This window comes from Nuphar pumila, chromosome 12, assembly GCF_984573655.1.
Source record: "Nuphar pumila chromosome 12, dmNupPumi1.hap1.1, whole genome shotgun sequence".
In the NCBI taxonomy this organism is placed as follows: domain Eukaryota; kingdom Viridiplantae; phylum Streptophyta; class Magnoliopsida; order Nymphaeales; family Nymphaeaceae; genus Nuphar; species Nuphar pumila.
The window spans coordinates 8,804,694-8,876,782 of NC_143260.1; the positions used below are offsets into that span (position 1 = coordinate 8,804,694).

General features: G+C 36.1%; 3 protein-coding genes across 5 annotated transcripts; all 3 read right to left on the minus strand.

The window, feature by feature from the left end:
* Nucleotides 1-11,153: 11,153 nt before the first annotated feature.
* On the minus strand, nt 11,154-15,038 carry LOC149819905 (uncharacterized). The gene is made up of 4 exons (XM_089983823.1): nt 14,849-15,038; nt 13,970-14,065; nt 13,274-13,678; nt 11,154-13,186 (listed from the first exon to the last, which is right to left on the minus strand). The coding sequence occupies exons 3-4, from the start codon at nt 13,645-13,647 to the stop codon at nt 11,362-11,364; spliced, it is 2,199 nt and encodes a 732-aa protein (XP_089839949.1). The 5' UTR covers nt 13,648-13,678; nt 13,970-14,065; nt 14,849-15,038; the 3' UTR covers nt 11,154-11,361.
* A 5,188-nt stretch (nt 15,039-20,226) lies between these two features.
* Nucleotides 20,227-47,445, minus strand: P5CR (pyrroline-5- carboxylate (P5C) reductase). Of its 2 annotated transcripts, none has more exons than XM_089982316.1 (7): nt 47,241-47,445; nt 45,663-45,711; nt 45,480-45,571; nt 44,718-44,790; nt 42,891-43,011; nt 42,600-42,705; nt 20,227-20,647 (listed from the first exon to the last, which is right to left on the minus strand). In XM_089982316.1, exons 1-7 carry the CDS (start codon nt 47,430-47,432, stop codon nt 20,459-20,461), a joined length of 822 nt encoding a protein of 273 aa, XP_089838442.1. In that variant the 5' UTR covers nt 47,433-47,445; the 3' UTR covers nt 20,227-20,458. The 2 variants fall into 2 exon arrangements, with proteins under 2 accessions (XP_089838442.1, XP_089838443.1); XM_089982317.1 differs by having other exon boundaries at nt 20,227-20,658.
* Nucleotides 47,446-53,111: 5,666 nt separating this feature from the next.
* Nucleotides 53,112-63,948, minus strand: LOC149819907 (putative magnesium transporter NIPA3). 2 transcript variants are annotated; one of them, XM_089982476.1, is made up of 9 exons: nt 63,750-63,948; nt 63,586-63,642; nt 62,996-63,086; nt 62,731-62,891; nt 62,517-62,644; nt 62,265-62,402; nt 54,900-54,992; nt 53,905-54,022; nt 53,112-53,769 (listed from the first exon to the last, which is right to left on the minus strand). In XM_089982476.1, exons 1-9 carry the CDS (start codon nt 63,874-63,876, stop codon nt 53,687-53,689), a joined length of 996 nt encoding a protein of 331 aa, XP_089838602.1. In that variant the 5' UTR covers nt 63,877-63,948; the 3' UTR covers nt 53,112-53,686. The 2 variants fall into 2 exon arrangements, with proteins under 2 accessions (XP_089838602.1, XP_089838603.1); XM_089982477.1 differs by having other exon boundaries at nt 62,996-63,065; nt 63,750-63,909.
* Nucleotides 63,949-72,089: the final 8,141 nt, after the last annotated feature.

The following is a 72,089-nucleotide window of genomic DNA, read 5'->3' on the forward strand; positions in this document are numbered from 1 at the left end:
AACTTCATTTTGAAGGGGCTTTTATACACCTTATGAATATGCTCTTGATTACGTAGCTTTACATCATAAGCTTGCACTTGAGTGTGCATGAATGTGCATAGTTAACCATGTTAACATGCACATCGCTAGTGCGGTCTTTGCACGTGCATAGTTGGTATTCACAAATGAAAAGTGCTTAAAGGCACTTATCTAATTAGTTTTAATAACATAAATGCATAAATTATGTATTGCAATACGAATTTATTTACAGATACCAAAAGAGAATAAATGATACTTAATTGCTATGTATTGTTTTCAGCTAGAAATGCCACATGCATTAAATGCAATACAAAATGCAAATCAGGTAAACACCCATAGCAATTGCACACGATGTAAATGCATCACACGAAGGGTTAGTTTATTGTATGTAACACATGCATGCACACACACACCACTTAGTTGTAGATATCTAGGACTGTTGTGATTGTAATTCGGTGATCATGTTGAGCATGATTTGAATGTATGAGAATAAAAGTATTTTTCTTGTTGTGATTTAGAAGATCATGCTTGTCATGTTTTTAGATAGTGGAATATAGAGTGTGTTTGTTGCAGGTACATGCTTAAGCATGCATTATTGAATGATTGTTGCATACTTGATGTAATGACATGGCTGCTATGAATGCTTGTATGAAATGATATTTTTAAAAAACATGTCATGTATGCAATACATGTATCATGAATGTGCATTTTGAAATAAATGAATCATGTATGTGAACATGAATGAATTCTAACATGTATCATATTTGTGAATTGAATTATGTGACATGTTTTATGCATAAAAACATGCATAGTTGAATCATTCATGAAAGCATTTATAAATTAATCATGCATGAGAGCACGTGTAGATGAAACATAACATGATAGGATCATGCATGAAAGCATAAATGAATATGTCATATAGCATGCATGAGAGCATGTAAGATTAAGTCATGCATATGGCATAAACTATTTAGTCATACATATGGCATAGAATTTTAATATCATGCATAAGGGCATGAGAGGGTTATCTTCTGAGATAATGGCACTAAAATATGATATGTGACTTAATAATAAAGATAACCCTGAACTATGGGTCTATTTGAGGCATTAGTGAAGTTAGGTTCTCACAGATAGCTATGTTTCATCCTGATCTCATAAGATGGTTAGGTTTGTCTTGATCTCTTTGTCTTCTTGGGATAAGAAAAGACGGTATAAGCCTTGTAGGACATATTGAATTTTTTAGGGCTAAAGGCACCTCTTGTCCCCGTCCTACAAAGGTTATGTGATAGGTCTATCAATGAGTCCTAGGTGGTAGTACCACAGTTCTGCAGAGTTAGGAATGCATGACCGATTTTAGCCCGATGATATTGGTTTGGCGTAAGCAAAAACCTGAAACCACGTATCTGTTCTCCCAACCGTTGCATTGCAAGGTTGAATTACTCAGAAAAGACTCAGTTAATCCATAGGAGGGAAAATAAAATACATAGAATAATAAATACTCCTATAGTTATTTTTGGAAGTTTGTACCTTCTTTTATACCAAATGAGTCTGAATAATCAAGAGAAATAATGCATTAGATTTTTAGAATCACTGTTATCATATGTATAAACATATAAATGCGAACATTTAGAGATTGCTAATGTTTACATATGTCATTGCATATGAATTGTATATGTGAATAAAAAAGACATGTCTAGGGTCATATGATTGACATGTTGATGAAAGTCATGAACATGTTTGATGCATGTAAGGTGTTTGTGTGTGTGTGTAAGACACACGAGAAAGGTCGAGTTAGGGTTCGTTCCTTATATAACTTGAGATGCAAAAGTGCATTGATGTCTTGAGAAGGGACCTGATAATTCAATAATTGTAAGAATATGCCTTAGTTATGAGTTGGACATGTGTATGCCCCTTTGAGAAAAAGAAAGTGAATGCTTATATTCTCATAGCCTGTTATGCCTTATTTCACTTGAAGCATGCATGTATCAAGTACACTGAGATGGTCGAATAAGAATTCGACCTATTGGTCATATGCATTCTTTTTTAAAGTATATGCTATGTCTGTGAGAGACTCAGATAACCAGAATTATATGAGAAGCATGTGTGTGTGTTTCACACTGGACACTGTCAAATGAGATTTGACCTAATTATATTCGTACAAATATATGTGAATTGCTTATTGGTATTCATTTATGTGAATAAATGTCAATAATATGAATAATGTAATTATAAATATCATGAAATAAATGGTTATGATTGTGAATGAATGTTATGCGAATACTTGGATGTGGATTCCTTTGACCCTCATTTTATAAATAATAGGAATCACACTTCAGTTGTACCATTACAAACTTGATATTTATTCTTCAAGTTTAGTTTTGAGTTTTTTACGAGCATGTGGTTGATGCCCTACAATATTACAGATACCCTCTTGGAGGACTGTGGTGAAGTGTGGGTTATTGTGTGGCTTAAGGCTCCACTAATACCTATTACGATCCCTGGAGAATCCAAACATTTTCGAATTTTTTTTATAAACTTGTAAACAGTTAAACCTTGTTATATCTAAATCTTTATATTTGAGGACTTGTAATATTTTTGGAATGAGAATCCTTATGAAAGTTATCTTTTCTCTTATGCAATATTTACGTATATAATTTCAAAATCTTAAATCTTTATATAACTCCTTAATTGTTTTAAACCTTGAATGAATTTCATCTTTCGTATTTTTTTACATGTAATGATCCTTAGAGTAATAACCTCTACAAAGTTGTGTCTAAGGTTGCTTCCGTACTAGATCTGATAATAAAAGACTAATATACGCTCGTGCTTGCGCTCAGATGGACCATCCAATATTTAGAATGGTTAGAATGTGCCCACAGATGAACTTGTTGATACATTACTCTCGAGAATCATACAAACTTTATAACGAATAAAAAGTTTTAAATTTTCTCGTAAATTTGGATTTGGAAAAGTTTTAAAAAGGATAGAATTTTAAGAGATGTTACAGGTAGCTCCTCCAACTTTGTACATGATGTTTCTCTTTTATTTTCTATCTTGCCACAACCACTACATGTGGTTGCGTCTCTAACTTGATTTAGCCGAGGATTGACCTTAGCAACAACCTTAGGGTAAGTCAATGGCTCAAACTTCTTTACCAATGGGTCCCCTTCTCCTTTCTTCGATGCTTCTGAGATGGGAGAGAATATTTTGGTCCCAATCTTGTTAGCCTTTTTCTACAGCTTCAATCACATCTTTGGGTCATTTTGAAACTACTAGTTGTTGTTTTGTTGGAAGTGCTAGCAACTCTTGGGTTGAGCAAAGTTTTTTAGGATCCAACTTGAAGATAATTTTTTATTCATTATATCTGATACCCATAGTTTTTGCCATAGAGCATGCTCCCTCTCTACCCAATGGACAAGCTTATTGTATGTCTTAGTATAGAAAATATGACCCATTGCATAAGGATCATTAAATACTTAAGGTTGTGGACAAAAAGTACTTTTACTCTTCTTTGGAAAGTGTATTATAGGTTGTGTGTTCTTCCTCTTCTTTGGTATCATATTGCAATACTCAAAATAAGAAAATTTTGCAATAACATAAATGTGGAATATTCTATTGAAAATACATGACAAACAATATTCAAACTTTTGACAATGCAGCAAAAAAACTTGACACGCATTCAAATATGAGAGACAAATGGACAATGTTTTCAAGTATATCCAAATCGAGGATAGAGGCATACTGACAAATGGACACTCACATGTAAATATGACAAACAAACAAAAACAACGGATTACAATGAATAATATACATATGAAGATAACTTGAAACCATGCAAAGTAACTGACTCATGTCAATGTTTCATCCTTTTATATGCTCTCTCTCTCTCTCTCTCTCTCTCTCTCTCTCTCTCTCTCTCTCTCTCTCTCTCTCTCTCTCACACACACACACATCTCAGTTCTTTAATCAGAAATAGTTAAAAAAAAAAGAAATTAAACATTTACCAATGTGGATGAAATATTAAGTGGCACAACAATTCTTTAATCAGAAATTAAACAATTAGAAAAACAAAATTGATCATCCATTCTTTAACCAATGTATGGAAAACGACATTACAAGTAATTAAAAAAGTTGATTCACCTATGAAAAATGACCTTACTAGAAAAATTCGAAGGATTGGTTGAAATAGCCGTCGATTTTTAGGCTACAAAAACAATTTTGCATCACCTCATGTAAAACTTCACGATTTCCACAAACCTTTGAAAAAATTTGCAAACATTTCAGGAATTTTGCAACACCCACCTCAAAACTCTTAACGAAATTTGCACTCTAAACACCTATATATACAGATAAATTCACACACCAAAACAAAATCTTGCATCGCTTAAAGTTGACAGCATGCGAAAGTCCATAAATTTCATAAACTTTTCATAAATTTTGCATCAAAAATATACTTTTGCAACAACCAATGTGAAATGCTTGACAAAATTCACACTCCAATCACATATTTATATGTAAATTTGCATGCGAGATTAGAATTTTGCATCACTATAAGTCAACAACATACAAAAGTCCATGAATTCAGACTTTTACAACTACAAACATGAATCTCTTGACGAAATTCACAAGTAACGTATTTTCACAATCGGTGTCGCGTTATTCATGAATTTTGCAGAAATATCATATGAATTTCATTTTTAGTGAGATTTAATGAGACAGGAGAGCATTGTGACGTAATGCATAAAAATCAGAAGACATTTGCATGTGTTAAGGTTTAAATGGTCCTAAAAAAATTAAGAACATATAAAATTTGACATCAATTGGATTTAAAAATTTGTGGGACATTTGGGAAAACACGTCAAATTTGTTGTACAATACAATTATTTTTTGTTTCACTTTTATTATGCAAAATGGGAGATAAATTATTGAGTTTGATTTTAGAAGTTTAGTTAAACTATAGGTATGTTTTCATATTATAATTCAAGAATAGAGATTAGATGTGAAGTTTTATTATCATGATTTTATGATTTGTGAGTGATAGATGTGAAGCTCCATATTCACACTACCAAAAATTTTACAACTTTTTAAATGGTAACCAAAGCCAAAAATTTTACAGCTTTTCAAATGGTAACCAATGCCCAAAATTTTATAGCTTTTTAAATGGTAACTAATCGCAGAAAGAAAATTACACCTATTTCCTACCATTGTGTTCTCCCAAACAATGAAAGGCCATTGACATGATTAAGAGAGCATTCATGTGTGTGGCTAAGAAAATATTTGGCAAATCAAGTTTATAATGTTGTAAAACTTGACTCAGCTGGGCCAAGTGAGGGTAGTCCCTCCCTCTTCCCCCACATTCTTTATAGAGGAAGAGGGGGGGGGGGGGCATTTTAATGGCATTGAAGTGGGATCCCTCCCTCTAACCCCACACATGTAGTGGTGGGGAGGTGGAAAGACCTTCATCAATGGAGGGGAGGGGGTTACAGGTGGGCCTCTATATAAAGAGGCCCACAAGCCTCTCACCCCCTTTGGTTTTTGGTAGAGAGAGAGAGAGAGAGAGAGAGAGAGAAGAGATAGGAAAGGAGAGTGAGCATGAGGGAGAAGGCTTGTGTAGGTTTTGGGAAGTGACTTCTATAAGTCACCTCTCTTCTTCTCCTTCTTCTTTTATGCTTCTTTTTTGTATCGTTTGGGAGAGAAATAGTGAGACAGAGAGTCGAGATCTCTGTCTCAGCCGTTGTGCCAACAGCCTCACCAACTCAGTCTCGGTTAACCCATACCAAGTTCGACCAAGTTGGAGGCAAGACAGACATGTATCTCTCAGTCTTGGCTAGTTGTGGGTTGGCCACCAGGCCTGGTCTTGTTAAAGATGGGATGGAGAGTTGTGGCTCTCTTTCTCGACATGGCTGGCCAACATCCAGACGACTCAGTTTCTGTGAACCTAAATTGAGCTCAACCAAGAACAGGGAGCGAGCTCTCTATCTAAGTCTAGATAAAGGAACTAGACCGACTTGATCTGGGTAAACCAGACTAAGCTGGTCTGGTAGGACATGATAGAGAGAGATCTATCTATTTTGGCCCTACTAAGAGATATCCAGACTGACTTGGTCTAAAACTAGTTTTATAAAACATAGAGATATATCTCCTTGGTAGGATGGGACAGAGAGATCTCTATATAAATATTATAGAAAAATATATATATAGAAAATCAAGATAGCAACTATCTCAGCTTTCCTATAACAAACCAGTTCATACAGACTGGGTATGGGTTTGGGTCCAGTTTGGATCAGATCCAAATTGAATCAAGTGAGATTCAGTCTAGATCTATAATAGAATGGACCGGGTCTTGGGTCCATTCGGTACCAAAGGGTAGGAGTTAGGATTTGAACTCCCAACCTCACCATAGAAGGGGACTACCCCTAACCAGTAGGCGAACCAGGTTTAGTTGGTTAGGTGTAGCAATTTAATTCTATAAGAACCTATTTGGGGTATAAGTATCTGATGCAAATCTGGGTTATAACTGATCCATAATTGGAAAAAAAAAACAGAGGGTTGGATGGATCCCTCACAATTTTGGTATCTAGATTCAGACCCACTGGAGAAGTAAAATGATTGTTCTGCCTTGTTATGCCACGTCAGTAAATCAGACATAACTTTTCACCTCAATATCAGATTTGATGATTTTTTAACCTCTAGATTCTTCACCTTGAGAGGGATCCATTAGTATAGAGAAAGATGATAAACTATGATAATTTGGGATCAGAGTTTGGTAAAAAACTTGGGGGTATTTTTATAGTTTTACACAAGTAAAGACTGAAATAATATTTTCAGTGATTATTGTGATTTCTACTCATTTCATATCAAGAACTATAGAAGAACTAAGGTTGAGCCTTAGTTTGAGATTTGAGCGATTCGAGGTAAGGGGACATTCATAAATGACTTCCTAGATTATAAAACACAAGTTTTATGTGTAATTTCATCTTATCGCGAATGAATGTTATGATTTATTGTATTTAAGAGTGTGCATCATGCTTATGAAGAAAGATAGGTTTCATGGCCTTTTTGAAAAAATGCATGTAGATTATGGTACTTGTTACATGTTATTATGGCTGAGTACTTTAGCATTTTATGAAAAAGTTGATATATGATATGTTTTATTGTAATAACCTCGATTTTTTCATTAATTACTTAAATTTATCTTAAAATAATATATATTTTTCTGAATTTAAACTGGGATCCACGTTTCGAATCCAGGATCCACAAAGAAACCATATATATATATATATATATATATATATATATATATATATATATATATATATATATATATATATATATATATATATATATATATATATATATATATAACATAAAATAAACCTAATGTGTGGATCCGCAGTTGGATCCATTTGGATCCGACCTTCTGATCCACTTCGTAAGGTTGTTGCGGGTCCACACCGCTAGAGACCTACGAATCCAAATTGCGGACCCTAATAAGCAAAGGATCCGTTGATCCAAATCGTGGTAGGTTCATGGGTCTTGGGTCCGAACCCGAGCCGCGCCCCGTGAAAAAAATAAAATATTTTTTTTTGTTGTTTAAGAAGCCGATAGAGGCTTGCTCGATAAATCGGGTGTTAGGGTTCTGAATGAACCCTAACACACCCAAAAACCCAAAGCAATGGGGAGAGGGGCGAAGCGCAGCCGTCGAAGAGAGCTCCTCCCTTTTCGGGCATCCTCCTACAAGAGGGGGGTCCCTGAATCCCTTCCTCCCACTATTGTTCTCCTTCTCTCTTTGTTCCTTCTCCCTCTCGTTTCTCCAATCTCTCTATCTCCTTGTCTCTCTCTCTCCCACTCGAAGCCCTCCACGACAGCAGAGCCATTGTCGCTGGCGAAACATTCCAATCACGGCAACCTTCTCCCTCTCGCTCCCTGTGTTCGACCGCTGCCGCTACCATCGCTGACGAACTTCCAGTGGAGAAGGAGTGGTCGGCTGCACCTCCAACGATGGCGTTTCAGAGGAGAAACACCGGACAGGTAGGGTTCTGTATATTTTTTGGGGTATTGAGTGTGCTTGTGTGTGGGGGGGAGTCCAAAAAAATCTTAAATCGGAAAAAGGGGGTTTATGATTTGGGGGTTTGCTTTGGATGTCATATATTGAAAAAGGGTGTTGTCAACCCTAAATCGAAAACCCCAAATCTACGATTTGGGGGTTTTGTCATGAGATTTCAAGATTTTGATCCAACCCAAATGGATCTAGGTCTATCCTAAATAGGGTATAAGACCTATCTAAAAAGAGTCCTGCTTGGGATGAAAGTTCATCTAAGAAGAGTCTGCATCTTGGAAAACATGCAGGATGGGGAAGGATCATATAGAGATAACCATCAAAGTTTATCCCTATCCTTGGAGTACCATCCTCAGAGTACCGAATGGCAAAGCGGTTTTGTCGTCAGAAGACCAGACAGTAAAGCTTCTTTGTCGTCCCCAAACTTGGATGACAGAGGGTTTGTCATCCCCAAATCTGGATGGCACTAAGTGTGTTGTCCCCAAAGCTGAATAGTACACCTTGTGCTGCCCCTTGGGACAAAATAGGAGAGAGGATGACACAACCAGTGTCATCCCAAGGTAGGATGACACTACAGTTGTGTTGTCCCACTCCAAGCTCGGGACAAAGGAAGAAAGGGATGGTACTACTTGTGTCGTCCCAAGGTAGGATGACACTGCACTTGTGCCATCCCACCCCCCATTCGAGACAAATGGAAAAGAGGGATGACATTCCTTGTGCCATCCCTAAGTACAGGACGACACAACTAGTGTCATCCCAAGGCAGGATGACACTGCAGTTGTGTTGTCCCACCCCCACTCAGGACAACGGGGCAAAGGGATGGTCCTCCTTGTGTCACCCCCAAGTAGAGGATAACACATTGTGTCATCCCACCCCCACTTGGGATAAATGAGAGAGAGGGATGACACTCCTTCAAGTATAGGACAACGCAACCAGTGTTGTCCCAAGGCAGGATGACACCGTAGTTGTGTCGTTTAATGGGGCAGGACGACACAATGTTGTGTCATCCCAGGGGCAGGACGACAAAGTCTTGTGTCCTCCCATGGGACAGGATGGCATAGTGTTGTGTCATCCCATGGGGCAGGATGGCATAGTGTTGTGTCATCATAGGGGCAAGACGACACAATAGTGTGTCATCCCAAGGATAGGATGACACAATAGAATGTCATTCCAAGGGGTGGCATAGGACAATACAAACATAAGGCCTTGCCATCTGAGAAAGGAAGACAAAGATGGCACAATCTATTCAGTCCCCTACCTGAAACTGGCCTGAATGCCCTATTTGAGGACAAGATAGTCTATCCCAGGGGACAAGAGGTCTGAACCAGAGTAACTAGGGTCTGGTCAATATCTTAGGTGTGTCGTCCTAGGGTAGGATGAAGGGACTTACTCGGGCTGGCGATGGGTGTGTCGCCATTCGAGGCGAGACCGAAAGATGACAGGATGATGGTTTGGACTGGAGGACAACATGCAGGTTTTTGGGCATTTTGAAAATTTTTGGATGTATACAGTTGGGTATTTGCAATTTTGGACATGGAGAGTAGCAAAAAATAGTAAGCATTTGGGTAAACAGGTCATATTTGTCATACAGTACAGTCATTTTTCATAAAATATAGGCAAAGATGAGAAAATCTGCATAAAATATAGGCAAAAAATGACCAATATTTACAACGATGAGAAAATGCGCACATATTTTGTGCGAGGATGACTAAGTCCGCAAATATTTTGTATGATGATAAGAAAGTTTGCATGTGTTCCTTGTAAAGGATGAAGAAGTTCGCATATATTTTGTGTGAGGATCGAAAAGTCTGGATATATTTTGTGCGATAATGAGAAAGTCTTCATATATTTTTTGCGAGCATAAGGAAACCCACATATATTTTATGCGAGAATGACGAAGGCCGCATATATTTTTTGTGAGGAAGAGAAAATTCGTATATATTTTATGTGAGGATAAGGAAGTATGAATATATTTTATAAGAAAGACTTCACAAAGTTTCATAAAATATATGTGAACTTTATCGCCTATATTTTATGCCCTTATCTTCACAAATATTGCTCATTTTCGCCTATATTTGATGCAGATTTTGTGAGGCCCCTAAAAAAATCATACAAATCTACTTTTTTAATTATATGGTGCGATATATCTAAAAAATTTATCTTCTAGAAGATGTTTCTCTCAAACCCCTCATAAGATCAAGGCGATCTTGGTGGCATTGAGAAGCTAATGCACCGATATATTTGTCTTGTTTATTGTTTTTTTGAATTTTCGATATAGGTAGCCAAAAAATAACATAGAATAACAAGGCTTGACGCAACTGCACAAATTCATCTTTTTTTTAAAAACACTATTGAGGTTGTATCCCAGCAACCGTTCATCATTTTTCAGCAATTCTTATGTAGTTGAAAAGTTTGGTAAAATCGTGAAGCTTTTGGAAAAAATCATCATTTTTGTTATACAGTAGTCATTTTCCGTAGAAAAACGCTTCAAGCTAATGTCTAAGTACCAAGTTTATGTACCAAGCACAATGACGTTAACTCATACCATACTCTTAAGAAAATCTTGAACGACCTTCAACAAAAGGATACATGTACCCAAAAGCGACACAAGCGAGTAGGTAGAGTCAACAAATGAGACAGTTATTTGTTTTGTTCCTTGTTGCTTTGGGATCTACTACCTCATCAAGCCTTGCGGCACCTCTCTTCTCCTAGTCAAGTTTTATTTTTCTCTCGAGATAAGGAAAAAACAAATGAGCCAGTTCTCTAAATCATTCTGTGATACTATGACTTGTGTATTACATAATTGGGATATTATTTTGCATGCATAGACATCCAACACGTAATCGCAAGAACTCTTCTCCACCAACTTTGCTATATGCCCCGAGCTAAGTAGAGAATGCATGAAGGTGTCCCATGCTTCTTCCATTATTTCCCTGGCACAGTTGGGAAAGAAGTCAATGCATATGGTGTGTGTATGTGTGTCTGTGTGTGCACTCATTTCCTTGCTTAGCTCAGGAAGTCTAGTGGCATCAGTAAGAAAGCAAAAGATCACCAAACTCAGAAATAAGAACTGTTATAACAAGCATGATCAAAATAAATACTAAGAGATAAGATACAAAATCCATGTCTAACAGGAAAAACATCAAATAAGGTTATCATTACACATTTAAGATGACCATGATTTGCAGAAGCCAGGCACAGATTACAGTGTAGAGCATTGAAAGAAATGGCAGAGTTTAACAAGATCAAACAAGCTAAACCAAGACAACCCTGTTATATGAAAGTTAATCTAAAGATGCCTTGCATGTTTTCTTATTATGACCTGGTCCCTTGCATCTGCTACAGTAGGTGGTCTTCTTCACAACTTCTGGCACCTCAATTCGCTTCTTCCTGGGTCGTCCAGGCGGACGACGAGCCTTGGGAAGATCTACAGTTGGACGAGCATCAGTAGCCACTTCAATTCTTGGCTTCCGATGTATGATGGAGTCAACATTCATAACTGGGATAATACACTCTGAATACGTTAAATTATAAGAGGACACTGTGTAATATCTTTCACAATAATCATAAGTACTTCTTCCAATGCGATTAAGCGCTGCGACAGCATGTCGGCATGGCAACCCTGTTACCTTCCAGTTAAGACATGTGCATTCCCGCCTTTCGAGGTTGACAACATTAACCTGATCATCAGTGACCTCGAATGTTAACTGAGAAGCAATTGTAACAGATAGTGAAGGAGCATACTCTATTTCCTTTTGCAGTTTTTCTTCAGCTTTGGGTGTAAGCGTTGAAGACCATGCTGCTGGATTCTTCGCACGTTGAAGAATTAATTCTGCCATCTTGCTTCTTATGTTGTCCACAAACTTAAGAACAGGCAAATCACAAGCCTTTGTTAACCAACTATCGAACGATTCTGCAACATTTGATGATACTTGGTTGTATCGTGATCCTCTGAAATTTATATTTGTCCAACAAGAAGGATCTAGGCCTGTTATCCATGCACCTGCATCGGCCGATATAGATCTTACACTTTCAATGCAAGCATCGAATTCATCGGCTTTGCATGTTTTGGCAGCTTTGTATATTAATTCTGATAATACTTCCTTCACTGCTTTCGACCATGTACCCTTGACTTCCACCAACAAGTTTTTTATCAAGTAAGAAATGGAAAATGCATGGCTGCTGTCGTTGAATACCTCTGGGACAGCTTCTTTTAGACCCTTTTTCATATCTGAGACAAATGTCAACTGGAGAGGAGATGACAATCCAGATTTCAGCTGAGACAGAAACCATTTCCAGCTTTCATATGTCTCTTGTTCTACTATGGAAAAAGCAACTGGAAAAGTTTCATCATTTGCATCTACTGAAGTCGCAACCAACAGAACTTCTCCATATTTCAGCTTTACAGAAGTACTGTCAAGAAGAAGCAATGGCCGACAACCCTGCTCAAACCCACGAAGAGAAGCACGAAATGATATGAAAAGACGATGAAATCTCCCTTCAGTTGTAGTCAACAATGTAGCAATACTGCCCGGGTTGGTCTTGAGCACTCTTTCGCAGTATCTTGGCAGTTCCTTATAAGAGTCAATGTCCTTACCAAGGAGTTGCTCCTTAACAATCTCCTTAGCTCGCCAAGCCTGAGAATACTTCAACTTCAACCCATAATCTCGCTCAATTTCACTAACGATTTCTGCTGGGCTGCAATCTGGACTATCACGAAGCTTATGCTTTATCAAATCAGCAACCACGTACTTTGTAACAATAGGACGGCTAGCTGTTCCTGCATCTTGTGTCTTGCATGTATGTATATCTTTCATCACCTTGATCTTAATAGATTTTGCAGAAGGTGCTTTAGAAGCATGTATTCGCCAGGGACATCCCTCAGCTTTACACTTGGCAGTAATTCGGCTGCGATCATTCTGAACAAATTTGTAGGCGAAGCATCTTGCAATTGCATACTTACGCAGCGTATCACGAAATGCATGAGCATCCTTAAACGTTTGACCTACACCAGTGATAATATTCTCCCAATAAGCACTCAATCTGTTGGGTTTTTCATCAAGACAAACAAGTGCTGTCGATGACTCAATTATCGAGTTTGTACTAGCCCTGCAATTGGAAAGAATAAGGTGTCAATTCTTTTTACATCCAAGTCTAACTCCCAATATTTCCAAGCTCAATGGATGTAAGAAATACCTGCTTGGGGTCACATTCACATCAGCTGGAGGCATGGCAATCACGGCATTGAGAGAAATTCGCTCTTTGGCCACGATAAAAATTTCAGGTGATGATGAATTTTGTTGAATATCAACCATGCGCCTCAAATCTTTATCATTTGAAATCGTAATAAGAGTCCGTTTGTTGGCCGGGAGCATGTACTTAAAGGCTAAATTAGACATATCAATTTCATACATCTCTGATACTTCAGACTTGAATTGATCGAACAGCATATTCCGATCAACATCTACCAGATGTGCCTCTCCACCCTCATATGACAAAGTCCCATCAGTGTTCTTAACAAATGAACCACCAAACTGAACAACGCAAACCAATGACTTTTCCTCCAACATGGTTTCAACAAATAACTCTCCAACAATTAAACTACAATAAAATGAGAGTCATGTAAGACCAAAAAATCCTAGGGACTCAGAGAGTATACACCATCATTAAATACGAGAAAATTACACACAGAATTTAGCCCAAACACTCATCAAATAATCTAAGCAATGAACGTATTTCAGTCTAGGGGACCTTGGTTGCTTCTTCGACATAATTTTCTTAACCATGGTGTGAAAATGAGGGATATTTCATTGCAATATCACACTTTCTATACAAAACCACAATTTTTGGACATAGAAGACCCAAAAATTCACCAAAAGAAATGAAGAGTACCTCTTGGGGATAGCTTCATCAAAGTGGGGATCATTGTCAAAACGCCATCTGTAAAATTGATACGCCCAACCTCCTCCTCCCCACCAAAGAGTTAATCTATACACATACACAAAGGGGGTAAAACATTAATTACCAGAGCAAAACACTAGGCCAAAAAAACAAAATCATCCCAAAAACAACTAGACGAAAACATACATGAGAGAGAGAAATTTCTGGAATAAGAATAAAAAGAAGCATCAGATTTAATTCAGACTCACCAAAAAAACACAAATTAGGTAAAATCGCTAAACCCTAACCCTAACCCTAACCCTAAAAAAGGAAAAAAAAAACTTAAAGACTGAAGTATGCCCAAACGCATAAAAATTCACGAATCCATCTTTGTCAACAGAACAAAAGAGCCACAAGAAACAGCTAAAAACCAAACTTTAAAGAGAAAAGGGTGAAGAAAACGTTAAATCTCATACATAATTTGGGATATTTTAGTGGCACCAAAAAAAATTCTACCCAATACATAAAGATGAACAGGAAATAATCACAGCATTTAAACCATTGAATCAATCCACAATTAGCTAACAATCGAAAAATTACCTCGAGAAAAAGGGTATTTTGAGGGTAATTGTCTCGTGGGTGCTCATAAAATTTCATTATTTCGACAAATGACGTATACCAAATGCATAAAAATCGAACCCAACTTCTTCATATGGATCAAACAACGCCAAAAAACAACTAAAAACCAAAAACTTTCTAAGGAAGCGAGGGAATGCTACATCTGGTACATAGATTAGAGTTTATTACTAGTACTAGCACCTGTAAATGAAAAATTAGGGAAAGAACCCAAAAAACAGAAGATAACGCCGAGATCGAGGGTGAATAACATACCAGAAAGCGAGCACTCGAAGGCTTTTCGACGATATTGAGGTCAAAATTTTTTCCCTCCAAACGTTAATCGAGAGGGAGAAGAAGACCATGGGCGCCTGAAAGTTCGCGTCTTCATGGTAGATTCACCCGATTGAACAGAAAAAAAAAACACCCTAACCCTAAATCCTAAATCGAGTTTTTCAGAGAGAGAGAGGACGATTTCGTCGCTCTTTTTTAATAGTTTAATTATTTTTTCATAATTTTTTAGATTGGTATAATTACAAACCTATCCCTAGAGTCAACGATAGAGTTGACCGGATGAGTACAAGACATACTTGATTTGACTCGGACAGGGTTATGATTGATCTTGAGGTGGGCTAGACTCGGTCCATCCGAGTCTGGTGGTATTTCAGGGCCCTTGAGCGAGTCGAATATGTGAAGCGGCGAAATTTTGTTAAAAATACAAATATCCAGTTAAATGTGTTTATTTTATTAAAATATAGCTAAAAAAAGATATAGCGAAAGAAACCATTACACAAATTTATTATTTGATTTCCGTTTTAAAACAAGGTAAAAGTTGATGTCTAATTATATTTATGATATTTTTTCTTCTGAAATATGTTAATGTTTGAAAACATTAGCATGATCAAAAACCTGGTACCAGCTTTTCAATATAGCACGATAAATAACTGATATTTAAAAGTATTGCTGGTATTTATTGCATAAAGGTTTTATACTTTAGAGGCAATTCTTACTAAGCTTTTTAAGTTTTTGGATTTTTAGCAAAAATGGTTCCCAAATTAGTTCTTGCCTATTTCATCATTTTTTGCAAAATGGTCCTTCTCTTAAGATGGCATCAAATAACCATTGTTAAAAAGTTGACCATGGTTAAATATTGTGTAAAATGTCTATTATGCACTCCCTATCAATGGGGTTTCCTCCCCTCTTTCTAAAGCTTGGCCTAGTTACCGTTAGCTTGTGGGTGGTCAAATTGATGTATCTAAGGCAGGAATGCAAACGGGTCAGATCTTAAACAATTAACTACATTGAGAGTCAGATCTAAAATAATCAAAACTTGCAAAACCTCCATCATAGATCTGACCCAATTGCATCCTTATGCCTGGGTGCAAGTTGAAGGAAAGCAGGTTGACCAAGCAAGGTCTTCAAGTTGTCTTGTTAGGTGAAGTACCCTTTGTGTGGTGTGATGGTGCCTTTATGATGTTGCTTTTTAAGGTATAAATTTAATTTTTTAAATATGGTTAGGAGTTTGGTGGGTAAATATTGACTACTAATAAAGGCAAGGAACTAAAATTACACATAGAATTCAGCCTAAACACTCATCAAACAGTCTAAAAAATGCACTTATTTCAGTCTAGGCGATCTTGGTTACTTATACCCAATTTTCTTCACCATGATGTGAAAATGAGAAACATTTTCTTCCAATACCACACTTTCTACACGAAACCATAATTTTTGGACATAGAAGACTCAAAAATTTACCAAAAGAAATGAAAGGTGCCTCTTGGGGATAGCTTCATCAAAGTGGAGATCGTTGTCAAGACACCATCTGCCAAATTGATACGCAAATTAGGTAAAATAAAACACAAATTAGGTAAAATCGCTAAACCCTAACCCTAAAACAAGTGGGGAAAAAACGCTCTCTTGCCTATTTCCGGCAGCTTTAGTTAGTGTGGTCTTCTATGGGATAGAGGAGCGACTACAACATATGGATTCACATTTATCTTGGGTGAGCACACTTAATTTGGGCCGGTCCTAAAAAAATCCTCAGATCCAAAGTGTGGTTTTGGGTATGATCCACTTCTCCTGAATACTGGTACACGGCTTGTGAAAAGTTTCATAAACCCATTTGGTCATATAAGTATGCCTGAAAAATGCTAACATGCTTTTTAAAAATAATAAAAAATATTGGCTACATTCTAGAATATCGCACTCTATCTAAAACTCAGTTGAGTGTGAGTTTATTTCATCAATTTGACCCAACAGATGAGTTCAATATGATCCTCTTAATAATAGCCCACTTTTGATCGAAAAGTTTCATGATAGAAACATGATTTTCTCCATCGTGGTATTTTTACACATTATGGACATTTGAATTTTAAAACCTTTAAAAATTTTACTTTGAAAAATGATCGTAATTTCCTCTAAAAACGGTGCATTCGTGTAAAACCCCGTAAATATGTCAAATTTCTCTGTATGTCCAAAATCAGTTAGGCGCATCAACATATTTATAGAGAACTCTTGACGTTCACATTTGAACCCCCTGGCATTAGCACAAATATGTTGTGAACCTCTTCGCATTTGCACAAATATATTACAAACCTCTTAACTCACAAATATGTTGCGAACCTCTTCACATTCGCACAAATATGTTGTGACATTCACATGTGAACATTTTCACGTTCGCATGTGAATCTCTTAACGTTCCCACAAATATATTGTAAACCTCTAAATACGGTTAGCATCAAACTAAGAAGACTCACATAATATTTATGAGACCTTTCGACATTCACATAAAATATCCGATGAACCGCTGAAAGTTTATAGTCGCATGATTTTAAACTCATATAAATACTTGTGTTTTTTTTCAGCTTTAGTTAGAGCCGTCTTCTACAAGCAATAGGAGCGACTACATCAAATGGTATCGCATTTATCTTAGGTGAGCACACACAATCTGGGTCAGTCTTTTAGGCCATCTGAAAAAATCATCAAGTCCAAAGCGCTGGTTTGAGCAAGATCCATTTCTCCTGAATGTTGAATGATGATACTCGGCTTGTAAAAAGTTTCACAGACCCATTTGGTTATATTCATATGTCTGGGAATTTCTAACATGCTTTTTAAAAATAATAAAAGATATTGGCTACATTCTAAAATACCACTGTTTAGCTAAAACTCATAGTTGAGTGCAAGTTTATTTCATCAATTTGACCCCACATATGGGTTCAATATGTTCCTCTTACTAAGAACTCGCTTTTGATCGAATAGTTTCATGATAGAAACATGATTTTCTCTATTGTGATATTTTTACACATTGTGGACCTTTTAATTTTAAAGCCTTTAAAAAATTTGTTTCGAAAAATGATTGTATTGTTCTCTAAAAATGGTTCATTCTTGCAAAAACCACAAATATGTCAAAATCATTGATTTCTGACCTATTGACATTCATTTAAATATGTTACGAACTTCCTAAAGTTTGCACAAATATGTTGCAAACCTCATAATGTTCCTACAAATATGTTGTAAACCTTTTAACATTCTCACAAATATGTTGTGAATCTCTTGACATTTTCATGTGAACCTCCTAATGTTCACACAAATATGGTGTGAAACTCTAAATATGTTAAAATAAAACTAAGAAGATTTACATAATATTTACGAGACCATACAATATTTACATAAAATATCTTATGAACCTCCAAATGTTTATAGTCTGATTTCATTCTTTTATAAATACTTGTGTTTTTTTTTTTTTTGCAACTCTCTTTGCCCCTCAAGAAACCCCTAGCTATGTGTTATCCTTTAGCTCTTTGTCATTCTTGGGTGATTTGGGTGAATGTCACCAGGTCTACCCAACTATCATGTGAATCTTATCGATGATTTTACCATATTCAGAAGTTCACATGATAATTGTGTGAATGTTGAGAGATCCGTGCAAATGAGAACAGAAGATTATAGCAAGTGCAAATCTTTTGAGTGAGTTTCATCTTTTGGAGGTTCGCAAACATATTTGTGTGAATGTGAGGAGGCCCACACAAATATATTGCAAATCTTCGAAATATGAAACTCATTGAAAAGATTCACACTTGATACAACCTTTTATTTACATTTATATGGATTTCCTAACATTCGCACAATTATCATGCGAACCTCCGACTATGGTAAAAATTATTGAGAAGATTTGTATGATAGTTTTGTGGACCTATAGACATTCACACAAATCACCCAAGAATCATAAAGAGCTGGAGGATAACACACAGTTAGGGCATCTAGAGTGGTAGAGAATGAAAAAAAAGTTCAAGTATTTATATTAGTATGAAATCATACGGCTATAAACTTTAAAGGTTCATAAGATATTTTATAGGAATGTCGAAAGGTCCTGTAAATATCATATGAATATCCTTATCTTGATTTTAACGTATTTGGAAGTTTGCAACATATTTGTGCAAACATTCGAGAGGTTCACATGCGAAGGTAAAGAGGATTGCAAAATATTTTTGTGAACGTCAAGAGGTCTGCACAAATATGTTGTGAAAGGTAAAATTATTCTAAATAAGTCAAGAATCAATGATATTGGACATGTGAAGAATTTTAACATATTTGTGGATTTTTGTAAGAACACACTGTTTTTAAAGGACAATATGATCATTTTTTAATAAAACTATATAAATTATATCTACAAGGCTTGATAAAAAAATCAAGAAAGGTGAGGGAATGGGCTGTTTTTACTAGAAGGTACAGTAAACTCGAGAGTATCCAATATTTTCCATAAAAATAAATTATGACATCTGTTGCATTCACGCAGACCATTTTACATAAGACGATTTACACGATCCGTTCTTGCAAGTATAAGAGTAAGTTCGTGGTTGTAAAAATAAGCTTGACGAGTTGAGCACACGCCAATTGAGTGATTGGTTCCTCCTAACAGTAAGAAGAGGGTGTGGATAATTATAATGTTTACCTCTTAATTCTTTTTTTAGTATCTAACCTTAAATATGTGATCTACAAGGCCTGTTTATTAAGAATAAGTTTTTGGATCATTTGACTACAACAAGCATGCAAGTTTTTACAAGGGTTCAAAAATCAACGGATCAAAATTTTATACATTTTAATTATTCATAAAATCATTTTCCATTAAAAAATATGATCAACAGTCAATTCTTAACAAATGTATCATGTTGAATGCATCTATAAGTTCAGATTTATCAAACATGATTTGAAATCCTACAAATCAGCACCACCCACACCATATGAACGGCTAGGAGGAAACAATTTTCCCAAGCCAAATGGTTTATAATATTTAGTTGAGCACAAATAACAAATAAAGGTGCTCAGCTCATCTTGGGTCGTATAGACTCGTTAGCTTGCAAAAACTTGAGTTGGGTTTGAGCCTAAAAGAGCCAAGTTTGAACAGACCAAGACCAAACTAAGGTTAAGGGTGGACATTAGTTGGGGACCAGATGGGTAGCTGGGAAATTGACAAGCCAGGTTGGGCTGAATAACATCAGGTTCAGCTCAAAGAAAAAAATGTCATAGAAGGCCAGACCAGGTGCATTTATCTGTCGGGATTGAAAGCCCCAACGTGACCCATCTGTAACTCAACCCGATAAGACCTGAGCCCAGCCTGAACCAACAAGGCGACAAGAGTCGGCTAAAGCTTTCTAGGCTTTTTGGCAAGGAGTATATTTGATTACAACCAGAGTAGCCTAAGATCCTTCAATAATTGTGAAAAGAGGAATACACCCAATTTTAGTTTCCGTACCATAGGGCCACTAGAATATGTTTCAATGATTTTTTTTGTGAAATATAACCCTGCAGATGCGATCAGCATGGTCAATTTGCTAAGAATCAAGTACGGGCTAGTAGGCAAAATATCCATTGATTCCAACATTGAGATCATGAATTTGACAGTTCCTGACTGCGTCTTGCTGCTGCAACAACGGCAGAAATCAACGTCCCGCGGAATCTACCCTTTTCTAATTCACAAATTCCGGCAATAGTCGTCCCACCAGGTGAGGCTACTTCATCTTTGAGTTGGCCTGGGTGCTTTCCTGTGTTAATAGTCATTGCAGCTGTTCCCAAAACCTAGAAAGACACTGAACAAATTTAAATGCTTAACAAAATGCGGAAAATGCTAGAATCATACTTGCACAAAGTTTCATCAAAGGAGAATTGTCAATCCACACTAACTTTAATCTTACATGGCTTGCGATATGGCAGAGCGGCAGGTATGCTGTGAATATTGCAAGTCAAAGAAAAATGTCGGACAAAATTTTACAGGACAGACTTTTGATTTTGTTTTTTCAACACAGCCGATGATTATCATACTCGATAGTTGATACCAACCACTGTAAACCAGTCACAAGTCTCGGTGAGATTTTCAATTTCTCGGGAAAAATAAGAATAACATATTTTTCGTAACTTTTGCATTTTAAACGTGATATTTTGAAAAAAAATCACTTATATTGAAAATATCGCATTTTTTTTAATAAATCACGATTGAAACACTTCAATAAAATTCAAATTCAAGAGCCCGAAATGTTCATTTCAAGGGCCTTTAACTTTTCACGTTTGTTTTAATCATGATTAAAACGTTTTAACTTTTCACGCCAAGACAACAACCTTTAGCATGAACTTGTGGTCTTTGGGGAAACTTGGGAGGGTTCTATAGGTGGAATACTCTCTTCATCTTTGATATGGGAATAAAAATCTTACTATTAGAAAAACGATACATCAACTAAGAGATAAATCTAAAAGGTTAATAGCCGTTGGAGACGTGGAGGTGGGGCCTCGCCTAGAGAGCCCATTGAAACTTGAATTTTTTAATGAGAGCTATCGCAAAGTGGAAATTCCATTATACAGTTTCCTTTGTAACTTTTTACTTTAAATGCCTAAAATGCCACTGAAAATCAGTTTTAATGACTAAAATACAAAAAGATCTGCATTAAACGTTGATTCTTAATTTTATATATATTGCTAAAGAAAAATAATGTTTTTTATACTATATTTTTTTGTTTTGTAGTTCTTTATATATATATATATATATATATAAACAACTTGCTGAGATTTATCCGAGCAAACTGGCCTTATTGAAAATCTCCCTATTTTCCTGTATGTGTTGGACATATGGTAACTGTCTAGAAAGTGAAAGGCTGCTCACTGAGTACTATCACTATTAATGCACAGAGTTTCTAGTTGAACATATATTTTGCAGGACACTTTTAACAGTTCCATTGGAACCAAAGGTAGACCTCTGAAGAGCTTTAGAAATTAAATTCTAGACTCTTAGTTTGACAGATACATCTTAACAGGACGCTTTCCACTCTAATATGTTATTTGTGCTATTTACACAGACTCCACTAGACCCTGGTTGACATTTGAGTTTAATAGATCCAACCTCATGTTAGTAACAGTCTGGTGAGATTGGTGTCAAACATGGCTATAGGACTCAAGTAATGATGACATTAAAATCTCATGACTGCACAATCCACCATCAAGCAGACCACAGAATCCCCGAAGGAACGGGCTCATTTGTTAAGGAATGGAAATGGAGCAGGAGGAACATAGAGTACTGAAACTAAATTGCGGAATTTGGGTCTCAAAGCATCAAGCTCCCCTAAGCCATTCTAACAATGGAATGTGAGTTATGAGTTATGTACAATAGTGTATTACTACATGTGTACTGCCCCTTCTTTTGTATGCTTGATTGTATATTACATTCTTATTTGGGGTATTCTTGTCCATATAATACTATGTGAGACAGTTAGAGTCTACAGTGTTTGTCATGTAGTGTAGGATGAGGGGATGTCCCTTTATATATAGATGTAATCTTTCTTCTTTTCCAAGCTAATGAAGTTTCTCATTGAATTTGTGTCCCTCCTCTAGTGTATCTCTTCGCCTCTTGCATTGATATGGTTTCAGAGCCATATCTGATCTGAGGAGGGTCATTTGAAGGTGAAGAAGGGTGTGAGGAGACTTCACTCAAGGGTTCCTGTTTGTGCACATATCCCAAGGTGATGGTGTCATCATCATCCTTGTAACTGGTCATATCTTCATTGTTTGAGGTAGAGCATTTGTAGGCCTTGATTTTAGGAGTCCAAGGAACCAAGAATCACGGAAATCAGAGTTATATTGGATTTTCTATGATTTTTTCATTAATTTCTGGATTTTATGTCAAATAGGGTCCAGATTTGATTGTTTTGATGGTTTAGGCCTCATCGATAGTTTTTGGGTGTGCAAATCAATTTTGAATTGTGAATCCATTGGATATGATTTGGGTGCCTAATATTGAGATGTAGCTGAGTTCTATCAATATTTTGGGTGCATTATACTTGACGACTTGACGGTAACTAGCTATCCACACTATAATCCTGTTATTTTGTTGTTGGTCTCTTGATATTACTGTAACAGGTAATATTTATTTGGCTGCGGGCACCAGATTTGTGGTCTTTTGTTGGGATTACCGATTACCTATTGTACTAGCCTTACCGGTGGTTCTTGTGATTATTGATTTAGGGTTCATATTGGTCGTGTTCTGTGACACAGGTGTGGGTGTGGCGATGCAGCACTTTAAAAAAACTTGGCTGCAGGGGTGCAGGACGGTGTGTGATATATATATATATATATATATATATATATATATATATATATATATATATATATATATATATAAAATTTTTAAGAGTCAACAGTAACACTAATGAAATAAAAAACAATTATCATAATATCATCAAATCAATTCTTCATCATCATGCATGCAATAAATCAAATTAACAATCTACAATTCTATTCTTCATCATAAAAACTAACACCATAATTAAATCAACCTAAATATATTATAGAAACAATCAAATAAGTAAAGCAAAAATAAATAAATTATACAGTATACTAATAAAAAAAGCAAACAATGTATAATTACATACCAAAAGTATATCCTACACAATATATATGACGATGAGGTAATGGATCCTAATAATTTTCTACATCACCAAATGCATCATAAGAAGGAACTAGGCTCAAATAAGTCAATGTTTGTAATGTTGAAATCATGCTCTTCCTCTAAGTCACACTTTTTTGTATTTACAATCTCAAATTTTGGATGATCCTTATATGCATTACAAACTCAATTTAAAATTATTAAATACAAATATATTTAAATGAAAAAACTAAGAAATAGTCAAATAACTAAGAGAGCAATTAGTACATGTATTCATCATTGATTTGCGAAAGTAGTCACAGATTAGAATCAACATATACTAAATCATTTGCACGCTTCCTGATGAGTTTGTTTCTTTTCATGTTGTGGATTTGAGAATATGTGCTCCAATTTCTTTCACAACAGGATGAACTAGCAGACTGATATAGCAATCTCAATGCAAGACGTTGGAGAAGAGGTGTTTCTAATCCAAATATTGACCACCATGTGATAAGATATATATTCTCCTCATTTCTCGCTAATAATGTTTGTCCATATAATCTCGAAGATAAAAAATTTTCAAACTCTCGTGTGACTTGATTTAAAATATGTTATTCTGGATAAAGTCTTGTCATACACATATTTTTATGCCTTGATAACCTCTGAGTCTAAATTTGGAGGGACACGGCAAATACCACCTTTTTGCCACTTTTTTGCATAATATTTTGGATTGAGAGAATGTGGCATTCAATGCAAATGAGTGTTGCTCTTATCCCCTCTTCTGACTAAAATTGAATAAATATAATTAAAAAATCTTGAATCATCCAATGCATGAATTTTTTTCTCATGCTTGAAAAGTACAACTTGAATTTTTTCAATCATATTATCCCACATTTTATAAACTATGTGAAGCATGAGCTCATCCTTATCAAACTTCTCTCAACATTTTCCAAATAAGTTGCGTAAACCGAAATAAGTATATGACTATTTCCCAAAACTCATCATCACTAATGAATTTCTTAATTTCTTGAGTCTTGACAACATCATCAGCACGATAGAATGTTCAATTCTCATCAGTTACCATGTTAACCAAAATATTCTTCACTTCGTTAATCTTTTTCACCATCACAATGATGGATGCAAAACGTGTTTCAGCAACCTTCAGCAATTTCACGTTAGAATGCCTATTAAATATATCATTAGCATGATAGTGGTTGACAACAAAATTTTTAATGCTTTTGACATTTTTTTCTAATTCCTCAATCCATGAACATAGAACATAAAATTTTCTTCTTTTTTAGGGTTGGAGATACTTCTGAGGGTTAGATTCAAGTTGAGTGCTACATAGGGAGTCCAAAAAATATGAGGATACTCACTCTCCAAACACAATGTTACACTTTTACAAACTAGAGCATTGTCTGTGACGATTTGCACTATTTTCTGATCGCACACTTCTTTTATTACTTCTATAAACAACCTCTTTAAATACTCAACATTTTTATATTGCCCATATGCATCAACTGCTTTCAAAAATACTTGGTCACTAAGCGAAAAAGCAATAAAATTAATCAATGGAGACCTTTGAATATTTGTTCACCCATCAGAAACACTAGAAACTCCATTTAGTTCTCATAAATATTTCTTAATCTCTAGCAATCTCTCAACATTTGCCCTCTCTTCTACAACAAGTGTGCTTCGTAGTTTTTCTGACCTTGGAGTATATAGTCACTCAAGTTACAATTTGTCAGTGAAGTAACTAAATCCTCTAACTAAACTAAATGGAAGTGAACTAGAATAAAAATGCATCCCCACTTTTTTATTCATCTCCTCCATTCCATATGTATTTAATGATGCTTGTATCATTCCTCTTCGTCTACCTCCTACATCCACTTTTCTTTTCTTTTTTAGCATCTTCTTGGTGGCTTAAAAAGGGTACACTAATTGCACAAGAATCACTCATTGTCTTCCTCTTCTCATATTCATCTTGTATTGTATTTGCATTGCCTCATCAACTCTTTTGTATCCTGAAATGTCATGTTATGATATCTTCAACAAATGAGCATTAACAATTGTTTAAGACTCAACAAAATCTTTTTCATAAAGCTTGCATCGAAATCTCTTGTTTCCACCACCTCCTCCAGTTTTTGCAAGCTTATTTACATGTGCCCATAAAGGCTCTCGTCGTCACATGTTGCAGCTAACGAACTTGAATCAACACTCCAACTACCACTACTAGCAACACTAGCAGCAAAACTTACATGTGGGAATGAGGATGACACAAGTCCTTTCCCTTTATCCGTCAATTTTGTCTTGAAAACAAAAAAATATTATATTAAAATCAATTATGAACACAATCAAGATTTATAATATTGAGTGCAAGGTCAATAACATATACAATAAGTTCTAAAAAATATAGCAGTAGTACATAAAATTGTGTTTTAGCAATAATAAAAATATGACAAACTCCTTGCATTAATAAGGGCAAGGGATATAATTTGGCCACCGCATCTGATTTAATTTGGCACTTAACTATAGAAGAAATCTTTGGTCAGGTCAACACTGGATAAAAGCTCTTGTACCTGAACAAAATACAAACAGTTCTCAAAAGAAAGACCAAAAATTAAAAGATCCAGCGAAGCAATTTCTGCCGGCAGCTTAAAATCACCAAAACGACATTTTAGAGAAATTATAAACCATTGATTTTGATGAACTGCACAAAAATTGCAAACCCAGAATATAAAAACTTGCGTAAAAGCGATAAAGGGGCTTTTTAGATAACAAACATGAAATGATTTCCATGTTATTTATAAATTTAAATACATTACATATGTATAAATAAATGCATATACACTTAAAAGAGATCAAAGTAGAACATTAAACTGAAGCATGCGACATTCCAGCAACAAAAACCTTTCGAAAAATTGCTAACCTCATCGGCATCAATCAGAAATCAAAAACATCTACTTTTGACTGAAAAAAAAGTTGATATAGCAAAACTATAACCAGCTGAGGAGCAGTTCCAATCATGTTGTTGCAACTTATTTAACAACAATATATGGTGTAAGAAAAAAAAATCATGTTCCTCAAATTAAACGCATGTAAACATAACATTTCATGCATTTACCAAAAGGAAAACACCAAGTTGCTTACGAAAAATGACCAGATGTTCCTATATAAAATTCACAATGGATAAAGCATAAATATTTTCATCCAAAGAATATCACAAAAAATGCCAAGCTTTTTACTTAGTAATCTGCTAAACTATTCATAAGCCCACTGACATATTCATCTTTTGGCCTCGAATGCATGCTTGTGATGCAGATTTGAATGAGACCAGTGACATACACATCTTTTCACGACCAGGCGAATGGAGTCACTCGATATGGTCGACCAAAATGGATGGAAAGGTGTTGACTCATTCATCTGCCCCTACTCTAGACGAGGGGAAAGAGATTGAGAGAGAAGTACACATAGGGTTTAGCCGAGAAGAGCGAGAGATACGAGAGGAGAGATATTGAGAAAGAGAGAGAGAATGGAGACATACCTGCCAAAATAGTCATGTCAGAATCGCTGCTGGGTTGGAGACGGAGAAGATGCATCAGGGTCGAGAGGAGGGGGCAAAATGTTTTTGCCCTAATCCCCCTCCCAACCTATTTCATCGAGCGGTTTTTTTTAAGTCTAAAAATTGGACATTTATGACCCTGTGTGTGTTGACCGCACCCAGGTTCGGTTTTACCACACCGAGGGATGCACACGCGTCGTGTCGCATAGACGCAGGTGCAGCACCCGGCTGGCCGAATCCCTGTGACATAGGTGGTGGTCATTTTTGGAGTGTTTGGAGACTTTGTATGCTATAATATATATTTTCGATTCAGTTTGCTGTAGATTGTGCTTTGTGCAGGGTTTTTGTATTGTAGTTGGGTTAATGTGAGAAATGGAGTAGAGAGAAGGCATTAAACTCATCTCAATGAAGCTTGATGGGACGAATTATGCATATTGGATTGATTTCATGATAGTTGTAATCGTTGGAAAGGTGTTTAGTGGCTATTTGAATAGGACCAAAGATAAACCAAAAAATACAGATGTCGATTATGGGAAATTATTAGAAGAATGGATAGTGAACAATGCACAAAGGCATAAATATTAGGTTCAGTGGAACAGAGGATAGTTGTGAACCTCTCCAAATTTCAGGACAGAGAAGCATGGACATATCAAACAAGTTTACAAGAAAATTGAGTTAAGCAATACCAGCTCGTGCAAGAATTGAGAAGAGACAATTAGACTTATTGAATTTCTTATGGCACTTGGACCAAAGTTTGATAGTGTAAAGAATGTCATATTGCATCGTCCTCTCTTGCCCTCAATTACCCATACTCTAGTTGAGTTGATTACGGAAGATTCCAACATAAGGTCTCTTTGAGCCTATCCAACCGACGATAGTGTTATGTCGACTCCATGACAGTTTGGCAACCGATCTAGTGGCAGGAGTAGGAAATGTCACTATTGTAAGTGATATGACAATATGAAAAAATCACGTCCATCACGAAGAAAGAAAAGAGGTGGAGCTCTTATAGCCGCATTGGATGGAGATGGTACTAAGCCGAATGATGTTAAGATATATAATATCATATTGTATTTGTTGTATGTACCCAAGTATACTTAGGTAATATGTATACTTATTGGTATTTCTTTTTGTATTCTTATTCTTTTGTATTTAAGGTATACTTTTGGTATACCTATTGGTTTTTGTCTCTAGTAGTGTAAGTAGACTTAATAGTAGAATAGGTATTTTTCATTTGTTGCATGTATTTTTCAATCATTATTTAAATTACTGCTTTTTGTATTTTTATTTTTTGTCTTTTTATCATTTTTCTTTTTTTTTTGTCAAATTAGGTTGACCATAACTAGAAGTTATAACTCCCTCTAACTAGCCGTTAGGCTAGTCTCTCTCCCTCTTGCATATATGAGTGTGTGGGTGTGTAAGTGAATGTGAGGGAGGATAGATGTATATTGAGTGAATGCATAAGTGTTGTAGTGATCAATAAAATATTTATTTTTTTATCTTGTTTTTCTCTTGTATTTGGATGGCTTATTATATCTAGTCAAATGCATTGCACAGTCGCAGTGCTGTGGACTGTGCCTCTGCACAGTCACACTGTGGCATTTTAAAAATAAAATAAAATAAATACATTTTGTGCATCCATGCGACTATTGAAGAAATCCAATACCTAAAGAAAAGAATGTTTCAGTTAATAAAAAGGCTTCCATCTCCATGATATTTTAAACTAGAAATTATTTAACACACTTAGTAAATTTTGAGAAGATGAATCACAAAAATCTCACATAACAGGAAAAGTCAATACCGTATAAATGTTTTCAACAAGCTCAATAAAATTATAAATATATATATATATATATATATTTTTGCCGAGTCCCCGTGTCCAAAAATTTTAAAATTGTGCCGCACCTGTGTCGCACCCGCACCCGCACCCATGTGACATAGGGTACTTGGTATGTTGATTCTGGTGCAGTCACCCATGTTACTGGTGATGTTGGTAAGCTCCTAAATCTTGCTCCTTATGTTGGTAGAAATAGTATTGTCACTGGAGATGGGTCTCATCACCATATTTCGCACATTGAAAGTTTTGTAATTCCTATGTCCAACTCTTCTCTTGATGTTTCAAATGTCATTCATGCTCCTAATATCAAGAAAAATATTGTTTCAGTCTCTAAACTTGTCGATGACATTAATGCTTCAGTCGAGTTTACCCCTTTTTCTGTTCATGTTAAGGACCTTCACACGAGGGAAACGTTCGCTGAAGGAAAACGGCAAGGGAATATGTATGTGTTCCAAGAGAATCCTTCCTCTCGTGTTCAACCTGTTGATTCCATCTTGAAGCTCACATCATCAGCTTCTCCTGAGAGTGTTTTTAATCTTTCTGAATGTATTGAGCTGAATCTTTGGCATGGTCGTCTGGGTCATTGTAGTAGTCGTTTTATTGATAAGCTTGTTTCAAGCAGTCTTATTCCCAAGTCAAGTTTGAATTTAAGTGTCGATAATAAAAAATGTTTCAGTTGTCTTCAGTGTAAGAGTCATGTTCTCCCATTTCATTCCATTAATAAAAGAGCTTCAAGACCATTTGAAATTATATGGTCTAATGTTTAGGGTCCCGCTCCAGTTCCTTCCATGTCTGGCACTAGATATTATCTCATTTTTGTTTATAGCTATTCTCGATATACATGGATCTTCTTCATGAAAAATAAATCTGAAACCTTCAAATTGTTTCAGAATTTTCATACCTTTGTTCAAAATAAATTCTCTGAGAATATTGCGTGTTTCCAATGTGATGGAGGGGGTGAGTTCTCTTCAAATGACTATATTAATTTCCTCTAGACAAATGGAATAAGTAAGCAGGTATTTTGCCCTCATACACCTCAAATGGGATTGTTGAACGGAAGCATCGCCATATTGTTGAAAGTGCAATAAGCATGATGCATGACAATAATCTTCCAGTTACCTTGTGAGCAGAGGCCTTTCATACAGCAGTCTATGTCATACATCGATTGCCCATGAATATCTTGGAAAACAAATCACCTCGTTTTTCTTTGCATAGTGTGCATCCAAATTATCACAATTTGAGTGTATTTGGGTGTGTATGTTATGTTCATGTTGACAGTTCAATGTGACACAAGTTTCAGGATAAAGCCTTACAGTGCAGATTTGTGGGATATGCTGATGATTACAAAGGATATAGATGTTATGATCCCGTGAGCAAACGCATCAAGATATCCATAAATGTTGTGTTTGATGAATCCAATTTTGGTCGTAATATAGACACTCCTCCTGAAATTGAAACTTACCACCCTTGGCTGAACTCAGATCTCTTTTCTAGTATTGATGGTGTTTGCTCTACAGACTGTAATCGAAGAGATGAGGCAAACGTGTCTACTGTTGTGCAAAGAACTCAGGAAAGTGTGATCTCTGAATCATCATTGGTTCCCGAAAGGTATAAAGGCATTGTTTACTCTCGACTTGAGAAGGAGATCTTCCCCAACCCTAATCAGGAGCTGAATTCTCCTTCTGCTTCCATTCAATCACCTGTACACAGAAGGTCTACCCGGACTCGGCATCCTATTGATAGGTGGATTAGTTATGAAAATTTCACAATGGATTTTCAACTTTTCTTAACCGCCTTGGGCAAAGAAGATCAACCCACCACGTTTTATCAAGCAGTAAATTCTAAAAGATGGATTGAAGCTATGAGCGAAGAAATAGAGGCTCTTCATGAGTGTGGCACTTGGGATATAGTTCCCAGACCACACAATCGAAATGTGGTTGGTTCAAAGTGGGTGTATAAGATAAAGTATAAGTCGGATGGTACTATCGAGCGATACAAGGCTCGACTGGTTGCCAAAGGCTTTACACAAGAGCCAAGACAAGACTATGATGAGACCTTCAGCCCAGTCGTGAAAATGGGTACTATCCGCATCATATTGCCACGGGCTATTGAGCACCAATGGACTCTTAGTCAACTGGATGCAAAAAATGCCTTTCTTCATGGAACTCTGAAGGAGGAAGTATATATGGAGCAACCCACTGAGTATGCTGAAGGGAACTCCAAAGAATACGTGTGCAAATTAAAGAGAGCTATATATGGTCTGAAACAGGCATCTCGATCTCGGTTTGATAGTTTATCTCTTGAAGTAGAAAAATATGGTTTTAGTCGGTCTCTTCTTAACCATTCTCTTTTCATATTCAATGCAAAGATATAGTTACCCTGTTATTGATATATGTTGATGACATTATCGTTACAGGTAACTCTAATGAACATATTGAACAGGTCAAAAAACTTTTGAACCATGGATTTAAGATGAAAGATCTTGGTAAACTGCGATACTTTCTTGGAGTAGAAGTTGATAGAACTTTTGAAGGTATGACACTTACTCAACATAAGTATATTGTTGATGTTCTTAGCAAAGCAGGTATGACAGATTGCAAGCATCTAAGCACACCCAGTGTACTTCATCAGAAACTAAGTTCCCAAGATGGATATTTGTACGACCCTACAGGATATCGCAGGGTAGTCGGAATGCTTCAGTATCTTTCCTTCACTCGACCTGACATTGTCTATTCGGTCAATCAAGTATCTCAGTTCATGCATGAACCTAAATATTGGACATATGGAAGTTGTTAAACGCATTATTCGATATTTGAAGGGAACTATTGGTGATGGTCTTCTACATAGAAAGAGTATGCATGACCATGCATGAACTTCTTACTTACACAGATGCAGATTGGGCAAGAGATCCAGATGAGCGTAGATCAGTCTTAGGATACTGTGTTTTAATTGGCCTAAATCTTGTCTCCTAGAGCAGTAGAAAACAAAAGGCCATTGCCAGGTCGAGCACAGAAGCTGAATACAGATCAATGGCAGCCGCTACAGCCGAAGTGACATGGATCAGACACATGTTGACAGAAGTAGGAGAATTGATTTCTAAAAGCATTCTCTTATGTGACAATCAAAGTGCTATCAACATGTTATTCAATCCCATCTACCACAGTCGTGCCAAGCATATTGAAATCGATCAGAATTTTGTAAGACAAAAGGTCGAAGAGAAGGAAATTGAACCAGAATACGTTCAGACTGCTGATCAAGTTGCTGACTTGTTTACAAAAGGACTTATCAAGGACAGATTTTGGATGTTAAAAGGCAAGTTGCTCATGGTTCATGTTAAAAGATATATATATATATATATATATAAGGCAAGGACAGATAGGGAGCCTAAAAGTCCTTTTGATCTAGTTCATGTTAAAAGATATATATGTGCATGTATATATATATATATAATGATGTAATTTAGTTTGATGAATAGGGACATTTTGTTATTTTATACAAGAGTATTTTGGTAATTTAGTTTGTCGAATAGGGACATTTTGTTATTTTATACAAGAGTATTTTGGTAATTTAGTTTGTCGAATAGGGACATTTTGTTATTTTATACAAGAGTATTTTGGTAAATTAGTTTGTCGAATAGGGACATTTTTGTTATTTTATACAAGATTATTTTGGTAATTTAGTTTGTAGAATAGGGACATTTTTGTTATTTTATACAAGAGTATTTTGGTAATTTAGTCTGCCTATAGGGGTATTGATTGCACCCATTATAGATGTTGGGAGCTCCCCAACGTCTATATAATGGGAGCCCCCTTGGTCTCTCATTTGTATATAAATAAGGCTCAAAGGCCTTTGTATTCTTAAACTTTTTTTAAAGCTATTCATTGAAAAAAATTATATTTTTTATGTGTGCTCGTCTCTTTTGAGACTATTTAGCACTTATGTGCTTGTGTTGTGCCATAGTGCATTATTTTCTTGCTTGAGGATCGTGTGTTCTCGTTGGATCATTCTCTTTTGAGGCTCTTGCACACTTCATTACAAGGTATCAAAGCCATAGTGTTTGTGACTCTTATGGAGACTCAAGTAGGGTATCTCTTCTTCTCTTGAATCTCTTGTTTCTTAAGATGGAGCATGAATCTAAGATAGATCTTTCCTTTAAGCTTAATGAAACAAATTACACGACGTGGGCTTCTGCCATGGAGAACAATCTTAAAGGAAAGAAGTTGTGAGGATATGTGATAGGCACCATTCCAAAACCACAACTTAAGCTCACAAAGCTTGAGAGTGGTGTGGAAAAAGCCCTTGAAGGAGATGCTCGGACAAAGGCTATTTGTGAGCAACAAAGTAAAGTAGAAGATTGGAAAAGTAACTATTCAAAAATTCTTGCATGGTTCATGAACAATGTTAACATTAAAATATGTGCCAACATTGCAAAATTTAGAAAAACAAATGAAGCATGGCCTTTTTTGAAAGGTATGTACACTCAAAACGACTTTGCTAGGCAATATTTTTTACAAGAAAAATTAGAAGTACCAAGGAGATATGAGTGGACAAGATTATTTTAGTGTTTTATCTCCTCTATGGGATGAATTGGCGATTCTTGAACTTAAATGGGTTGCTATTGAAGACGTGGAACTTAGAAGACAACAAATGGAAAATGAACATTTTTTCAATTCCTTCATGGTCTTTGTCCCGAGTATGAGCAAGTTTGATCATCTCTCCGTTATAGATCAACTCCTCTTCCTCTAAAAGATGGCGTAGTCGAGGTATGTCAAGAAGAAACTCGTCTCGAGATGACAAGAGGAGACGAAGTATTAGTTGTTTCTGAATGACAATGTCTTACGTCGTCATTTCAGTTTCTAGGCCTGATAACAATGCTACGGCCTATAGACCTCTAAACTTTGGAAAACAAAACATCTATAATGAAAGTAAAGTAAAAGATTGAGAACGTAACCGTGCAAAATTTCTTGCATGGTTCATGAACAATGTTGACATTAAAATATGTGAAAACATTGCAAAATTTAGAAAAGCAAATGAAGCATGGACTTTTTGAAAGGTATGAATACTCAAAAAGACTTTGCTAGGCAATATTTTTTACAATAAAAAATTAAAACTACACACAAAACATATGAGTGTACAAGATTATTTTAGTGTTTTATCGCCTCTATGGGATGAGTTGGTGATTCTTGAACCTAAATGGGTTGCTATTGAAGACGTGGAACTTAGAAGACAACAAATGGAAAATGAAGATTTTGTCAATTCCTTCATGGTCTTCGTTCAGAGTATAAGCAAGTTTGATCATCTCTCCTTTATAGATCGACTCTTCTTCCTCTAAAAGATGCCATAGCCGAGGTATGCTAAGAAGAAACTCGTCTCAGGATGACAAGAGGAGACTAAGTATTAGTTGTTTCTTGGCCCGGTAACAATGTTAAGGCATATAGACCTCCACATTTTGGAAAACAAAACATCTATAATGGAGAAAAAAAGTTATTTGTTATTATTGTAATGAGCTCGGTTACATCAAACTGGTTTGTAATAGTTAAAAGGTAAAGTTGATTCAGTTGAAACTGCTCCAAAGAAGGAAGAAACAACAAAGAATTTATGAGACCTTCGAGACACCGGAGGCACTTCATCAAATCCTCAAGACTGCACCTACATAGGGTGCCGCCATTGCTTCTTCTCCTCCAAGTATGTATTCTTGGTTTCTTGACCCCATATCATCCTTTCATGTGACTCCTCATGAGAACTCCCTTTCTGATTTATACACAAATTCAAACTTAAATTATGTTTCTACTGCGGATGGAATATTTTTAAAAAGTAAAAGTATTTAAAACTTTGGATTCAAAATCACGGAAAAATGAGCATTAGCAGGGACAAAAATCGCTGCGAATGACCTTTAGCAGCTATTTTTGTCGTTGCTAATGGTCGTTTGAACATTAATGTCGCCGCTAATTCCCCTTCGATGGAAAAACTTTCATTTTGACACTTTTTTTGTGTGAGACCATCCATCAACTCGTGCGATGGACAGCCAAAGCAATTGACCACCAATTTAGTAAATAAGCATTTCAGAGCTACCAATTTATATATATATATATATATATACATATATATATATATATCTTGATGTATATCAATCTAACCACTAGGGGTATTTTTGTTATTTCACATATGAGTATTTTGGCAATTTAGTCTAACTAAACGGGTATTTTGGTCATTTATGTAGGGATATTTTGGTAATTGGGTCTGCCCGCCAGGGCATTTTGGTCATACATGGGCATCAATTATACTCGTTATAGACATTGGGGCATCTCCCAATGGTCATAAACATGACCGTTCGTCTATAGTGGGAGCCCCCTTGATCTCTCATTTGTATATAAATAAGGCCCAAATGCCTTTGTATTCCTAAGCTTTTCTTAAAGCTATTCATTGACAAAAATTAGATTTTTATGTGTTATATTGTTTCTTTTGAGACTATTTATCACTTATGTGTTTGTGTTGTACCATGGTGCATTATTTTTTGCTTGGTGATCGTGTGTTCTCGTTGGATCATTCTCTTTTGAAGCTCTCGTACACTTCATTACAATTCAATCTGATATATGGAGTCCTTCATCGTTCTTGTCAAAAGGGGATCATCATATTTTGTTACTTGCATGGATGATTGTACAATGTTCACCTGCTCATATATTATGAAAAATAGAATTGAACTTTTGATATCTTTAAAAACTTGTGTTATGATTGAAAATTTGCAGCTAAGATTAGAAACTTCAAACTGAATGCCAGCTTTGTGTTTGAGAAGTTCTTGCATGAAAGACGAATAGATCATAAAAAATCTTGTCCCTATATTGTTGAGCAAAATTGAGTGGCGGAAGGAAAAAATAGACACCGACAAGAGACAACAAGAGCTCTTCTCATTGGAGGTGGTGTACCCAAAGCTTATTGGGCAGATACAGTTCAGTTGGCTATCTATCAGATAAAATGTGTGCCATCAAATATTTTTAAAGGTATATTCTCCTTTCAAAATTTGTATGAAAGAATCCCAAATTATGATATGATAGAAAGTATTTGGATGTACATATTTTGTACTTTTACCTGATAGATATAGAGATAAATCGTCTCCTCAAACTATTAAGTGTCGCTTTCTTGGTTTTGCTAATGGTTAAAAAAGGTTACAAATGTTATGATCCTATTAGACAAAGAGTTTGAATATCTTGAAATATTGTCTTTCATGAGGATATCCCTTATTTCAGAAGGATTGGAGAGAAGGCAAGAGATGAGACCGATTTGTCCTTGGTTCCTTTTGGTGAGAGAGGTGTGGATTAGTGTTATCAAAAACGCGCCTTGAGGTGCAAAAAGCGCCTCGCCTTGAGGTGAGGCCCTATGTGCCTCAAGGCACCAGCCATGAGGCGCAAAAGACTTATTATTATTATTACTACTATTATTATTAATATTAATTAGTTTCAAGTTCTTAGTTACTTTTATATGTTATATTTAATTAGTTTTTTAGAAGAAAAAGAAGAAATCAGTTTATTAATCAGTTTCAGTTTCTTAATTACTTTTATATGTCAATTTTTTACTATTTATTAGTTACTTTTATATGTTAATCTCATATTTTTTAGTGAGATTTTATATTTCTTATTGGTTGTTACTTCATCAATAAAGCATTTCTTTATTTATTTGTATTTTTAGATATTATTTTATAACTTCGCTGAGACGAAGCTATAGTCAATAGTTTTGAATTAACTTCGCTGAGACATTTGCTCCAGTAGCTAATATGACTATTATATGAGCATTGTTTGTTGTAGTTGCAGCACAACAATGGAATTTGTGACAATTAAATATCAATAATGCATCTTTGAATCGAGATTTGGAAAAGAAGGTTTATGTGGAATTGTCATAAGGGTACTCAAATCCAAAGGGCAAAGTTTGCAAGTCACACAAAGCACTATGTGGACTCAAACAAGCACCATGAGCTTGGTTTGAGAAGTTTAGTTCAATGGTGAATCTCTTGGTTTTGAGCAAAGCTACCATGATTATGTCTTGTTTGTGTCATGGAAAATGCAAACTACTTCTTTATGTAGATGATATGATTATCACTAGAGTTGACTTGGAAAGGGTAGAGGATACCAAGAAAAAGTTGGCCAACATGTTTGAGACGAAAGACCTAGGCCATCCAAAATGTTTTCTTGTATTGAAGATAGCATACTCACGAAGAAGATTGTATCTGTCCCAACACAAGTATGCAACAAATTTGGTGGTAAAGGCAACACGAAGATGACTTGAAGAATGCTAGTTCCCCTACAAAAGCAAATCTAAAGATGAAATGCTCAGATGCTATAGATCTAGAGGATCTTGTAGTGTATAGACAGTTAGTTGGGAGCCTCATACTTGACTATATCCAGACCTAAGTCACAGGGACTCGACAAAACAGGTGCCGCACCCGCGTCGACGCGACGCAGGTGCGCGTGCGGTGCCGGGTGTGGGTCAACGCACCCAGGGTCATTTTTGTCCACTGTTTTGGCGTTAAAAAAATCCCCGATGAAAAGGAGGATTAGGGCAAAAAAAAAATTGCCCTAATCTCTCATCTCCTCTCCCCCTGAGCTCGAGCTCTCTCTTATCGACGCCCCAACTCCACCTCCCAGGCTCCTCCTCTCCTTTCGCAGGTATGTACCCTCTCTCACTCTCTTCTTGGGTCGGCAAGGGAGGGGCCGAGCACCCCCTTCCCTTATCGCTCTCTTGTTGGGTCGACAGGGAAGGGGCCAAGACCCCCCCCCCCTCCCTCTCTCGGTCTCTTGTTGGGTCGGCAAGGGAGGGGTCGACCCCCCCCCTCTGGCTCTCTTTTTGGGTCGGCAAGGGAGGGGTCGAGCGCCTCTCCCATCTGGCTCTCTTTTTGGGTCGGCACAGGAGGGGCCGAGCCCCCCCCCCCCCCCGCTCCCTCTGTTTTCGGCAGGGGAGAGGTCGAGCCCCCCCCTCTCGCTCTCTTGTTGGGTCGACAGGGGAGGGGCTGAGCACCCCCTGCTCCCTCTGTTTTCAGTAGAGAAGGGGTTGAGCCCCTCCTTGTTTTTGGTAGGGGAGGGGCCGAGCCCCCCACCCTACTCCCTTTGATTTCAGGGGAGGGGGCGAGCCCCCCCCCCCCCCCTCTCGCTCTCTTGTTGGGTCGGCAGGGTAGGGGCTGAGCCCCCCCCCCCCCCCTGCTCCCTCTGTTTTCGACAGGGGAGCGGTCGAGCCCCCCTCGCTCTCGCTCTCTTGTTGGGTTGGCAGGGGAGGGGTTGAGCACCCCCTTCTCCCTGTGTTTTCGACAGGGGGAGGGGGTCAAGTATAATTGATTTGAAAACTTTAATGTATTTTTTTTTGTGTTTTCAGGATAAAAATGACGGATAAAGGGAAAGGACTTGCGCCATCCCCATCCCAACATGTGAGTTCTGTTGCTAGTTTCGTTGATAGTTGCAGTGGGATTGATGATGTGGGGCCACTATGGGTACATGTAGATAAACTTGCAAAAACTGAAGAAGAAGGTGGTGGAAACAAGAGATTTCGATGCAAGCTCTGCGAAAGAGATTTTGTTGGGTCTTACACAAGAGTGAAGGCTCATTTGTTAAAGATACCAGGACATGGCATTTCAACTTGCAGAAAAGTTGATGAGGCAATGCGAAGACAATACAAGAAAATACAAGAAGAATATGAGAAGAGAAAGGCAATGGCCGATTCTTCTGCAGTCAGTGTGTCATTTGCAAGCCAACAAGAAGATGCTGAAAAAAAAAGGAAAGTCAATGTAGGAGGTAGAGGAACGATACAAGCAGCATTCAATACATATAGAAGAGAAGAATTGGATAAAAAAGTTGGGAGGTATTTTTATTCTGGTTCACTCCCATTTAATGCGGCTAGAAATCCTTATTGGAAGGATTTAATAACATCCTTGGCAAATTGTAATTAGAGTGGTTATGTGCCTCCAAGTTTAGAAAAAATACGAATCACACTTCTTGCAGAAGAGAGGGCAAATGTGGAGAGGTTGTTAGAGATTAAAAAATATTCATGGGAGCAAAATGGAGTTTCTATTGTGTCTGATGGATGGACAGATATTCAAATGCGTCCATTAATCAATTTCATTGTTTGTTCGCTTAGTAGCTCAATATTCTTGAAAGCAGTTGATGCATCTGGGGAATATAAAAATGCAGAGTATTTGAAGAGATTGTTTATGAAAGTGGTAAAAGAAGTGGGTGATCAGAAAGTGGTACAAATCATTACAAACAACGCTCCAGTTTGTAAAAGTGTAGCATTGAATTTGGAGAGTGAGTACCCTCATATTTTTTGGACTCCCTGTGTAGCACACAGCTTAAATCTAGCCCTAAAGAGCATCTGCAACCCCAAAGAAGAAGAAAATTCACAAGCATATGCTTTATGTTCATTGATTGAAGATTTAGAAAGAAATGTCAAAAGCATTAGGAATTTTGTTGTTAACCACCATCGTGCCAATGCTATATTTAATAGGCATTCTGATTTGAAATTGTTGAAGGTCGTTGAAACACGTTTTGTGTTGTGATGATGAAGATGATTAAAAGAGTGAAGAATGCTTTGATTAACATGGTGACTGATGAAAATTGAACATTCTATCGTGCTGATGATGATATCAAGGCTCAAGAAATTAAAAAATTAATTTTTGATGATAAGTTTTGGGACAGACAGAGTGGTATTACTTCCTTCAATTTACGCAACCTATTTGGGAAATGTTAAGATAAGTTGATAAGGATGAGCCCATGCTTCACAGAGTTTATGAAATGTGGGATAATATGATTGAAAAAATACAAGTTATAGTTTTCAAGCATGAAGAGAAAAATCCTGCATTGGATGATTCAAATTTTTTTAATCATATTCATTCAATTTTAGTCATAAGATGGGATAAGAGCAACACTCCTTTGCATTGCATGGCACATTCTCTTAATCCAAAATATTATGCAAATAAGTGGTGGGCTGGTGGTATTGGTCGTGTCCCTCCAAATTCAGACTCAGAGCTATCAAGACATAGAAATATGTGTATGACAAGACTTTTCCATAAGCATATCTTCTACATCAAGTCACACAAGAGTTTGGAAAATTTTCATCTTCGAGATTATATGGACCGGCATTATTCGCGAGAAAAGAAGATAATATAGATCCTATCACATGGTGGTCAACATTTGGATCAAAAACACCTCTTTTCCAACGTCTTGCATTAAGATTCCTATCGCAGCCTGCTAGTTCATCTTTTTGTGAAAGAAATTGGAGCACATATTCTCAAATCCACAACATGAAGAGAAACAAACTCACCAGCAAGCGTGCAGAGGATTTAGTATATGTTCATTCAAATCTTCGATTACTTTCGTGAAGCAATGATGAATACAGGTACTAATTTGCTCTCTTAGTTATTTGATTATTTCTTAGTTTTCATTTAAATATACTTGTATTGTATTTATCATTTTCAAATTGGGTTTATAACAGAGACAAGGAACATCCAAATTTTGGGATGTAAACCCAGAAAAGTGTGACTTCGAGGGAGAACATGATTTCAACATAACAAACATGGATTTAGCTGAGTCTAGTATTCCTTCTAATGATGCAATTGATGATAAAGAAGAAAATTATTAACATCCATTACTTCATCAGGATATACTTTGGTATGTAATTTAGTTCTTTTATACTTCACTTATTTGATTGATATTTAGGTCGATTTATGTAATTGCTTTACTTATTTGATTGATAATTTGATATTTAGGTTGATATACTGCATGCATGATGAATCATATTATGACAATGTTAACTGTTAAAACTTTAAAATTATATATATATATATATATATAATTTTTTTTTACATTTTTTCCCCTGCCGCACCCCCGCACCCGGGTTTTTTGGAAGTGCCACATCCCCGCACCCCACCCATGTGACATAGATCCAGACTAGATATTACCTATGCAGTTCATGTAGTTAGTCAATCTATGAGCACCCCTTAAGACAGTTCATCTGGCTGCATTAATCAAGATTATTAGATAAGTTTGAGACACTATGCATTATAGCATTTTTCGTAATCATCATCTGTTATAGCGTTAAGATCCTATTGTAATGCAGATTTTGAATGCTAGGATCGCTTATCTACCACTGGATTCTGTATTTTTCTTGGGTTATCTACAACAAAAGCAGAACATAGAGTTATGGCTCAAGTCACAACTGAGATTGTTTGGATAAGGTGGCTATTGGGTGAGTTGGGAGTACTAATTGTTGATAAAGACTTCTTTGTACCGTGACAATATGAGTGATATTCATATAGCAAATAATTCAGAGTTTCATGAGATAACCAAACACATTGAGATAGATTGTCACTATACTAGGAAAACCTATAAGATAGAGTTAATGCTATAGAGCATGTGAGCTCAAAGGACCAGATTGCAAATGTCTTCACAAAAAGTCTTGGTTCGTCTCACTTTGATACTTTCCTTTGCAAACTTGGGATGATTTCATTGCATCACCCTAAATTTGAGGGGATGTTAAGAGTTATGTACAATAGTGTATAAATGTGTACTGCGACTACTGCCCATTCTTTTGTATATTTACTTGTATATCACATTCTTATTAGGGGTATTTTTGTCTACGTAATATTATGTTAGTCAACAGTTTTTGTCTTGTAGTGTAGGATCAGGGGACGCCCCTCTATATGGATGTATCGTTCTTCTTTTCCAAGCTAATGAAGTTTTTCATTGAGTTTGCCTCCCTCCTCTCTTGTGTATCTCTTCTCCTCTTGTTTTGATAGAAGGCAACAGATTTGATAAGACATCGCCATCAATGAAATAATGGCTTCAGAATCACAAAGGAAAAGGTAGTATATCAGTCTTTGATGATGGTTAACAGAATAAAAACTTAATGGATAGCAGCCCTTTAGGAATACATTAAGGTTTTTTCAGCTTTTTCCATGCAAAATCCTAATTGCTGGATGTTTCTGCTAATGCAGTTCAAAATGAACTTTTAATAAAAGATCAATGTAATCAGGAATAGAGGAAAATGAAGGATACAACCACTGACAAGAAAGTGACCATAAACATAAAAGAAACAGAGACAAAAGAAAGGACCGCATAAGGTCAAACTCTACAGAGGTCAATCCAAAAGATTCATCCTCAAGCCACTGCACCTTTGCAAAGATGAGGATGTCACATTGGAATTGACCAGTGCATATCCACAACCAAACTGAAACTATTATAAAAAGATCTAGAATTTTGTTCCAGCCAGGTGACACAATTTCCTCCTGTACGAGTTCACTAAAATTTGCCATTGAGTTCATCTCCAGTCTCACAATGAACCATATGGTCCAAAGGTAGCCTATGCATAAACAGAGATGCCCAAAAATATAATTTTTAAGATGAACTTGGTCTGAACTTAGCTAAACTATTGTCAGGAACATCTTTGTCGATGCTTGTCTCAAGTTCAAGCAGAGCCTAGTGTGAGATTTTCCCAGCCAAGCTTGAACCGCTAGCCTCAAGTGATACCCCTGTAGAGTCTTAAAGGCAAACAAGTATCCATAGCATTGCATGACATAATGTGACGAAATGGAGATAACAAAATTTGTATCCCTAACAAAAGAACAAGGGCAATTAAAATGTTGTTGTCAATATACAACATGAGCAAAATAAGTGCAATTTTCAAAAAAAAAAATGAAGAAATGCAATTAATAAAACCAAATCTATAAAAACCATTATGTCTCACATACCGTTTGGGATGCTAGGGACAAAGCAAGATCACGAGGTAGACCAGCTGCAACTCCTCCATCAGCCATTGCTTCTATGGCAAGATATACATATGCTGGGCCACTACCACTGCAGATATGAAAAATAAAAACAAGTAGCACCCATAGGATAAACTTAGCAAACGGATTAAGAATAGGCCAAATGAGTACAATGACATAATTGTAGACTACTAAGGAAGTCCTAACATGAAATATATATATATATAGCACAAAGTTTTAGGTGTTTTAATTAAATAGGAGTTTCAATAAACAAACCTTAGTCCTGTGACTGCATCAAGAAGTTTTTCATCAGCAGTCCATATCTTGCCAACTGCTCCAAAGATACTACTAACAAGCTTTTCATCTTCACACGTTGCCATTTCACCCAAACTCATAACTGAACAAAAGCAATTGAAACTCAAGTTAAAAGCAACGTCTTCCATGTTCCCAAAAGTAACAAGCTTTGAACTCCTTTTGGCCAAGACTTATTTGGTGTTTAATTGTTTCTAAAAATGTACCATTTTAAGGTCAAAAGTTCAAACTGACAAATCCAACTCTATGGCGCTCGTGTGCGTGTTTGGGGGGGGGGGGGGGGGGGTTACATGTAGAATTATAAAATTTATGTCATATGCATATAAAGGGATAATGTATATAATTGACATATGTATACATAATGAGATATACATATGAAAGATTTGTATATACATGCACACATCCACACTATGATTTAGCCAAATTATTACATATGTAAGGATTATATACACGAGTGATGAGTAGCTCCTAAACAATTACCATCCTAAACACCTTTAAACAACATAGTTTCATATGATCGCTTAATCCTAAACTGTGGATGCATTCATAATTGTTTATTCACTAAAAACCACGGTTCAGATCAAATTGATTCGATGAGAAGCCTTGATTTCCATTTCACCAAGTTTTGGTGCAATATGAGCTGTTGATTTTCAATCACTCTAAGTACACATCTAACATGAAAAATGACCAGTCCAATACATGCTTTCTATCAAGTAAGATATAGAGAACATTTATATGAGATCGGATTAAGCAAACACCCAAAACTTTGTCCTCCAAATCCATTTAGGATGGTTTAGGATATAAGACCATTTATGAGCTATGCATTACTCATACATCATAATCACCTGCATCATTAAAGGTAATTTCTAAGCAAGGGTATTTATTGGAGAGATTTTCAAAAGTTGATAAAACTCAGGAATATCTCAAGAGATTAAAAAATTGAAAAAAATATAAATAATAACAAAAAAGCTAAGAAAATAATAAGTTTTGGCTTATTTTTCTTCCAAAAATATAAAGAAACATGTTTTAAAGGTTTCAAAATATAAAAGAAAAAAAAAATAGGAAATGCAAACTTAAAATAAAGAAAAAAAGGTTTTTTTCCCAAACATATCGCAATATTTTGTCTCTTGCAATATTTTGAACATATTGTGATATTTTGTCTCTTGCAATATTTTGAAAATATCGCAATATATTCCCAATATTATCAACTACCTTGAAATAGCCGATAATATCACAATATTTTCAATATATTAGCGATATCGATGACAGTTTCATTTATATATATATATATATATATATATATATATATATATATATATATATATATATATATATATATAACTTAACATGATCAGACCAAGTCATGAGTCAATGATTGTCAGTCGATTCTTGAGTCATTGGGTCTTAAAATAATGCTCCCAATTCTGAAAAACATCCTAATAAAAACTGAAACAGAGCATAAATCTAAAATAAAATGCTTTGCAAATTATAGGATTTTTTTTAAAGGGGCTACAAGGAATCTAATATAAATTATGGCATAAAAAATAGAAAATTTTCCAAGGTTATACTTGTTAAATGTTAAGTCATAATGTATTCATTTGGAGTGCTTGTATTTTCAAAGTTGAGCTGGAAGAAATTACGGTGATTCAATAAATCAAAGAATATCTTATTCTAATTTAGTAAGATGGTAACTTTGTGTAGAACTCCAATGATGCTCATGTAAATGCAATAAAAAAAATGAACAAGGACAATACAAAGATACCAAACCACACATGATATAAAAATGATTACCTGATGCACCCATGCCCACAAGACATGGAGTGTTTGGCATTACCCTGATTAAGCGACCATGGCCAAGCCATTCCTGCACAGAGTGCAGAAAAAAAGAAGGTAAATACACTTAACGATACAATTTGGCTATTGATAGGTCATAATAAGAAAAAGGGGAAGAAACAACAAACACTATACGTGTGAATGATTGTACAAGGGACTGGTCTTGGCTTTTGAGTTTTACAAAAGCAATAATGGAATGCCCCTAAATGGATCGGATAAACCAACCGGAGGTTTACTCTAAGCGCTAACTTGGATTAGACAAGTTAGAAAAACAGTGAAAACTTTGGAGGATTGAAACCCTTTTTGAGCCACGAGCCAAAAGTGTTATGTGAGGCCTGGGTATCATGCTTGACCCATATCCAACCACTTTCAGCCCTATTTGAATTCAGATATGCTGAATATATATGTTAAAGTTCACTGCATTAACAATAAACAAAATGGCACAATAAGCACAATGAAGGATAAAAATAATTTAAGGGTATTGGGACAAAGTTTGGTCAAACTACTATGCCGGTGGTTGTTTGGGAGAATGGCATTGACAAGGTATTTGAGGGAAATGAGAGAGAAGTGAGACGGTCTCTGCTTTGTATTTGAACTCAAACTGGAATTGTTACTGCCACCTCCTGGAGGTTATAGCAGCCAATTCCAGGAACTGATGACTCTCACTTTTCCAAATCATAAACTCCCTCTGAATCCCAGCTCTCAGAAGCCTAAGTGAACCTGCAAGTCCTTCAACTTCATCCCTGCTGCAATGGACACCACAAGCTTTTCTTTTGTAAGAAATGGTTTCAGCTCACAAGCTACTTTCTTAACTGCAATAAGAAACACCATTTGTCCAATCAACAAGAAATAATTTTTTATCTTGCAAAATTTCCAAACAAATAGTTTGAGTAAATAACTTACCAACTTGAGGTTTGACAGACAAAATGATCACTTCACTTTCTTCGACCACCTGCACAAAACTTGAATAACAAGGCAGAGATAAGAGAACAAAAGCTATTAGTGGCCAAAATAAACGAAACAACGAAAACAAGAAGAAAACAGTCATCTATAGAAGCAAGAACACACACAAAATGAGGAAGCAAGAGCATGAATAACCAAAATATCATTCCTTATATCTTAGTGAATGTGATATTATTTGTTTTATACTGCTTTTGGGAGTATATTGGCAACCCTCTGCAATAATTGTTGGTCTCTCTTTTTAAGAGTAAAATGGCTTAACTGATGGAAATTGTACCTTATAAAGTACTGAGGCAAGATGACAATCAAAAGAATAATGTTACCAAGAATTTCTAAACCAAATTTACAATTACATTTACCATCTTATTGCTATTTCATATAGTCATCAATAACCATGGTTACACATGTATGTCACTGGCACATTATTCTATGGCATCAAACCAAAGTTGTGATCTTCACACGTCCAATATATGTGTAAAAAAATTTACAGAATAAGGCTTGTGGTCGGCAAGTTTTGCAAATAAAGTCCTCCTTACACAGCTGAATGGTGGGCCAAACATATTAGAAAGACGAGCTCTTGATAGTGTTGTTTGAAGGTTGTTGGACTGGGAATCAGCAGGGATCATGAATCTCTCAGTTTCCCTTTCACAAGAGGCATGACGATGCAACCAGGATGACTTATCCAACCATACCTCTTAAAGGCTACATCACCACTTGATCCCTACTGAAACAGAACAGCCCTCAGCAAAACCTTAACAATCTCTATTCAAAACGTGGGGTAAACACATTCTCTCGTGAAATTCTAGCGAAAAGAAAAAGGAACCAGAGCATATAAAGGATCCAAAATACCAAAAAACATACAACAGAAATCATAAAAAGAAGATAAAAAATGATAATTCAGATCTCTTTACATGATTCCCTTCGGGCCACCTTTTGCATGTCATTGGAATCTTTATACCCAAAACCCCATTCTAACTCTTTTGCGGATATTCCGATGAGTGGGAACTGTCATTCTAACTCTTTTTCGGATATTCCGATGAGTGGGAACTATCATTCTAACTCTTTTGCGGATATTCCACCCACAAGAAACCATATTAGAGAGGGAAGTCAAGGTGGGGCTGTCGAGAATCAATAATATCCGCAGGAGGAGTTTGTCGTGATCGAATTAGATAACGATTGATACTCAACAGTCTGGTTTCCCAGAAAGAAGTTATGCATCTGCTTAATAACGTGTCAATTTGGACGCACCCACTTATCCAGAAAATCAGGATACTACATTGTGGGCCGAAACCTACGTCCCAATTCATCACAATCTTCCTGGATGAGTTTACACATCCAAACACCCACATATGCGGAGAAACTCGTACCGATACTACAGAAGCATGCTCGAAAACAACAACAACAACAAGCGAATCTGAAGCGACGACCAACCAATACGTCCGCGAAAACCAGAAGGCGAAACAAGAGACGAGAGAATACAAAGAATCAATGGAAGATAAGGGGAGACGAGAGACATTCCACCTCGACATTGGAATCGAAGGCCTTGACGCCGAGCTCCGAGAAGACCCGGCGGCGATCCTCGTTGAGGTCACCGGCCCGCATCCGTGACACCGGCAGCATCCCCGATGCACCGACGCCCCTCGCGATGGCTTCCGCCATCTTCCCGGCGCCGATGAACCCTAGAGTGAACGCCTCCGTCATGGGAACCGCCATTGCCCGGATATTTGATCTTGCGGAAAGGTGGGAACCCTCCCCACCTTATATACCGTTTGAGATTAACCTTTTGCCGTCTTAATCTCAGTAATTTACGCTAAAGCCATTGTGGGATACACCAGTGTCAGTGGCCACGTAAGACCTGCTGGGCTCGGGTTAGTGGTGGGCATCGGCCCGGGCTTGCGCCTGTAAATTAGGCCCAAGCTCGGCCCGAACCGGGCTTTTGGCCGGCTCGTGTATATATATATATATATAGGCAGGCTCGGCCTGATTAGTCCCACCTTCCGGCCATGGGCTGAGGTTTTCCCAACGAGCCAGCCCTATGCCCACCCTTAGCCCAGGACTGGTCGCAAAATCTAGTTATCAGGAAAATATAAAATATTAGAAAGAGAAAATCTCATGATATTGTACAAAAATGAGTTTTTTTTTTTGAGAAAATGTGAATGTATGTAAATACATAGAGTAAATATTGACTAAGGTGAAGAACTAATGAGTAAAAATCATTGTTTTTTGTAGATCAAGTGTTACAGATGTGATCTACATGGTTTGTTTAATAGAAAAGTTATTTTAAATCATGTAATTAAGGCAAGTAATTAGGTTTTAAAAGATTCAAAAATCAATGGCCCGCAATGTGTCAAAAAATCATAATTCAAAATATCACATTTTTACATCAGAATCTTTGTGGTTAAATTGAGTGGATACAGCTTGAACCTATGATTTCTTGCTCATTAGTTTCTTTACCTTTATGAGTAGCAAATAATTTTTTATACATAAAATATATACAAAATAAATATGAATACCTAAATAATATAAGTGTGCTGTTGAATACCTTGTGGGGGCGTTTGGTTATAAACTATATATTTTTGTGTGGAGCCCAAACACCCTGTCAAACAACATGAACGGACATGCAAATCAAGGCATGGGCTCTGCTCCTTAATCTGAACCTCACTCGTAGTCACAAATCTCGGTGAGATTTTCAAAATATCGCACAAAAACACAACATATATTTTATCTGCATTTTTCACGTATAGAACGTGAGATTTTTAAAAAACCCGCCTAAATTCATATTATCACGTTCTTTTCGTGAATTTTTCAATAAAAAGCAAAAAACACCTCAAATGAAAAGGTTTTAAGTTTTAACATACTGATTTTGCTGATAGCTTATGGTTAGTCCTTTGGTAGGGATGGAGCTCACACTTTCAAAATATTTGTTTGCACTAAAGGGGTGTTTGAATGTCGCGGAAGGAGGCTCTATGCTTCAATCTGCGCGGAGCCTCTTTCAGCAGTAAATGAATCAGAGCCCCCCCCAGTGTGGAACGCTTCAGCTGAAAGGCAGTGTCTATCGTTTCATTTTTGGGGCTCCTTTTCTGCGAGGAAAGAAAGCCCCATGTTTGTGTTGCCATGGTGAGCCCCGCGAAAACACATCAAAAGTTGGGCGTTTTTGCATAAAAGGCTTTCGGAGACATGCAAATGCTCCCTAAGTGTGAACTGAGTCAGCTGATCCCAACAGTGTCTTTACCATGGTTTATTTATTAAGGATCACACTTTGGATCGAATGCTTTTTGAAGTAAAATATGATAACGCTCACAAAATTAAATAAAGAACATTGACGTGCTTATCACTTGTTGGTTACTATAAAAGCCATTATCTACATTGAAATTGTTTCAATGAATAAAAAAAATGAACGTGTTGTACTAAAAAATGATGTTTTTTTTTTCAAAATTTTCTATAGTTTTTGAAATACGCCCGATGCCCAAATTCTCAAATTTCTGTCTTTAAAGGAACATTTTTACCCTTCACATAAGCTAAATTCCTCCATATATGCAAAAAAAAAAAAAATCAAATGTTCAAATATGAGAATTTGTTTTTAAAAATGTGAATTTCCTATCACACGTTTGTGAATGTCCTGTTTGTGCCTTTTACATGATTTTATTAAAAGAAGGCAAGTAGTACATTGTCACCAACGTCGGTACAAAGCCCATGACCGATCTAACAGTTATAAAGTTGATATTGACAAGCGAAAATGCTTGTATATCATATATTTTCATTCTTTTTTATGGTAAATAATGTCTCACGCATCACTCCATTTACTCTTATTTATGTATATCTACTAAAAGTGGTTCGTAAAGTAGGACAACATAAAGTGAAGAGTGCTTTGCAAAATGTGTATTTGTTAAGAGTTGTTTAGTGAATTGCTTCTTGGTATTGATCTATTTTTTTTTAAGATATTCTCAAATGTCTTAAGTGATCTACTTATTAAGAGTTTTTTTAAGAATTACTTTTTTAGATTTATCTATTATTTTTTAATGAATTGTTTTAATATTTTATTTGTTAAGTGGTTCATTTTTTACAAGGTGATTTGACTTCAACTGTTACACTCATTGGAGGTTTTACTGTACAAAAAAATAAACTTCACAATATTGTGAAATATTTGATGTAAATTTGAACAAATTGTCAAAGATTGTATGTAAATTTGTCAAATTTGTTAAAGTTTGTATGTAAACCTTACTTAATTGTTTTGTAAATATAATTGAAATATTCATTTCAATTTAAATGTTTTGTATATTTTGTATGTTTATTTTCATATTGCGAAAGATGTGCAAGCATTTTTAATGTTAGTATGGACACTAGAAAAAATATGTCTTACCCACACATTGTATTCATTCCATTTATTCAAAAAATTAATCTGCTAATACATTGCATCCATTACATTTATGCAAGAATATGTCATGCTTCTACATTGTACTCATTAAAAAATAAACCAACTCATATATTTTATTCATCCAATTCATTCAAAAGACAAGTCTACTCATACATTGCATTTATTTCATTCATGCAAAAGTATGTCCTTCTCATATATAGTATTCATTAAATTTATAAAAGAATAAAAATATTATTCATTTCATTCTTTAAAAAATAAACTAACTCATACATTTCATTCATTTTATTCATTTAAAAGATGAACATACTCATACATTGCATTTATTTCATTAATACAAAAAATATATTCAGCTCATACATTGCATTTATTACATTTATTCAAAAATGAACTTGCTTATACATTGCATTCATTTCATTCATGCAAAAAATGTATCATGCTCATACATTGCATTCATATGATTCATTAAAAAATAAACTTGTTTATACATTGTATTCATTCTAAAAGTGAGCATGCTCACACATTGCATTAATTTTATTTATTCAAAAAATGAATATATTCATATATTGCATTCATTCTATTCGTTCAAAAAATGAACATACTCATATATTGTATTTAGTTCATTCATTAAAAAAATGAATATACTCATACATTGTATTTATTTAATTCATGCAAAAATATGTAATGCTCATACACTGCATTTATTTCATTCATTAAAAAAATGAACATACTCATATATTGCATTTATTTCATTTATACAAAAATATGTGATGCTCACATATTGCATTATTTTCATTAATGCAAAAATGAATATGCTCATACATTACATTCATTTTATTCATGAAAAAAATATATTATGCTCAAACATTGCTACTGATCAACTATAATTGTTAATCGTTAATTGCTTTTTTATCATATCTATACAATATAATCAAACTCTAATTTTTCAAGCGTTTTGAGTGAATCCATAGACCTGATCCACATCGTTGACCTTGCAAGCATAAGTCGAGCGTACTGTATGTGTGACACCAAGATCGTGTGCTATAACCGAGCATAGCTTGTTTAACTTTGCAACCAACGGCTTCTTCTTTAGCTATGCAAGCAATTAAGTAAATGTTACCAACTACAACTTTGTTAAAACTATTGTTCTTTGAGACTAATACAAATCTTCAATTAGTATGATAGGTACAAACCGTATAATAGTATACTTTAACTCTCTTAGAGGCCATCATTAACTATTGCAAAAACAAGACCGAAAAAATTTGACCATGAAATAGGAATGATATATTTACCAAAAAAATTTGTCATCGATGATTTTTCGCCGATGAATCACTTTTGATGGATGGGAACCAAAGAACCTTAGTTTTTGAGAAAATGGGATTCGGGTGTGAGTATCTGTCTTTTATACAATGAAGGTCACATAATTCTATATAAACTTTCTATAGTCGAAACGTCACAAACTAACTTTGCATATATAGTACTAAGTTCGTATAACTGAATCTACAAACTTTCGAAACCTGTAAAAACTTCATAAATATTTCATAAAATTCACATATATAGAATGAAGTTCAGACAATTGTTCTAAGAACTTTTTAACTTTTTATAATTGAAACTTGTCAAAACTTCATAAATAGTACACATGAGTTTCGTAAAAATTTTGAAGACTTAAATGCAAACCTTGCATCGTTTGTTTGTGAATGCCCCTACTAGCATTAAATGTGGTGCTTCAATATTTAAAATGATGGTTCGATAGTAAAAAAACAATGGTTCGCATTTTATGTTTTTTTTCCTTTAAAAAATGAAGATGCAAAAGATATTGGAACAAAGAGACAATGCCATAGTTGAGATAGAAGATTTACAAACTTCAACAAATTTCGGTTTAACAGAAGGTTCGCAAATATAGATATGAAAACTTATTGAGGCCCAAAAAAAATTGTGTGAATCTACCTTTTAGTGAGAAGGTGCAATACCTGGAAAGCGTGCCAATATATTGCGCAAACTTCAAAAAGTCCACTATGTGAAGGCTAAAATGGTCATTTTGATGTCGAACATTTGGAATTTTGGACATCAGGCAGATTTTCTAAAATTGTAGGGTTTTTTGGGAAACACATCATTTTTCATACAATAGAGTCATTTTATGAATAAAACATGCCAACTGGGTATTTTGGGCTTTTTATTTTTTTTTTCATTTTTGGCCCCGTAGATTTGTACACCTGGATCACGTGTCTTCAATAAAAAAATGGTATTTGAAGCCTCAATTTTATGAAGATTTTGGGATTTTTTCAAACCAACCTACCCACATGTCAGAATCACATGCTCCAAGAGTTGTTCCCTATAAAATCAAGCATGTCGATCATATATGTACAGTCAAAATTTAAAAATAAAACAAAAAAGGTGCAAAATACACTCTTTATGTCAACTATAGTTGTCTAATGTTCTGCTAAGCAAACCCTCCAAATGCCGGATCCATCATTTATTTAGTGAGCTATTAGATTCGGGATTTTTTACATTTCGTTAGGTGTTTACGAGAATCTACAATCAATGGCTCATATGGCACACAAAATTTGAAATGAAAAAAAATAAATTTCCTTCACCACAACAGATGATCCAAAGCATGTAAACAAACAATAGTAAACACGCCTACAAGCTCAAATGCCTGCAGTCAGATGCAGAGGTGAGTTTTTTGAAGTGGTCCATATCTGTCTACAGACCAATTACTCACATTATATTTCAGATCTGGTGTACAGAATCATGATTGGGGGAGAACTTCAAATCAGCATTTCATTTTCAGTTTCTACTAATTCAGAATGCGACAAAGTTACCTGAAACAGCAAAGTAAAGGTACTTTGTTACAAAAGTTAGCCATGAAGATCGATTCTTTAATCCACAAATACAGAAAAAAAAATGATAACATTTAGCTGGCATTTCATTTGCATGACTGAACTGGGAAAAGTTGGAATTATGTTTCACGTCAATCATACACCAGTCTTAGGGGAATCTGCATTTGCATGCACTGCAAGTTTATAAAAACATGCCCCACAAAGAAGCACAACTCAAATAGGCTCAAAGAATCATTTTCAGTGCAGATAGTTTATTACATGAAGAAATTCGCTAAAAACCACCTCAGCCACTGTTATTCATTATACTTGTAAATAGAAGTGTACATGATAAAAATCTACTGAGGTGACCCTTATTGGAAACTCATGAATCATGACTGACTTTGGATTCTCTCAGAATCATAGGAATCTTCATAAACAACTGCATAAATGTTTAGTGATAATCCAACCTCCTTTTGGAAATCAATAGCTCTGAAAATATAGAATAACAAATGTAGATCCTGCTCCTGCAAATTATCATAATTTTCAAAGCCATGATTCCTCCCAACACAACCAATGGAATAGCTGATGAAGATGCCTATGATGTTATCACACTCCAATCACTTTGTAAATTGTACTGAATCCAAGAACTCTGGCCAGTTCTCAACATTCTTTCAGCATTTACCATGTTGATGCATTAATTTCCAGTTATGCATTTCCACCTGGAACATCAAGAAAAACATGATCCAATAATCCTTCAAGATTTTACACCATAGTTTCTAGTACAACTCCTGCCTCCCCAAGCCAATCTCTTCATCCTCAGAGTGCTTCCTTAACTCCTCATTTCCGTGGCAGAGACGGGCTGATAAAGACGGGGATAATGGTGCATAATTTACATGACAATAAACCATGAGAAACAAATGAGTAACCTGTTAATGAAGAATGCGTTGATACTTTTAGTTGTTTATGTTGAATAAATGATAAATGCAACACATACTCCACGAAGAATTCCTATCAAAGTCCTTAGTGACGTGCAATAAAATTGTGCCTGACAGCACTACAATGAATCCACATATTTCAGAAATGATGCTTCCTCCACTTTGGCCATCCCAATCCTGAAACAGGCAATTAGAGAAAAACAATGAAGGCACTAAACCAACCAGAATTCTCAAAGTTCAAATCTTATTCTCAGTGAAAAACTGTGAAAATGTATCATATAGTGTTTTTATGACATTGTAGTTCCACAAACTAGAATGCAAAGATAGATCTTGCACCAATGTTGTAAAAAGAATATCAGAAACTGTACCGAAAGAGCTAGGGATATGGGGTGTATAGTACCATATCGTATCACATCATTTTATAAGATACGGAAAAAGACACATTTAAAAAGTTAAAAAAACAATACACCAAAAATAAGAAAAATCTTGAAAAACAGAAAAACTAGAAAAAAAGAAGTAAAATTTAAGCATTATGATCAATTAAACATACATATGCACTCTAGTAAAACATGCAAAATGATATGTAATAATTAACAAAACAAAATAATTATTATTAAGTGTTGCATTAAATAAGAAAAAAAATTCAAATCTACGTAAATTTGTCACCCATGTCAAAAATGATAATAAAATGAGTGCATCATACTGTACAGCACGGTGCATAACCATATTATACGGTACAGTCCGATAATTGGAAACTGGTGATATTTGATGCAGTATCATGTCAGTCTGAGGTCCGATCCAGTGATACTGCTTATCATATCATAAGAGACGGTACAATACAGATAACATTGTCTTGCATGCAGACTTCCCATTCAAAATGAACTCAAGCCTGTCAAGCTAGGGCAACCACTTCTCCTGGCTTGACTACTTCATACAAAAATAGTAAAAGCTTGGTTGCAGCAATAACCAGCAAAGGTGATGCCAGAACAGGAATAATCTACAGAGCTGCCTTTACAACTTTTCTACTTTTAAGGAGGAAAAGAAAAAAATGTACCTTGAACATTATGACACTTGCAAGGATGGTAAGCGTGGTAAACATCACATAATATATTGGAGACACCACAGATGTGTTAAAGGTGTCAAGGGCCTGAAAAATGTAATTTAACATGCAAACAAATGTTAAAGCTAGAAAAGGAGAATTTAATTTTAGTATTACTGAAAAGTCTCAACAGCATCAAGATTTCCATGTTACAAATACTGGGCAGTAACATAAATAAGTTTAATCTATGCCATCCTTTTATTTCTTTTCTCAAAACATACTCTTCTGATTTTTCCTCAAGATATATGAATCTGTGAATTATTTCTTTTTGTGGACTACATATATGAGCTTCAGTTCCAGCTGGTATAAACTAAGTACATCATATATCACAGTCAAACAAACGGATCCACAAATAACAGAAATACACTGAAGCTGTCAAAGTATGAATATCATGCATTTTTCACATGATCTTAGTATCAGATTTAGAGCAAATTCAATCCATTGTGCCCAAATAAAAGAACCCCTGCCAAATTTTGTAAAAACATATGGGCAAGAACTTTTTATAGGTTTACATTTCTTTTATATATTTCTTATTAGCTTTGTTAAATATTGCCCTTTCATTAAAGTTCAACAAATGAGTTGCAGAAGAAAATGCATCCAAATACAATTTTATGGAACAAAAATTACACCAAATATAGCCTGTCATTCAAAGCCTTATATTGGGTAAAGAAACAGTTTAAGATGATAAACCCATCTGTGATCTAGGGGTCGTATTAGCTGTCCCTATTCTCACTACTCTCCTACACTTGCATATTATGGTTCCTTCTCAGTGTGCATGTTCACAATCATTGAGAAGAGACACTAATGAGAAGGGTGTTCCATCAGCCAATTTATCACATAAATGATTGAGTTGCTTGATTTAACCCTCACACCTATGCCCGACTAAAAAATTTCCTAGCAAATAATCACTTCCTAACCTTGTCTGTAGGGGTGGCCAATGGGCCAGGTACCTGGACAGGCTCTCGGGTACCCGTCCTGGGCCTCTTTTTGAGGTCCGCACCCGTTTCTTCAGTCAGTGTATTCCATGGGTTGGGTTGGCCAGATCTGACCTGACCCAATATGTGTTCGGTGGGTTTCGGGTATTATCTTAATGCCCGAGCCCAACCTGATATAGTTAGGTGGGGCTTTCAGTGGTTCAAAAATGACATTGGGCCTGCCGGACCCTAATAGGATCAAGGTCAGGCCGGGCTGCCTCGATGGACACCCCTACTTGTTTGTCTTTCATGTTGGCACTTTTAACACCCCAAACCTTATTCCAGTTAATATTTGATTAATTCACAAGAATTTACAAGTAAAGTCCTTTATTTACTTGGGTATTACTGGCATGATCAAACTCCGCCTGTGTAGTTATACACTGCCGGTCCCAAGCCCGGATAAAGGAGGAGGGTTGCGGTAGGCCTGTGACAGCCAGCATAAAAACTTTGTCATATCCTATGAAAATGAACCAATATGAGAATTTCGTTGGGGCGTTCCCTACTGAGCGACGCGCTGTACTCTCTAGGCCCGGAGGCAGTGATAAATGTGCAAGGGTTGCTAGGTCGTCGCCCAGAAGCGACGCGTCACACCGGCGCCCGGGTGTGGTGTCAAATAGGCAAGGGTTCCCTCACTTTGTTGGACGGGTGGGGGTAAAGAAGTTAGTCCAAGACGATAAAATTAGGTTAGCCACTTGGAACATAGGGTCTTTAACTGGTAAGTTGGTAGAGTTAGTAGATGTTATGTGTAGGAGAAAGATTGATATTTTATGTCTTCAAGAGACCAAATGGGTAGGTGAGAAAGCTAAAGTGATAGAACCTTGGGGATATAAGATTTGGTATACAGGAATAAATAGGAATAGGAATGGAGTAGGGATTGTTATGAGTCGTCAGTTTATAGATAATGTAGTTGAGGTCCGTAGGAAGGGTGATAGAATTTTACTTATTAAATTAGTATTAGGTACGGATATTATTAATATTATTAGTGTTTATGCACCTCAAGTAGGTTTAGATGATTCCATTAAGCATCAATTTTGGGAAGATTTAGATGGAGTAGTACAAGAGACATCTTATGGAGAAAAGCTTTTCATCGGCGGTGACCTTAATGGACATGTAGGCATTAGTAGGGATGGATTTGAGAATATCCATGGAGGCTATGGTATAGGAGAAAGAAATGAAAGTGGAGAAAGGATTTTAGATTTTTGTTTGTCCTATGATATGATCTTAGCAAACACTTGGTTTAAGAAGAGGGAGTCTCACCTAGTAACATTTAAAAGTGGGGTTAATACGAGTCAGATAGATTTTTTCCTACTTAGAAAGAGAGATAGGGGTTGTTGCATCGATTGTAAGGTTATACCAGGAGAAAGTGTAGCTACACAACATAGAGTCTTAATTTTAGATCTTAGAATTAGACAATGACGCAAAAGGGATAGACATAGGATAGATCCTAGAATTAAGTGGTGGGCACTGAAAGGAGCTAAACAAGGAATGTTTGTAGAGCAGGTAGTTAAGGAAGTTGATTGGTGTCTCGAGGAGGATTCAGAATCAATGTGGAATAAGATAGCGGGTGGTATGAGAAAAGTAGCTAAGGAGGTATTGGGTGAGTCTAAAGGCGGTGCACCACTAGGTAAGGATACATCATGGTGGAACGAGGATGTCAAATTAGCTATTAAGGTTAAAAGAGAGTGTTATAGAAATCTAAGTAAGAGTCGTGATAATGAGAATTTGGAGAAGTATATGATAGCAAAGAAGGAAGCTAAAAAAGTTGTTCGAAACGCGAGGGCTAAGGTATATAAGGAGGTTTATGACAAGTTGGATACAAAAGAAGGCGAGAAGGATATTTATAGGCTTGCAAAGATGAGAGATAGGAAATTGAAGGATTTGGGTATGGTTAGATGTATCAAAGATGAAACGCAAAGGGTTTTAGTCAAAGATGAGGAGATTAAGGAGAGATGGAAAGATTATTTTGATAAGCTATTTAATGATAGTCATGCTCAAGATCTTGGAGACTTCTCCATTCCTTTTCATGAGATAAATCGTGACTTCATGCGCAAGATTCAAAAGAAAGAAATTGCAGAGGCTTTAAAGAAAATGAAATCAAGAAGGGCAGTTGGCCCAGATGGTATACCTATCGAGGCTTGGAAATGCTTGGGAGAGAAAGGTTTAGAATGGTTGACAAATCTTTTTAACTTGATTTGGCGAACAAATAAGATGCCTAATGAGTGGAGGAAGAGTACTTTGGTGCCTTTATATAAGAATAAGGGTGATATACAAGATTGCACAAACTATCGTGGTATAAAACTCATGAGTCATACTATGAAACTTTGGGAGAGGGTGATTGAGTCTAGGTTGAGGAAGGTTGTCATGATATCGGAGAATCAATTTGGTTTTATGCCTGGAAGATCAACTATGGAAGCTATACATCTTCTTAGACAACTTATTGAAAGATATAGAGAGAGGAACAAAGATTTGCATATGGTTTTTATTGATTTAGAGAAGGCATACGATAGAGTACCTAGGGACGTTCTCTGGTGGACAATGATGAAGAAAGGTGTTTCTCTCAAGTACATTAGTATAATTAAAGATATGTATGAAGGAGTAGTAACCAATGTCCGCACTTGTGGAGGGGTGACAACCAATTTTCCGATAACGGTTGGGTTACATCAAGGATCTGCTTTAAGCCCTTTCCTATTTGCGATAGTGATGGATGAGCTTACGAGATCAATTCAAGAAAATGTATCGTGGTGTATGTTGTTTGCTGATGATATTGTTTTGATTGATGAGTCTAGAGCTGGGGTTAATGCTAAGTTAGAATTATGGAGACAGACATTGGAAGCTAGAGGTTTTAAGTTGAGTAAGAGTAAGACTGAATATATGGAATGTCGGTTTAGTAAGCAACGAAGTAGTGATGGGAGTGTAGTGAAGCTTGGTGAGCAAGATATACCGGTGAATGATTATTTCAAATATTTGGGATCCATCATTCAAAAGTATGGAGAAATTGATGGAGATGTAAATCATAGGATAAAGGTTGGGTGGATGAAATGGAAAAGTGCTACTGGAGTGCTGTGCGATCGTAGAATGCCATTGCGGTTGAAGGGAAAGTTTTATAGGACGACTATTAGACCCGCTTTACTATATGGTACGGAATGTTGGGCTGCCAAGAGACATCATATTCAAAAAATGAGTGTAGCTGAGATGCGGATGCTTAGATGGATGTGTGGAAATACAATAAAAGATAAGATTCGGAACGAAGAGATACGTAAGAAGGTAGGTGTTGCACCCATTGAAAATAAGATGCGAGAGAATCGTTTACGGTGGTTTGGACATATTCGGCGAAGGCCTAATGATGCTCCAGTTAGAAGGTTGGAGAAATGGGAAAATATATTAGTTAAAAGAGGTCGGGGTAGGCCTAGGAAGACTTGGATGGAGATGATAGGAAAGGATATGAATGCTTTGAACCTCACCGAGGACATGGCGTTGGATAGAAATGATTGGAGGAAAAGGATTCATGTGGAAGACCCAAAATGAATTTCTTTTTTGGTTCATATCGCTGACCCCAATTGTTTTGGGATGAAGGCGTAGTTGTTGTTGTTGTTGTTGTTGTTGTTGTTGATCAACCTTGACTGCAAGAAAATAGGAAGGATGACCAACCAACAAAAGATGAGTTAAGACCTTGAATCTCTGGATCAGGGCCGGCTGGCTTCTTTGAGATTTGAGGCCACCGCCTAGAGCCTTAAATGAAAAAAAATATATAATGCTTATATTTCACATGCTGAGGGCCTCCAATGAAAAAAAAATATGGAAAAATATGGGCATCCAATGAAATATGCCTGAGGCCTCAACTTCTCTTGAGCCGCCCCTGCTCTGGATTCTTGTTTAATTCATACTTCTATGTGCTCCTCCTTAGTAGGGCTGGGAAACAAACCAAGCAGCTCATGGTTCTGCTTGTCCTGGACTCATTCATGATTAGCTCGTGTAGATGGTAAGCGAAGCCACAAACTGCTCGTGTAGCATATGCCAACAAAAGATGAGTTAAGACCTTGAATCTCTGGATTCTTGTTTAATTCATACTTCTATGTGATCCTCCTGAGTAGGGCTGGGAAATGAACCAAGCAGCTCGTGGTTCGGCTTATCTTGGACCCATTCATGATTAGCTCGTGTAGATGGTAAGCCAAGCCACAAACTGCTTGTGTAACATATAGGAGTTGAATACGAACAAAGGGTGTTCATTTTGGCTTGATTCATATGAGCTCGTAAGAAGAGACTATCTATAATATACATATGAAATATGTCACAAAAAGTGGTTCTGGAAGTTTGGTCAAACGTTATGACTTGTGCTCAAGAGAGTTGGTGTTCGAATCATCTTTGGAAAGGAGTCATTTTTTCTACATGAGCCAGCTCGGAATTGGCTTGCCTGTCTTGAGCTCGGCTCACCTAGACCCAAGCCCGAGATTGATCTGCTGGAAAAAGAACCAAGCCCAAACAAGCTGTGTTTGGTTCATTTGGCTCGTTTACCAACCCTACTCCTGAGTTTCCATAAACAGGTACCAGTTACTGTGTCTGCATGTGTATCCAACTTTAATTAAACTTTTCATGCATAACTCATGCTACTGCCACTTTACAATTCTCTAGTTGCATCTGACATTTCTTGCCAAAGAGGTCTCTTTGTTTACCGCACTTCCATTTCACCAGGGAACTTGGAGAAGGATTACTGTCATTATAAGAGTACAATACGTTAACAACCACCAACATATCCAACTTTGCAGAACACATAGAGCTTCATCAGAAATCTCTCTCAGCCCCAACCTAAAAACCTTCAGTAGTCAAGGTCCATTTGATAGATCCAGTTACATAATTCCAATATATTGCCTTGCATCTCAAAATGATATAGCCATGCACTTCACAATTTCTGGCTAAAAGTGCTTAAGGAATTTACCATACAGTTAGCAAATAGCTAATGACCTTTTATGATGAAAACAATTTATAGAGTCAATAACTGCTGAGTTGAAAAAGTTAAATGGTCTTTCTTTCGTATGGTGGCGAAGGGCTGCTCAAGTACAAATGATAACCTATGGAGAAGGCTATCCTACAGTAAGCCATTGAATACACATTGGTAGAGGGTTAGAATATTGCAAATCTCTTTTTTGCGTCTTGCCTATTCTTTTGTTTTACTTGGAATCTGCACATTCATTCTAACAACCCGTTTCTAATTTTGGATAGAAATAATGTTCTTGACCCAGTGGCATGCATTACCTTGATGAAACATCTGAAAAGAGATGAGTTACAACATTTTCCATTCTTTCTCTCAAGATCTTCTACATCTCTGTGCATGTGAGGGGAACAAGTTCCTAATTACCCTTCAGCTTTTGGTGCATGGTAATGCTCATGGGATTTAAAAGTGATGCGACAGTGAACTGCTTACCATCTCGTGTTCTATTTTCTGTTCCTTCACTGATGCCTCGTCAATATCATAATGATTTATAATTTCCTTTAAAAAAAATGTACTTCTTAAAAAGTAAAGGGAAACACGTGTAACTGCAAGAAGTTAGACACAGTTTAATGCACCTGAGGAACTGTGGAGTTCAATGAAAATCCCAGTCTGACAGCTTAAAAGTAACCTAGGCAAACACCCTAATTTTGGCCCTATAGATTGAGGAGTTGTGCACTGAGGTGATGCTCATGCATTGTTTGACTGCATAGAACAACATAAGGATCCATGTGAAAAGTACCCAATACATCTAATGATTTTTCACAAATACAGTTTTCTAGACTATGAAGAGGTTGGTTAACTAGTGAAGCAACAAAAGATTATGCCAACACAGAAAATAATTACATTTACACACGAGAATAGCTACAAGTCAATAAAACAACCATGTATTGGCTCCACCATGCAGCCATATCTATGATATGCTCTCCTAAAACCTAAAATGCAGAATTTGCCTCGCAGCTTAGATTTCAGAAATATGCACCTATCAAGAAGAGAAACACAGATTTTTACATTTAAGCATTTGGAAGAGATATACCTCATCGTGTCCTTTTGTAGTGTGCAATTTTAAGCAAACAAAAAAGGAACCACATGTATAGATAAGATGCTAGAGAAAAACAAGGTCATTAGTCAACTAAGAGTCATCAAAGATTATTTGAATGAATTTCAGATCTCAGCTCCCGAATTTGTGGTTCTCTGCAAACTGGTGCCATGATTTCTTATAAGCACTATATTTCTAAGTTTATTTTCAATTATCTAGCAGAAAAAATGGACAACTAATCTGTGGATCCCATAAAAATTCATGGCATTATTGCTATTACAGACAGCAGTCTGCAGAAGTAGAATAAAGGATCCCTCACTGACCTTGTTAAGGTAATTCATCTGCATGAGGACGCATGTAACAACTACTGTCATAAAGAACCATGTCTGAGGGTAAATCAACTGATTGGAGCCCTCAAAGGTTAGCTTCAAGGAAGTTCCTAGAGCTTTGACGCTCATAACCTGCAGGCAGACATAAAGTAGCAAAAGATGCACTAGGTGCATGATTTTTGTAGGCACAATTTATTAAAATATAAAAGATGTTTGCGATGAAGCATAGACAATTTAAAACTATACCGAAAGAGAGCCCATAAGAGAACAGATCCCTGTGAAGACCAACACATTTGTATTTCCGCAACGAGGTGCAAAATGGAAGATTAGCACCAGAACAAACATGATGACTGATGCAACGTAAAGCAGAAAAGCTGAACCAAGAACAGCGAGTCAGCTTTAATATTTTCTTAAGCAAGCATGATTCCAGGAATCAATAAGGTCAGAAGATATTGCAAACCAGGCTGGGTCGCCATGATCCATATTTCCTGAACAGAAGTAATCGAGCTCTCTTGTGGCGCATGAATGACAATTATCACGGAACCAGAAATGCACATTACACATCCCAGCATGCCTAACGGATGCAGTCTCTCTTTCAGCATAAAGTGAGCCAACACAGCGCTACTCCATCATGATGGAGCCATTACAACCATTATAGCGTTTCATTAGCAAGGGAAATCAAAAGAAGTCAATCTTAAAATTAAAAGGAAAAAACCATAAATTACCTGACAATTATACTTAGTGCACCAAGTGGAGTAACTAAGACTGCAGGAGCAAAGGCATATGCAACAAAATCTGCCACCTCCCCCACAATCACTAGATCAATTCCATTGCCCCCAAAAAAAAGCTCAGATATCTATAGCGATGTCTACAAGGCATCAAAATCATTAAGCTTTGAACTAAATGCACCACATGAAGCACGAATATAATCATATTAATGAGGATCCCATCATTCAGTTGCTAATATGATAGTTACAGTTTCGGTTCACAGACAAAACCAACTAACCAAATAAGTGAAGATGGCAATACCAACTAACCCCCCATGTTTAATCAACCATAAAAACAAATAATGAATAGAAAGAAACATAACCAACAAAATGGGCAATGACCATAAAAAATTATACCAAGAGAAGGAGCATAATTCCTCAATAAACTCCACAAAGAACCCGATTTTTATGAATTTTGAATCACAAATTCTAACAAAATTACCAAGTAATGAAACAATACCAAGAAGAAAGAAAAGAAGACCAAACAAAACCATTTAAACCCATTTTCCTAGTCCAAACAAAACAATGATAGACCAACCGCAACTTACTTGTAATCATGCCTGCCCACCATAGAGGCTCTAAAAGATAGGAATACCCACCAACACCTGCAACAACCACGCACAAAAGGAAAAGCACCCAACTAAGAAAACGTCAAATTCAACCAGAATTCAGGATTTCCTCTGCATCAAGAGCCCAATTCGATAGTACCCACCTGCCCGGACCCCAGAAGCAGCTGCCCGCCTGAGACCTTTCTTCTTGATGATGAAGCTCGCACCGATGAACCCACTTGAGAGAAGGGCTAAAGTGAAGCCTTTGATATTATCTGTAGACACAGACATGTCGATCCTCTCCTCTCCTTCTGCACTCCTTCATTCCCCTCAGAAACTCTTGCTCTGAGCCTCTCTCTCTCCAATAAATTTTCCTTTTCTTTTTCTGTTTATTACTTTTTTTAATTTTTTTTCTGTTTACTGCCTACCGTTTTAGAATCATATAAATTTCCTTGTCTTCTTCTTCTCTAATCACGTTTCTGTTCTGTCACTTCTGTGTGTTAGTGTAGATAAATGCCAAAATCAGGCCCGTAACTTTTGATATTCCAATCTGAGGGGACTTTAAGGGGTTACTGTCTCGTGGGAAACAATCAGGAGCTGTTTGGATATGAAAAATCCAGTTGGCATTTTTTAATACTATTTTTTTTGGTTAAAAAGTGTTTGGTTGTCCTAGCAGCTAGAAATTCGTTTTGTGGGGGTCAAATGAAATGGAAGGAAAATGATAAGGCTTTCCACTTTGGCAACTGATGACAGAAAGCAGAAAAAAAGTTGCCTGTATCATTTCTAGTGGGAGATTTTCCTTTTTTTCTTTTTCTTTCTTAAGAATCCATCAGAAACTTTAATTAGCCCGCCGTATGGTGGACCTCAAAAGAGAGGACTGGCCCCCCACCATCTTGATCCAAACCTGTTGCACTTTTTATTCAAAAATATCTAACGACCACTACAACAAAACATAGCTAAACAACTATCCGTTACTGCCGCTGGAGGTGCTGTCGCTGTTGATAACAGTGACATTTTTCGATCTACAGCGGCAAGTATAACTGCCGCTGTAGGTTACCTATAGCATTATTAGGTAATGGTCGCTGTTACCCTACAGTGGTATTTACAACTGTCACTATAGGTCCTACTTGGGGCATGTCTTGAATTGTACATATTAGGGCTGAGAAACTACTAGATGAGCAACTCCCTGATAGGCTGGGCGAGCGAAGCTACGAAATAGCTAGTTTAGGTATCCGAGTGGAGTAGAAACAGGGGAAGCCTGCCTCAGCTTGGCTCGTATAGGCTCATTTGATATATTGTATATTATACAGATGTTATATATTGGATAACATGTATGGGATAACATTGGCTACACTCATGGGTAAGGAACCCTCTAGTTGGAACTCAGTATGGCGCTGTTTTGACCAAATTTAACCCCATGAATGTGTTCAACATGATCAAAATGGTAGAAATTGACTATTAAATCATGATTTTTTTTATATAAAAATAGAATTTTATGAGGGTTGAAAATTCAGTACATTTTTCATACTGTTGGTTTTATCAGTCCCTACAAAATATACACAATGGAATAAAGGACTGATTTCTACTAACCCAAACATGTGGATCACTTCTAAAGGGTTAAATGTGCAAAAAATAAAAAATTAAAAAATATATTTTTTTTAGGTGTTCCTTACCCACAAGTGTAGCCAATATTATCTCCTTATATTATATATATAATACATGTTATATAAGTTTCATATAATATATTTTTAAAAATACTAAACACAATTTAAAATAAGTTTTTTTTATAAAACAAATAAGCTCATGATTGGTTTGTTACGAGTTCATGAGCTGAGCCCAAGCAAGGCTTTATCCTTGATGAGCAAGCTCGAACATGCTGAACTCAGCTCGTTTAACAGCCCTAAACACGAGCACCATGTGTTTGGCTCAACTCCATTGAGGGATAAAAAAAAGCACAGCTAGTGAGGAGGTGTTGCAGGTGAAACAATCAAGTGCAATATGATTGCACAAATATTTGTGCATTAAGCACCTGATCACCCTCCATCTTGAGAACCTGTCGGTTGTGGGGCTCAAGTTCTGATGGAGGGCAATCAGGTGCTTAATGCACAAATTTTGTGCCATGCGATTGCACCCGAACCAGACTCTGTGTTGCAGTGAGCCAGCACACTCATAGAGGAGTTGCAAGCAACTCTTCATCAAGAGGATCTTCTCTTGAGGCAGAAAACCAGAGTAAATTGGCTAACTCATACATTCAATCGTAGCCATCCAATCAATGGCTAGATGGTTCTGCTGGATGGCTAGGATTGAATGTATGATGGAAGATGGGGAGACCCACTTTTCCTGTATCTATTTTTAATTATAATGGAATGCTTCACACACAGATTGGTGTAGGCGGCTCGTAGAAGGGATGTGTTGGCCCCGTGTTCCCAAGATGCGCACAGGTCAACCCAGCTATTCTTTTGGCTGATGATGTTCTACTCTTTAGCAAGGCCTCTGCTATATCCATTACTAGCTTGAGGTCAATCCTTGGTGACTTTGAGGCTCATTATGGGATGAAAGTCGATCCCAGGAAGTCAGTGATAGTGTCATTTCATGTGAAGGCAGAGAAGCTAGCAGTTATCACTTCCATTCACGGATGAAATATAACACAGTTATCACTGCCATACCTACAGTCGTAGTTCCAGCAACATAAAACTCCGAGGCTAGGACCCCTGCCTCCCGAGCCTATGTTATGCATTGGCTTGCGCAGAGGAGCGATGCCCATGAAAATCGAACCTTAAGAATAGCCGTCTAGCAGCCAAGGCCCCACCCCCACTACGCCAACTCCCTTGAGGCATATGACACAATTGCTCATTACTTATCTTGGGGTTCCATTATTTACGAGTAAGCTAACGGGTGGTTCTAAAAGTGGTGAACAAGTTGGCATCATAGAAAGCTAAGGTATTTTCTTATGCAGGAAGGTCGTTTTATTAAACATGTTATTTATAGCTGTTACATTATGGAGCCTCAACTTTAAAATCCCAAGTCATCTATTCGTTTAATTGATAAGAGGTTCATATATTCCCTTTGAGGCACTTTAATTGCGAGTGTGGTACTCTAATCATGTCTCCAGGCACTTTAATTCGGAAGCAGGTTATATCTCCCCCCCCCCCCCCACACACACACCACGACAGGGCAGGTAGCTATATCTCATGTTCGGCGGGTCCCAAAGAGCACCACGTATGTAAGCATGTGCGGCTCGTATCCCCATGTTTGTCCGCATCACTTAGCATTGGAGTTTGATGTGATTGCAAAGACTTAAGTACCCTTTCCTCCATTGGTGCAAAAAAAAAAAACGATGATTCTAGAAAAGGAATGGTTGTAAAGACTTAAGTACTCCGAAGATGGTTATTTAAGGCCTAGTCCCTGCATTGCAGGATTATCCGAGAAAAAAATCCCCCATAAAGAAGGCCATGAACATCAACCCTCTCACTCTCTCTCCCTTCTCTTTCTGCTTCTGTGCACATCCAGTAGACGATCCTACATTGCTTCATCAAGCACCGACTGACTTGCACACTGACTGTAGCATCGTTCAACTTGATGAGTTATGGAGTCTGATTCAGAGTTTTTGCCCTTACAAAAGCGGGGTCTGGAGGCTCCCCCTGACGTGGGTAGCATCATTCAACTTGATGAGTTGTGGAGTCTGATTCAGAGTTTTTGCCCTTACAGGAGGTGGGTCCGGAGGCTCCCCCTTTGAGGCTTTGTATAAATTTTTTCTTTTCTTTCCTTCTTGTAACTATCGAAAAAGAGCAGTAAAGTGTTTTGTTTAATCGTAATGCTCATGTTTCTTTCAATTATTTCTTGCTCGAGGTTTTCGTAACACCCTTTTCCATGATTTTTCTTTTTTTCTTTTTTGGTTTGAAGATGGTGACTTCGGGAAGTTACCGTTCAAATTCAGGAAATGAACTTGTTACAAAACCTACAATTCTTTAACCAGTTCCGATTTTTAACAGATTTGAAATATCAAATGAGTATATAAAGTTATAAAAATTTTCAGATATAAACTAGACAAATAAAGAAAGAAAACTCTTTTTACAAATTTAGAAAATGATCTCCCATTTGGGAGATATGACTCTTGCAAAATAAATTAAAAACCTGAGTAACTCAAACGATATAGAGTGTGACAGGGTCTTAATTTTTGATAAAAAATAGGTATGAAATGATCATAAAAATTGCTGAAAATTAGCAGAAATAAACTAGACTCAATAACGAAGATGCCACTTTTTTACGGATTGGAAATCCAATCTCCGGTTAGGGAGATACGCCCCCAACAAATTGATCTTGATTTAAATAGCGATTTACGCGTGACGGCTTACTGAATAACAATGATTTGTAGTGTATTCCATGAGTCACTATAGCGATTTGTGGTGTTATTTAATAAATCATTATGTGTAAATCACTATTATGACTTACAATGTATTCAGCAAATCGTTGTGCGATTTACGGTGTAAATCGCTACCTACTTGTTGGGGACGTATCTCCCTAACCGAAGATCGTATTTCAAATCTGTAAAAAGTGGTACCTTCGTTATTGAGTCTAGTTTATTCTTGACAATTTTTAGTAATTTCTATGATCGTTTCATTCTCTATTTTGATTAAAAATCAGGCCTCTATTATTCTGCATTATTTGAGTTGCATAAGTTTTTAGTTAATTTTGCAAGAGTCATATCTCCCCAACGGAAGATCATTTTCCAAATCTGCAAAAAAATATTTTTTCTTTTATTTGTCTAGTTTATATCTGAAATTTTTTATAACTTTTTATACATATTTGATAACACTATAAATCACATTTTATAACTACAAATCGCTTACTAAATAACACTACAAATCACTATAGTGATTTGCGAAAGATACTACAAATTGCTATAGTGACTCGTTGGAGACCCGACAATACTATAAATTGCTATAGGGTCTCGTTGGAGACCAAAATTTTTTAGGGCCTTGTATAAATTTTTTCTTTTCTTTCCCTCTTGTAACTATCAAAAAAGAGCAGTAAAGTGTTTTGTTTAATCGTGGTGCTCATGTTTCCTTCGGTTGTTTCTTGCTCGAGGTTTTTGTAACACCCTTTCCTATGATTTTTTTTTTCTGGTTTGAAGATAGTGACTTTGAGAAGTTACCGTTCAATTTCAGGAAATAAACTTGTTACAAAACCTAAAATTCTGTAATCAGTTATGATTTTTAACAGATTTGAAATATCAAATGAGTATATAAAGTTATAAAAAATTTCATATATAAACTACATAAATAAAAAAAGAAAACCCTTTTTACAGATTTGGAAAATGATCTTTCCTTGAGGAGATATGACTATTGCAAAATGAAATAAAAACCTGAGTAACTTAAACGATATAGAGTGTGACAGGGTCTTGGTTTTTTACCAAAAACATGTATGAAATGATCATAAAAATTGCTAAAAATGGGCAGAAATAAACTAGACTTAATAACGAAAACACCACTTTTTACGAATCAGAAATCCGATCTTCGGTTAGGGAGGTACGCCCCCCAACAAGTTGGTCTTGATTCAAATAGCGATTTACGCGTGATGACTTACTGAATAACAACGATTTGTAGTATATTCTATGAGTCACTATAGCGATTTGTGGTATTATTCAGTAAATCATTATGTGTAAATTGCTATTGTGACTTACAGTGTCTTCAGCAAATCGCTGTGCGATTTACGGCGTAAATCGCTACCTGAATGAAGACCAACTTGTTGGGGGCGTATCTCCCTAACCGGAGATCGTATTTTAAATCCGTAAAAAGCGGTGCCTTGGTTACTAAGTCTAGTTTATTTTTAACAATTTTTAGTGATTTATATAGTCGTTTCATTCTCCATTTTTATTAAAAACCAAAACTCTATTATTCTGCATTATTTGAGTTGCACAGGTTTTTAGTTCATTTTGCAAAAGTCATATCTCTCCAACGGAAGATCATTTTTCAAATCTGCAAAAAGGGTTTTCTTTTTTTATTTGTCTAGTTTATATCTGAATTTTTTTACAACTTTTTATACATATTTGATAACACTACAAATCACATTTTATAACTACAAATCACTTACTGAATAACACTATAAATTGCTATAGTGATTTGTGGAAGACACTACAAATCACTATAGTGACTCATTGAAGACCCGACAACACTATAAATTCTTGTAGGGACTCGTTGGAAACCGGACAACATTATAAATCGCTGTAGGGACTCGTTGAAGACCAAAATTTTTTGGAGCCTTGTATATATTTTTTCTTTTGTTTCCCTCTTGTAACTATCGAAAAAAGAGCAATAAAGTGTTTTGTTTAATCGTGATGCTCATGTTTCCTTCGGTTGTTTCTTGATTGAGGTTTTTTTAACACCCTTTCTTACGATTTTTTTGGTTTTTTTTTTCTGGTTTGAAGATGGTGACTTTGAGAAGTTACCGTTCAATTTCAAGAAATGAACTTGTTACAGAACCTGAAATTCTGTAACCAGTTTCGGTTTTTAACAGATTTGAAATATCAAATGAGTATATAAAGTTATAAAAATTTCTAGATATAAACTAGACAAATAAATAAAGAAAACCTTTTTTACAGATTTTGAAAATGATCTCTCGTTGGAGAGATATGACTCTTGCAAAATGAACTAAAAACCTTAGTAACTGAAATGATATAGAGTATGACATGATCTTAATTTTTGACCAAAAATAGGTATAAAATGCCCATAAAAATTGCTAAAAATTAGCAAAAATAAACTAGACTCAATAACAAAGATGCCGCTTTTTACGGATCGTAAATCCAATCTTCGGTTAGGGAGATACGTCCCTGACAAATTGGTCTTGATTCAAATAACGATTTATGTGTAACGACTTACTGAATAACACTACAAATCACTATAGCGATTTGTAGTGTATTCCATGAGTCACTATAGAGATTTGTGGTGTTATTCACTAAATCATCATGTGTAAATCACTATTGTGACTTACAGTGTCTTCAGCAAATTGCTGTGCGATTTACGGCGTAAATCGCTACCTAAATCAGGACCAACTTGTCAGGGGTATATCTCCCTAACCGAAGATCGTATTTCAAATTCGTAAAAAGCGGTAACTTTGTTATTGAGTCTAGTTTATTTTTACCAATTTTTAACAATTTTTATCATCATTTCATTTCTCATTTTGATTAAAAATCAGGCCTTTATTATTCTGCATTTTTTGAGTTGCATAGGTTTTTAGTTCATTTTGCAAGTCATATCTCCCCAATAGATCATTTTTTAAATTTGCAAAAAGGGTTTTCTTCTTTTATTTGTCTAGTTTATATCTGAATTTTTTTATAACTTTTTATACATATTTGATATTTCAAATCTGTTAAAAACTGGGACTGGTTACAGAACTTCAAATTCTATAACAGGTTCATTCCCTTTTGGGAAACGGTGACTTCTCGAAGTCATCATTTTCAAACCAAAATAAATTTTCCAATTTTGTAAATTAGGTTAGTTTTCTGATTGAATTGAGCATCTTCTCCCTCAAATGTCAGAGAAATTGGGTTTGTTTAGCCCTTGAAGCACCCAAATTACTATAACCTGTCTGTTAAAATCCGAATTCTTGTTTCTAAAATTAATGCTTTGATGTTTTGATCATAACTCTTGTTTCAAAAATGTTTTTGATATTCTGTAAAAAGAAAATTCTTCCTTGCTATGTTGTGAATCCATTGACTCATTTTGAGTAAAAACCGTGTTGTTTAAGACTTCCATCTGTTCGGAATGCTCTCACAGGTTCACCTACAAAATCCTGATTCTGCAAAATCCTCTCTTATCTGGATAAAAGAATCCAAATTCAGGTTTTCCTCAGATAATTGCTTAAGATTTTCAATTCCATAACATTCATAAGATTGTTAGGCATTTGCATATTATTTTTAGAAATTTCTAAGGTCATTGACCATTCATTCATTGCATCTTTCAAAACCATTTTTATAAATAAAAAAATAGCATTGCTTTGTTAAAATGAAGTTAAATTGGGCACTTTATCATTGTTAAATTCATTTTTCAAACCTAATTCATGTTTTTCATGAATTAAAAATGAATTTTATCAAGTTAGAATGCCTTAACTTCATTTCAAACAAGCTTTGGGGTTTATTTGCTTTTATTTTAAACATTTTTAATATATTTTCATAAAAATCTCAAATTCAAAGTTAAATTCACTTTGAATTCAAGTTTTAAAATAGATTTAAAACCCCAATTTCGAAAATTCAAAACTCCAAAGCACCATTTTCAAATGTTTTGCAAAGTCATGCGTCATTTACTTTTATTTTATTTTATTTTATTTATTTCTGAGGCATGAAATGTTATTTGGTTATATTCTTCAATTTTTCAATAATTGAGGAAGAATCCATAAAAAGCCTACATTTATTGCTGACAAGTTTGTTCATCTTGCAGGATTTTGCCTTTGTTATTATTTCAATTATTGTATTAATTCAAGGGTTGTAATAAATCAATTAATGAGAA

Excerpts from the sequence above, each read along its gene's own strand:
- LOC149819907 (XM_089982476.1), bottom strand. The coding sequence starts at position 63,876 with ATGTCTGTGTCTACAGATAATATCAAAGGCTTCACTTTAGCCCTTCTC. Across the intron at positions 63,087-63,585 it reads GTGGGCAGGCATGATTACAA|TGATTGTGGGGGAGGTGGCA; the intron begins GTAAGTTGCGGT and ends GAATTGATCTAG. Across the intron at positions 53,770-53,904 it reads TGATAGGAATTCTTCGTGGA|CCCGTCTCTGCCACGGAAAT; the intron begins GTATGTGTTGCA and ends CGTCTTTATCAG.
- LOC149819905 (XM_089983823.1), bottom strand. The coding sequence starts at position 13,647 with ATGTTGGAGGAAAAGTCATTGGTTTGCGTTGTTCAGTTTGGTGGTTCA. Across the intron at positions 13,187-13,273 it reads GTGAATGTGACCCCAAGCAG|GGCTAGTACAAACTCGATAA; the intron begins GTATTTCTTACA and ends TTCCAATTGCAG.
- P5CR (XM_089982316.1), bottom strand. The coding sequence starts at position 47,432 with ATGGCGGTTCCCATGACGGAGGCGTTCACTCTAGGGTTCATCGGCGCC. Across the intron at positions 45,712-47,240 it reads CCTTCGATTCCAATGTCGAG|GTGGTCGAAGAAAGTGAAGT; the intron begins GTGGAATGTCTC and ends AGTTTTGTGCAG. Across the intron at positions 45,572-45,662 it reads GTCTGTCAAACCTCAAGTTG|TTAAGAAAGTAGCTTGTGAG; the intron begins GTAAGTTATTTA and ends TTCTTATTGCAG.